The following is a 64,388-nucleotide window of genomic DNA, read 5'->3' on the forward strand; positions in this document are numbered from 1 at the left end:
ATATATATGTGTGTGTATATATTATTTTATTTTATCACACTGTCCGATTCCCACCAAGGCAGGGTGGCCCGAAAAAGAAAAACTTTCACCATCATTCACTCCATCACTGTCTTGCCAGAAGGATGCTTTACACTACAGTTTTTAAACTGCAACATTAACACCCCTCCTTCAGAGTGCAGGCACTGTACTTCCCATCTCCAGGACTCAAGTCCGGCCTGCCGGTTTCCCTGAACCCCTTCATAAATGTTACTTTGCTCACACTCCAACAGCACGTCAAGTATTAAAAACCATTTGTTTCCATTCACTCCTATCAAACACGCTCACGCATGCCTGCTGGAAATCTAAGCCCCTCGCACACAAAACCTCCTTTACCCCCTCCCTCCAACCTTTCCTAGGCCGACCCCTACCCCGCCTTCCTTCCACTACAGACTGATACACTCTTGAAGTCATTCTGTTTCGCTCCATTCTCTCTACATGTCCGAACCACCTCAACAACCCCTCCTCAGCCCTCTGGACAACAGTTTTGGTAATCCCGCACCTCCTCCTAACTTCCAAACTACGAATTCTATGCATTATATTCACACCACATATTGCCCTAAGACATGACATCTCCACTGCCTCCAGCCTTCTCCTCGCTGCAACATTCATCACCCATGCTTCACACCCATATAAGAGCGTTAGTAAAACTATACTCTCATACATTCCCCTCTTTGCCTCCAAGGACAAAGTTCTTTGTCTCCACAGACTCCTAAGTGCACCGCTCACCCTTTTCCCCTCGTCAGTTCTATGATTCACCTCGCCTTTCTTAGACCCATCCGCTGACACGTCCACTCCCAAATATCTGAATATATTCACCTCCTCCATACTCTCTCCCTCCAATCTGATATCCAATCTTTCATCACCTAATCTTTTTGTTATCCTCATAACCTTACTCTTTCCTGTATTCACTTTTAATTCTCTTCTTTTGCATACCCTACCAAATTCATCCACTAATCTCTGCAACTTCTCTTCAGAATCTCCCAAGAGAACAGTGTCATCAGCAAAGAGCAACTGTGACAACTCCCACTTTATGTGTGATTCTTTATCTTTTAACTCCACGCCTCTTGCCAAGACCCTCGCATTTACTTCTCTTACAACCCCATCTATAAATATATTAAACAACCACGGTGACAACACACATCCTTGTCTAAGGCCTACTTTTACTGGGAAATAATTTCCCTTTTTCCTACATACTCTAACTTGAGCCTCACTATCCTCGTAAAAACTCTTCACTGCTTTCAGTAACCTACCTCCTATACCATACACCTGCAACATCTGCCACATTGCCCCCCTATCCACCGTGCTGTTATACGCCTTTTCCAAATCCATAAATGCCACAAAGACCTCTTTAGCCTTATCTAAATACTGTTCACTTATATGTTTCACTGTAAACACCTGGTCCACACACCCCCTACCTTTCCTAAAGCCTCCTTGTTCATCTGCTATCCTATTCTCCGTCTTACTCTTAATTCTTTCAATAATAACTCTACCATACACTTTACCAGGTATACTCAACAGACTTATCCCCCTATAATTTTTGCATTCTCTTTTGTCCCCTTTGCCTTTATACAAAGGAACTATGCATGCTCTCTGCCAATCCCTAGGTACCTTACCCTCATCCATACATTTATTAAATAATTGCACCAACGACTCCAAAACTATATCTCCATATATATCCGTGTTTGATATATATATATATATATATATATATATATATATATATATATATATATATATATATATATATGAGCTGGAGGAAATTCATGATCGATAGTACATTGTACCATTGTATTCATGTTTGTTTTCTGTAAATGTATTCTGTTTATTAATAAATGTTCACATAGAATATAAAATATATAGGGGGTGGTAGGAGAAGAAAATATTCAAACAGCTCCGGGGAGAACCTTGAGTTTTCCCTGAGGTACGTTTATTGTCTTCTCTGAGGACGAGGGTCCCCAGTCCAGCTATAGAGGTGGTACTTCCCTATATTATAAAATAATATATATATATATATATATATATATATATATATATATATATATATATATATATATATATATATATATATATATATATATATATATATATATATATATATATATATATATATAGGGAAGTACCACATCTATAGCTGGAATGGGGACCCTCATCCTCAGAGAAGACAATAAAAGTACCTCAGGGAAAACTCAATGTTCTCCCCGGAGCTGTTTGAATATTTTCTTCTCCTACCACCCCCTATATATTTTATATTCTATGTGAACATTTATTAATAAACAAAATACATTTACAGAAAAAAACATAAACATGAATACAATGGCACAATGTATCAAAGATCATGAATTTCCTCCAGCTCCTCCGAGGCTGGACGCGAGCCTAGTATGCAGCAAGCATTTCCCCTCTGGATGGCGACGCTGAGGCGCTGGAACATGAAAGTGGCTGCCCTTGGGTCCCTGGTGGTGTCGATGAGTCTGGAACCCAATTCTTTAAGGAGACGTGTGACATTTTTTCCCCATGATCCCAAGGTCTCTGATCCCACTGGGACAAATTGATACTGTTGGCTAATGTCCCTGTACTTGCTGATCTTGTACATCTCCCTGTGGTCAGCAGCTCCTCCCTGTCGCCCCACACTGTGATGGATATAGGTGTCAGCCAGTGTGGACACACAGATATAGTCCCATACTAAGAGCTTGCCATTCTTCCAAGGATAGATGGTGATCCCGTCGGGGCGGTTTCTGGGTTGTGGGTATTGTTGGCTGCTAATGATCGGGGCTCCCTCTCGGCAGGGCACCAGCTGTAGCAAGGGTTCTCTTAATGATGTCGTTGACCTCATTGTGTCTTGCATGCCAGCCCTTGGTTTTGGAACAGTTAAGACCATGTAGACCATATTGGTCTGCTTGCACTTCGCCGCAAATACACACATATTCTGTGTGAATTGGGGCAGCAAGGCGCAGAGCCACTGCAATGTGGAGGGTCTTAGGGTCGAGTCGCGTTCCCATTGCCGATATGGGAACTGTTTGGAGGAAGTCCCCGGAGTGATGTGCACTCACAGCCTGGAGATGGGCAATCTCCCTATCTGATGTTGCAGCCCTGAGCATGTTGGCAAGCACCTTTTCAGCGATCGGGCCATCCCAGCTTGACTGTTTGTGAGCCAGTGCTGCACTAGGGTTTGGTGCTGGAGCAGCAAGAGTCTCCCATTCGGTGATGGCACTGGCATAGCTAGGGTCTTCTATTCCTGCTGAGTCACTGAGGGTGTCAGGAAGAATTTGTTTAATCAACTCGTTTTATGCTTTGGAAGAGGATAGGAAAGCTGGTAGAGCAATCTGGGAGGATCTGCGTACTTCTAGCCCTCCAAGCCTGACCGGAAGTGAGGCTTGCAACCACTGTCCATCGTCAAGGGAAAGATTCAATACACTCTCTAGCATGGCCTTCAGGAGAGAGTCATATTCCTTGAGTTTTGGACTGCTGAAGGCTGGGGAGCATCTCAGAAAATAGGTAAGTTTTGGGATTGACAGGCACCTGGTGAGTAGGTAGAAGGCATAGTGTGTGTCAATGTCTTTCATCCTGCTTTCTATCGTCCGGAGGTCTGAGACTTTTTTTCCTAGGATCAGATCGATGGCATTGGACCCAAGAGGAGCACCGAGGAGAGTGCTATTGGCTGGATCAATGGCTCGTGCTCCTGGTGAAATGGCACTAATATTCTGGATCATCTGTTGATTGGTAGAAACTGTTTCACATTTGGTGGGGTTTAAAGAAAGGCGCAGGCTTTCTCCCACGTCTTTAATTTTACTGATGTCCTCTAGGAGAGATTCTGTTGTGCCAGCTAGGGTACCGTCGTCCAGGAACCAGACATTGAGCTCGCTGGAGAGTGCCTCCGTGACTTCCTTGATGACCAAACAAAATAGAAAGGGGGCGAGAGGGTCCCCCTGTTGCACGCCCTCACACGAGTCAATTTCATGATCCCCAAACAATAGTTTGGAAGTCACACTATAACACGATTCCACGAAAGGATAAAGGGAAGGGAAGTTTCTATAAACTGCTTGGAGAGCAGCATTCCTTCTGACTGAGTTGAAAGCATTGGCAAAGTCCAATTTGACCAAGACTTTTTCATTGGACATGTTTTTGATGTATACTCGTGCTGCGTGGGCAGCTGCTTCACAGCCCTGTTGAACGCCGAAACCGAGCTGAGTTGGTTTCAGCATTGCAGCAGCCTCTTGACTCACCCTTCTTACTGCAGCCTTGGCGACTAGGCGCTGAAGGGTGTTACCCACTGCGATGGGCCTGATTCTGCCATACTTTTTCAGGAGGGCACACAATGAGGCACCAAAGAAAAGGGGTCTGATGGCCTCTGGGACACTGCCAGCCAGGCACAGGTTGGAAAATTTGGTGAGTTCAGACAGCAGCCTCTCTGAAACCTCACCAAGTGCTGGATTGAGTATTTGTTTTAAGTGTTGAGGCCTTAAACCGGTGAAACCTCCTGCTGAGCCCTGTGGAAATGACATAGCAGCTTTATACACATCAGCATCCTGTAAGGTTAGATGTTCTTCGCCTGCTGCAATGTCAGGGAGGTCAATGTTGGTACTGGGAGCCCTGGGTGGATGTTTGTCCTTCAGAGCTTGCGCCGTGCTGACGTCCTTGGGAACGATGGTATCCTCACTGGTTATAAGTCTCAGAGCTCCAATAGTATTACCCTCCTCTATTTTTTTGCTAATTTGGGCTCTGATTTTTGAGGTGTCGGGTGTCCTGTTGTTTGCATTTGCCAGGCGGGTCTTTGTCGCCCTAGGGGGGAGACGGACGTGTTGCTAGTGACTTGTTCCTCCTTGGTGGGACAGCCAAACAGGCATTGCCAAAAAGCAGCAAGTTGTGCCAGGATCTGTTGTTTGAAGGGGCATCGTTGACTTTCTTCAGAAGGTCAGTGAATTTGCTAGCAGCTTGAGGGCGAGCTGCTTTGGGGATGTGTGCCAGAGTCCTGGTGGATGTTAATTTTATTGCAGATTTGAAGTCCTCTGTAGAAGTGAAGTCACGGTAGCTGTTGGTTGTTCTCATTTGGAGCTCTCCTGGAGCCTAGACATCCATTGTGTGCACGGATGTTGCCAGATGTGGGATTGAGTGCACATTCCCTGTGGCACACCCGGCAGATGCCTCGTGAACGACAGCTTTGGCTCTGTCGTGAAGATTCCTGGGAACCCGCGACTACTTGTGACATTGCTGATATCGTGGGGGTGGGAGGGCGCCAGCTGTGGGGTGACGGATGAAGGACAGCATGGATGCATGGGGGATGAGGGTGGGGGAGTAGCGAGCGGCGGAACTTGTAATTGGTGGGGCACTAAACGGCAACACCCTTGGTCAGGAAGTCAGTGGGCCTTGGCTGGGATGAGGGGAGCGGATCTGGGATGGGGGAGGGGGAAGGGAGTGGCCCTGTGTGTTCGCTCAAGACGCACATCACTGACTAACTTTTGCTAATTGTTATACACTTATTGTTCCATTTAGAAAAAAACCCTCGCCGTTTGGCACACTAATCACCGTGCTCACACTATCACCATCCAATGACCGTGTCGTGGGAGGCCACTTCCTCCCCCAACCCACGACCCCGGCCGGTCACAGATGTAAACAAAACCACCTCCACACCTCCACTGCAATGGTCCGATGCAGAGGTTTGTCACAACTCTGTGATCTCCGGTGGATACTCACGATGATGTCTGCCGAAACTGGCCCGCGTAAACCATGTTGGTTCCTGGTTTACACAGAATGTATGGAGCACCATACATTCTGTGTAAACCAGGTTAGAGAATCGTGTGATCTTTTGCTCGCCATGAGGTTGGCCAAAACAACATGAGTTCGAGCCCTCGGCTAGTCGCAGTGTTGTTATTGATTAAATACCACTCGTTCGTGGTTGCAATACGAGATATATATATATATATATATATATATATATATATATATATATATATATATATATATATATATATATATATATATATATATATATATATATATATATAAGGTGTCTTTTCTTTGTCTTATAAACACTGAAGTTAACAGGTACATCTTGCTACTTCTACTTATTTTTAGGCAACACTCTACATGCGAGTACATGAATATAGAAATGCCACAGTGAAATTTGAAAAAAATCTGTTTTCATGTGATTAGACATATCTTCAGATGAATTCCTCTGAAGATGTATACGTAAGCATTAGAACGCGCTCAGGATTTATTTTCCATTTTAACTGTGGTATTTTACAACAGATATATCAATTCATTATTTAGTTGAAGCTGCAGTGAGAGTAAGAGGTAGATGGGTTACAATGAGAATTTCAGTGAGTAACAGAGAAGTGATTGTTTACAAATAAGAAGAGGAGGGAGGTAGTGTGAGATATATACTACTGTTAAGAGAAAGGTGAACATCTAAAAAGGTAAGTGATTGATTAAAAAATGCAGTGTTAGTGTACAGCAGAATTGCGGATAGAGGAGAGTGGATACAGGAGGTTAGGAGAGTAGAGAGAAAGTGCAAAAAAAACAAGAGTAAATGAGATAGAGGGTGAGGTTTTGTCATTACTGTGTGAAATTTTTCATTTAACATTTTCATCTGCCCATTTCCACTTATCTGTCACAGCCAATGGGTGAGTGTTTAAATGGCTTTAAATGTTGATTTTCTGACTTAATTATTTTGAGTGCAATCGGTGGGTTCCTGTTTTGTATTTATGCAACTGAACTTTGTCTTTATCATACATGTTATCATTAGTATTTTTTGTTGACAGAGAACAATATACCTTTATTTACCCCAGACCTAAATAACTTAAATCGAGAAAATAACTGTATATTAGAAATCCACATAGAATTACTTAGGATGGCTTCTACAAACAACCCTTTGGCACATCGATGCTTATTCATTTTATGACCTCTCATATAAAAAAATCGTTCCTCTTTGCTATCCAGAACCCATTCCCAATGTACTTCATTCAAAATGTTTTTCGGGGCTCCAGCTACATGAGTGAACATTTTCAAGGATGGAAATTGTTAAGTCAAAGATCATCGATAAATATTAGCATAATGATTTTAGACTGTGACAAGCCTTGAACTTAATAAGGTACCCTCTACTAAACTGCAGCCATAGTAAGCACAGTGAAGTCAATTAAAACAAGAAGCATTTTAAGTGTGTTGTGCTTATCTCTTCATAACACTAAATAATATATATCAAAGAACTCTTGAATTCAATTGCACTGTGTTATAATGTATTTGTGAGTAAAACTTATTTTCAAATGTGATTTAGCTTCTTAACGCTCGATCACATTATTCTTTCAGGATAAAAAAAAATATGAGTGAAGAAGTAAATTCTTTTAAAGTTTTATTTAATCAGCATGTTAATGAATTTTATAATATTGGTAATATAACGTGAGGTTTCTGGTAGAGAGGCGTTGATTTTGATTCGTTCTTCATAATAAGGGTAATATTAATGAAACTAATTATTAATTAATATTAGTCACTTCATTAATTCACATCTGACCATCTTATGTGGACAACATACACAGAAATCATGATGACCACTGAGTTAGATCATTACACTCTGTTTATATGTAGTGTGATATCTACAGTTTTTTTTTCCTATACGGACCTCTCTATTTATCCTCCAATTACTGTCTACAGCTTCTCCATTAATCACCTTCATTGCGTTACTCTTTTTTGGAATTGATTTCAAAAGGCCTTTTTTTTTTAGACATGTCAAGATCTCCCTGCATTCCATTACATAATTCTTTTGTTTGTATGTTTTTTCCTAATCTTCAAGCATTTACATATAAGAATCAATCTATTCTTCAATTAAATTAATCAAGTAAATGAGCGTAAGAAATAAAATATATAATAATGGCAATTTCATGGGCTGCAGCACCTAATTTAAATTCAATATTCCTATCAGTTATTATGAGAGCAGAATGCAACTATAATGAATGACATTTTTGTAGCCAACTCGACAATATTGACCGATGATGAATGACATGATTGTGCAACATATGGGTATCTTTAGTGTGGAAACGTTACGCCACCAATAGCTTCCTCAGTCCAATACAGAGAAGAACGGGGAAAGATGTGTTCAGTTCATTAGTCTTGATGGGCTGAATCCCCTCAAGGGAGGTTCCTAAATGCTGGTGAGGGGCTCTTGATCTTGGGAATTGGATCTGTGTTCCGGTTCCCTGAATTGAGCCTGCATACCTTCCATCCTCCCCACATGCGCTGTATTATCCTACAGGTATAGCGCTCCCCCATGATTATAATAATGATGGACTGGATACATCTACTCCAGGCTGGGGGACTGATTTCATCAAACTCTCCTTCATCTTTAACACATCCTCTCTGCACTGGACTGAGGAAGCAGCTGCCGAGAAGTTTCCACAACAAAAATACTAAAATGTTGCACAAGTGTCTTATTCATCAACTTGTAGGTTTTCAAAATCATTTATATAAAAACTCCTTATCGTCTATTACATATTTAATTATCTGTAACTCATCTACGATGTTTGTACATAGAAAATAAAAGCACACTATCTTAAACCAAATCTCACTTATAAAACGTAAACAATCAGAGCCTCATTTAATTCATTGCTTTTTAATATATGCAGCATTTCTGTTCATATATAAAATGTTGCTTACACAGGAGATAATCACTCATTCCAATGTTCTCTCTTCATCCTTAGGACATGCAACGTTATCGAAAACGTTAGGAATTTATGATACTAACTCTAGAACTGTATTGGAACCCTTGGGTACCACCCAAGAAATAAATAACTTTAGAGAGAAATGGTGCAAAATGCCGGCACGATGAAATAGACTTATAAGCAGCGTAAAATTAACATTCATGAATATATGACGGAAATTAAAGATCATGGGAGTAATCGAAGGCGTCTTCTTATGTGCCCATAATATATACAGGAATGAATTCCTTGAAAAAGAATGCTTTTTCTCAAGTATTTTCTAATGTTCACTATTCTCGTCACTTCGTCAGAGATTGCAGACGCCATGCACAAAACATTTTTTAACTCACTTAGACGTGATACCATCGAAAGAAGATACATAGTCCTCTCTACTAACACCATTGAAAAACGTCTCCAACATTCTTTCCAACAACGAATTCCAATTATTTACCACAGCGTCACCTACAATCTAACAACAGTAAGGGACACTAACAGCTTAAATCCTCTGCAAGAGTATACACAATATCTTGCAACGATTACAACCAAATATACTTGACCGAAACATGAAAAGTCCTACAAACATGTATTTATGAACACCTATAAGCCAGCATAACGGACGACTTAAAGAATATCTGTTTTACATCCCCAGCCATTTAATAAATTAGTGACGGCTTTTACAACATATCTGATTATTTTGCCAGAGAATTTCTTAGTTATCCTACATAGTAATAGGTCATAATATAGAAGAACACTGAGGCAGGCCTACTGGACCATGGACGGCATGTCCAAATGAAATCCAACCTCTGATCAGCCATATTTCGTCCAACATGTCACTTGCCTACCCAAGAAGTCAACTTCATCATTCCTCACCTGACTCTTCACATCACTAGGTTCAGTATGTATGCACACATCCTCTAAACGAATGTCACTGTGACTTTATGAAACTCACTGAGCGGGCGAAACGTTGCCATTATGCAATCTCATACTTAGTCTATTTTTTTCCATCATGTAAATATTTCATACCATTCATCTCCACGGTTTTCCATAACAAAGTAACTCATACCTCATTACCAGGGTCACAAAATGGTTGGGATTCACGGTTTTGTAAATATATATAAAAGAAAAAATAACACTACATTTGTATTCAGTATATTGATGGATGTTTCTCATCTCACATATTATAACAAGTATTAATAACTAGGGACATGGTAAATTATTATTTTTAGTATTTTGAACAATCATATACGTTAATTTTTTTCCCTAGTTTCACTTTTTTAAAAGTATTATATCATATAATATTGTAAATTATGCATTTTACTTTGCGATTGTTTCTTTGTTCCTATGCCTAAAATTTTCTTATTTCTTCTAATAGTCTTGGACTAAAAAATCGCCTTGCAAAAACACTTTTAGGGGTTGAAAGAGAAGTGAACACTTATTTTTCTTCACGGTTACATATATATATATAATATATATATATATATATATAATTAACCGTGTTTACACTACAGTTATATAACAACAACAAAAACACCCCTCCTTCAGAGTGCAGACACTGTACTTCCCATCTCCAGGACTCGAGCCCGGCCTGCCGGTATCCCTGAATCTCTTCATAAATGTTACCTTGCTCACAGTCCAACAGCACGTCAAGTCCTAAAAACCATTTGTCCCTATTTGCTCCTATCTAACACTCACGCATGCTTGCTGGAAGGCCAATCTCCTCACACACAAAACCACCTTTACCCCCTCCCTCCAACCTTTCCTAGCCCGACCCCTATCCTGCATTCCCTCCACTACAGATCTATACAATCTCGAAGTCATTCTTTTTCGTTCCATCCTCTCTGCATGTCCCAACCACCTCAAACCCTCCTCAGCCCTCTGGGTAATAGTTTTGGTAATCCCACACCTCCTCCTAATCTCCAAACTACGGATTCTCTGCATTTGATTCACACCACGCATTGCCCTCATACATGACATCTCCACTGCCTCCAGCCTTCTCCTTGTTGCAGCACTCACCACCCATGCTTCACACCCATAAATGAGCGTATGACTATACTCTCATACATTCCACTCTTTGCTTCCATGGATAAAGTTCTTTGTTTCTACAGACTAATCAGTGCACCACTCACCTTTTTCCCCAAGGCAATTCTGTTATTCACCTTATATTTCATAGACCCATCTGTTGACACGCCCACTCCCAAATTTCTGATAACATTCACCTCCCCCATATGCTCTCCCTTTAATCTGATATCCAAAATTACATTACCTAATTTTTTTTGTTACCATCATCACCATACTCTTTCCTATAGTCACTTTAAATTTCCTTCTTTTACATACTTTACCAATCTCATTCACCAACCTCTGCAATTTCACATCAGAATCTCTCAAAAGCACAGTGTCATCAGCAAAGAGCAACTGTGACAACTCTAACTTTGTGATAGATTCTTTATCTTTTAACCCCCACACCTCTTGTCAACACCCAGGCATTCACTTCTTTTACACCTCCATCAAAAACTATATTGAACAACCATGGTTACATCACACATCCTTGCGTGAGGCCTACTTTTACTGGGAAATATTCTCTTTCTCTCCTACATACTCTAACATGAGCCTCACAATCCTCATAAAAATTCTTTACTGCTTTCAATAATCTACCTCTTATTTTCAAACATTTGTAACATCTGCCACATTGCCTCCCTATCTATCTTATTATACGCTTGTTATAATAAGGTTAGGTAAGTTTTCTAAGGTTCTTTTGATAAAAAAATTATTAAATTTTACTTTAACATAAATGAAAAATATATATCTTTAAACGTATAAGAGAAAATTTAAGAAAAGACTCTATTTTAAATGAATTCTTGTTAATTCACACACAAACACGAGTATATATATATATATATGTATTTATATATATATGTATTTATATATATATTTATATATATATATATATGTATTTATATATATATATGTATTTATATATATATTTATATATATATATATATGTATTTATATATATATTTATATATATATATATATTTATATATATATTTATATAAAATATATATATAAATATGAATGTAATATATATATATATATATATTTATATATATATATTTATATATATTTATATATATATATATATATATATATATATGTATTTATATATATATATATATATATGTATTTATATATATATATTTATATATATATATGTATTTATATATATATATATTTATATATATGTATTTATATAAATATATTTATATATATATATGTATTTATATAAATATATTTATATATATATATATGTATTTATATATATATTTATATATATATATATATATATATATATATATATATATATATATATATTATATATATATATATATATATATATATATATATATATATATATATATATATATATATATATATATATGATGTGTGTGTGTGTGTTGCAGATGTTGCTGGTGTATGGTGTAGGAGGTAGGTTACTGAAGGCAGTGAAGAGTTTTTACGAGGATAGTGAGGCTCAAGTTAGAGTATGTATGAAAGTGGGAGATTATTTCCCAGTAAAAGTAGGCCTTAGACAGGGATGTGTGATGTCACCGTGGTTGCTTGATATATTTATAGATGGGGTAGTAAGAGAGGTAAATGCGAGGGTCTTAGCAAGAGGCGTTGAGTTAAATGATAAAGAATCACACATTAAGTGGGAGTTGTCACAGTTGCTCTTTGCTGATGACACTGTGCTCTTGGGAGATTCTAAAAAGAAGTTGCAGAGGTTGGTGGATGAATTTGTTAGGGTATGTAAAAGAAGAAAATTAAAAGTGAATACAGGAAAGAGTAAGGTTATGAGGATAAAAAGATTAGGTGATGAAAGATTGGATATCAGATTGGAGGGAGAGAGTATGGAGGAGGTGAATGTATTCAAATATTTGGGAGTGGACGTGTCAGCGGATGGGTCTATGAAAGATGAGGTGAATCATGGAATTGATGAGGGGAAAAGGGTGAGCGGTGCACCTAGGAGTCTGTGGAGACAAAGAACTTTGTCCTTGGAGGCAAAGACGGAAATGTATGAGAGTATAGTTTTACCAACGCTCTTATATGTGTGTGAAGCATGGGTGATGAATGTTGCAGCGAGGAGAAGGCTGGAGGCAGTGGAGATGTCATGTCTGAGGGCAATGTATGGTGTGTATATAATGCAGAGAATTTGTAGCTTGGAAGTCAGGAGGAGGTGCGGGATTGCCAAAACTGTTGTCCAGAAGGCTGAGGAAGGGTTATTGAGGTGGTTCGGACATGTAGAGAGAATGGAGCGAAACAGAATGACTTAAAGAGTGCATCAGTCTGTAGTGAAACGAAGGCGGGGTAGGGATCGGCCTAGGAGGTTTTGTGTGCGAGGGGCTTGGACTTCCAGTGGGCATGCGTGAGCGTGTTTGATAGGAGTGAACAGAGACAAATGGTTTTTTATACTTGACGTGCTGTTGGAGAGTGAGCAAAGTAACATTTATGAAGGGATTCAGGCAGGCCGGACTTGAGTCCTGGAGATGGGAAGTACTGTGCCTGCACTTTGAGAGAGGGATGTTAATGTTGCAGTTTAAAAAACTGTAATGTAAAGCACCGTTCTGGCAAGACAGTGATGGAGTGAATGATGGTGAAAGTTTTTCTTTTTCGGGCCACCCTGCCTTGGTGGGAATCGGCCTGTGTGCTAATAAAAAATTATATGTGCTAATAAAAAATATATATATATATATATATATATATATATATATATATATATATATATATATATATATATATATATATATATATATATATGTCGTGCTGAATATGTAAAACTGGTCAATTAGCAAGAACTCATTTAAAATTAAGGCCTTTCTAAAATTTTCTCTTATACGTTTAAAGATATATTTTTTTTATTAATGATGATATAAAAATTTATAATTTTGCACCAAAAGGAACTTAGAAAACTTACCTAACCTTATTATAACAACCGCAATTTATTTTAGCCCAAACCAACTAAATATATTTCAGAGTTGTTTACAATAATTTAATATTAAACAATATATTATATATATATATATATATATATATATATATATATATATATATATATAAATATATATATATATATATATATATATATATATATATATATATATATATATATATATATATATATATATATATATATATATATATTATATATATATATATACATATATATATATATATATTACATATATATATATATATATATATATATATATATATATATATATATATATATATATATATATGTCGTGCCGAATAGGCAGAACTTGCGATCTTGGCTTAAATAGCAACGCTCATCTTGCCATATAGGACAAGTGAAAATTTGTGTATGCAATAATTTCGCCAAAATCATTCTGAACTTAACGAAAAAAAATATATTTCACTGTGTTTGTTTAGTATTAAATTATTGTAAACAAATCTAAAATACATTTAGTTGGGTTAGGCTAAAATAAATTGTTCTTGTTATAATAAGATTAGGTAAGTTTTCTAAGATTTCTTTGGTGTAAAATTAAATTTTTTTACATTAACATTAATAAAAAAAATATATCTTTAAACTTATAAAAGAAAATTTCAAAAAGGACTTAATTTTAAATGAGTTCTTGCTAATTGACCAGTTTTACATATTCGGCACGACATATATATATATATATATATATATATATATATGTACAAACACACGTATTTGAAGACCTTCATCTTCTTAATTCTATTTGTCATCTTTTCCATCATCACTGTCTGTCTTATCTGTTGCGACTTCGACGATCTTTGCAACACCAGCACCGACGGCAGCACCAGTGCCAGCTAGAGTAGCTGTTGCCGCAGCTCCAATCCCGGCAGCACCAGCAGACTGCAACACTGCTACCTGTCACAAACAAACGTACAATGATCCAGAGAGTGATAAGTGAGAAACACGTACAGCATTTTATTACCTTTATTGATAAAAGCTTTCACCTACGCGTTTGGCTTCTTCAATCAAATACAAAGATGATTAAATAGAAGACAACAGTAACAGTAGCGAGGTTAAGATAATATAATTAGTCTATCAACATTGGAGAAACTATTTTTGTTGTCGACAGTGCCTACGATTGATGGACTGATTAAGAACATAAAAGCATAAGAAAGAAGGAACACTGCAGCAGGCCTACTGACCTATCTGAGGCAGGTCTAAGTCATCTACCGGCTTAAGCCACTGGCCCAAGCTAGTCAGGTCAAAGTCACATCAGCCCACTCCAATTCGTGTATTTATCTAACCTATTTTTAAAACTACACAACGTTTTAGCTTCAATGACGGTATTCTGGAGTTCCACTCTTCCACAACTCTATTAACAAACCAGTGCTTTCTTATAACCTTCCTGAATCTAAATTTTTCCAACTTGAAACCATTGCTGCGAGTCCTGTCTTGGCTTGATACTTTTAGGACGTAATTTACATTCCTTTTGTATATTCATGTTATATATTTATGCACCTCAATCATATTTCCCCTAATTCTACGCCTTTCTAAACAGTGCAGATTCAGGGCCCTCATAGGGAATATATCTGATACATGTGATCAACTTCTTTACCCTCTTTGTACGTTTTCCAGTGCATTTATATCCATTCTGTAATAAGATGACAAGAACTGTACAGCATTATCTAAATGAGGCCAGTCCAAGGAAATATAAAGTTGAAGAACAACCTAAGGACTCCTATTATTTATGCTTCTTGATATGAAGCCAAAGATTATGTTTGCTTTATTGTGAACACTTAATCACTGTGGCCTGGTCACAGACCGGGCCGCGGAGGCGATGACCCCCGGAACTCTCTCTAGGTATACTGTTGTCTTGGTTTTAGATTACTGCTAACCAGAACACCTAAAACTTTTTCGCAATCAGTAATATTAAGATCTACATTATTTAATTTATATGTGGCAAGGCTGTTATCTTATCCAACGTTCAGAACCTTGTATTTGTCTATATTATTAAACTGCATGTGCCACTTCGCCGATCACTCACTGCATCAGTCTGTTCAAATCTACGTAGAGTAAGAGTGAATTAGACAGCCTATTTTGGTGTTATCGGCAGACTAGCTTGTCGCTATTTATTCCCTCATCTATGTCGTTTATGTAAATTAAGAACAACAAAGGTCCCAATACTGACCCCTGTGGAACACTGCTTGTGACGTGCTCTCACTCTGTTTTCTTCCCATTTATGCAAACTCTCCGCTGCATACTTGTCAACCAAGCCTTCAAGGAAAAAATTTTATCATATTTCGTGTAACTTAATTTTCCTCAATAGCCTCTGACGTGAAACTTTATCAAAAGCTTTACTGAAGTCCATATCCACAATATCATATTCATTACCATGATCTACCTCCTCCAATACCTTAGTGATAAAGGAAAATTCGTAAGACAGGAACGCCCCTTTGTAAAACCATGCTGAGATTCATTAATCAATTTGTCTTTCAAGATGTCTTCGAATTGCCTCGGCAATTATTATACCTGGAGATGATTTCGGGGTTCAACGCCCCGCGGTCCAGTCTGAGACCAAGCCTTGTGGTGGATCAAGGTATGAGCAACCAGGCTGCAGTTACTGCTGGCTGCACGCAAACTGACGTACGAAGCACAGCCAATTCCATAAATTTCCCCACCATGGAGATAAAGCTTATTGGTCTATAATTCGAAGCTATGGACCTGTCTCGTACTTTGTAGATAGGTATCACATTTGACATTTTCCACTTGTCTTGCACTATGCCAGTTTGTTGTGATATGTTGAAAATATTAGCCGAAGGTTTGCTAAATTCCTCTTTACATTCCTTTAAAACAGTTGCAAAACAGTTCATCAGGGCCTGGGGATTTGTTAGTTTTCAATTTCTCTATTTGTCTGAGGACAATGTCGATTGTTACCCTAATTGTGAGTAGTTTATTATCGTCTTGTTCTACATAATTAATTTCTGGAATGCTGCTGGTATCTTCCTGCATAAAAACTGAGAGGAAGTGTTTAAAATTTTACACATTTCCTTAACACTGTTTGGGTTAGTCTTCGAATCCCTTGTGACTTTTGCCTTTTAATCTCTCTCTGCTTTTCTTACTCCTTTTTTCATGTCTGTCTTTAACTGAATACACTGACTTCTTAAATGCCTCTCCCCTCTTTTGATATGCCTATATATGCTTCTCTTTTGACCAGTGAGATGTTTTAACCTATTGTTTATTCATTTGGTATTTTTGTTTGATCAAATTTCCCTGCTCGGAACATAAGTTGTCTGGACAACTAGAACTATGCTCTGAAAAAGTCATACTGGCAAACAACACTACCTACCTGACCCATAGTCAGGTCATTCCAATTCAGCCCACCCAGGTAATTTCTCAGTCCCATGAAATCGGCCAAGCAGAAGTCTTGGAGAGAAAGTTGATTGTAGTTTTTGGGGTAATTCCATAATATTTTGAAACTAAGTGACTTGTAATAGCTCATTATTAACCTTAAGTTTATTAATTAGTGATTCTTTGTTGGCAAGAACCAAGTCAAGAGGTTATTTCCTTTAATTCATTCTGTCACAAACTGTTTTAAAAAACAATCCTGTATAGCATCAAGAAAGTCACTAGACTCAATATTTCCTATCACATTATTCCAGTCAATTTGTCTAAAGTTAAAATCTCCCATTAATACAACATTTTCATCTAGATGCCTTATGAATTCCGTCCATAGCAGCTTACTGTGTTCTCTATCACGGTTTCGGGGCCTATAAATCACAACCAAAATTAATATTTCGCGACCCTCGAGAAACTGTAGCCAGTCAAATTCTGTGTCCGATATTTCTATTCTTATATCTTGCCTAACACAATTTAATTTATCTCTGACATATATTGCCACTCCAGCACCCTTCCTGTTGACTCTATCAGTGTGTGTTTTTATAGCCTTGTATGTGACATTCAGAAACATTTCTCTATCAGGCTGAACTAGATCTCCGTTACAGCAATAATATCTATATTACCTGTACATGCAACTAATCTTAGTTCATCTATCTCATTTCTTAGATTCCTACTATTGGTATAGTAAACCTTAAGGTAACCAGTCTCTATCTGCCCTCTAATGTCTCTTTCTTTTCTGATCGATTGCTTTGCCTTTACTAGCCTCTTCATTTTGAATATTATCGTTTAAACATATCCCTGAGATATTCTGGTAATATCTGCTGTTTTCAACCTTAGTACTGCAACCTTACTATTTCCCGCACACACCCATACCTCTATAATCTATCAGTCTAAAATCTAAGGCAAGTCAGCAATAGCCGCCTCAGTTGGCTTGGTTAATGCAACTACTCCAGCCCCAGTGAGATGTACCCCATCCCTTGCATACATATCACGTTTGCCATAGGGTTTGTCCCAGTTATTAATGAATGGGGCTGCGAATTCCTTGCAACACCTGTCCAGCCAGTAATTTATACAAATTGCCTTAGACAACCATTCCCACTCCTCTTATAGGCAAGATGCTATATATGACTGGGACCCCTCCCTTAGACCTAATTGTATCTATGGCTGACTTGTACTTATCCAGCAACTCCTGCCTCCTGGCCTTCCCTATGTCGTTTCCATCACTAAGATAATGGGATTGTTCCTGTTAACTATGTCATTAACATCAACTCATGGGAAACACACTCTCCCACCTTCCCATCTCTGTTACAGAAAGCACGGTCCATATATCTTAACTCTGAATCGCCAACTACAAGGATGCCCTTACCTTTGTTAGCAAGGGAGCTATTTCTGATACATGTGATCAACTTCTTTACCCTCTTTGTACGTAACTGATAACTACTGACGTACACTCGTCCTGGTGAACAGAAAATAGATTTCCTACCTTCAAATCGATTCTATTAACCTTCTTTATCTTGATGCTTCTTTTTGAAGTATGAATCATTTTCCACTCTCCAACTCACTGCTGGTAACTTTATCCCCCTTACCAGCTCCAACAATCTCACTCGCTCCCAAACCCATCTATGCGAATTTTCTGCCTTCTATTTTCCTCCTGTAGAAGTAGAACCAACTCCTTAACACTTTAACCTGAGATTCTAAAACACTACAGGAGCAAGCCATGGTGATCAGTATCAACTCATGCTAATCCCCCAGACAGCTTTGAACAGAATGGCCTCTCGTGGCCACTGACCTCATCTTTACCTCATCACTATTGCTGCCTACTGTTTACACGCCTCTTCATTTCACTTGAGCCTACGGCTTAGGAGAAACGTTTCAACAATAAAAATACCCATCTGTTGCACATGTCTTATCAGTATGCAATACGTATATCACGTTTCCTGCACACATCCTGAGTGAACAAACGAATGCATGTGAATTGCGTTATATTGCGTATAATGCAATAGCACTTTTTATTAACTCCACATATCATAATATAGCACAATAACCACACACACACTATTCACTCACCAAACTGCCAGCAGCAACTGCTCCTCCATTAGCTATAGCAGCAGAAGACATCATACTTGCAGCCAAGGATCCAGCGGCGATGCCCGCTGAGGTAAATCCCGCAGCTGTGTGATGAATGGTTTAAATCAATTAGCAAAAATATTTGAGACGTTTAATAGCTAAATTTAAGGTTAATCAGATTAGTTGTGATATGGAATACTGTGACCCATATGTAGTATATCTCCTTACATCTAAGAACTATCAAAATGGAATACAATACCGACAGGTTGTCAGGTAAGACACATAGGCACCAGTTAGGCAACTTTATTCCGAAACGTTTCGCCTACACAGTAGGCTTCTTCAGTCGAATACAGAAAGTAGGCAGGAACAGTAGAGATGTGAAGACGATGTAATCAGTCCATCACCCTTGAAGTCGTAGAATTTGAGGTTGTCAGTCCCTCAGCCTGGAGAAGTTCAGTTCCATAGTCAGGAACTATCTGATAGTTCCTGACTATGGAACTGAACTTCTCCAGGCTGAGGGACTGACAACCTCAAATTCTACGACTTCAAGGGTGATGGACTGATTACATCGTCTTGACATCTCTACTGTTCCTGCCTACTTTCTGTATTCGACTGAAGAAGCCTACTGTGTAGGCGAAACGTTTCGGAATAAAGTTGCCTAACTGTTGCCTATGTGTCTTACCTACCATCTAAGAACTACATAGGATTTTTTTTTAATTTAATGCATTTGTAGAAGTTTTAATTCCGATTTAATCACCAAGAACGTACAGTGTCCCAAACTGTATTTACCTTCTTTTTGATAAACTTGAGCTATGTTCTTAAACATTTCATTTATATTTGTTGAAGATTTCATGGCCATTAGTTTTCTCTAGTCCACAAGTCCTCAAGAGAGGTTCCTATATGACGATGAAGGATTCTTGATTCTAGGAATGGGACCTGATGTCCCTTTTCTTACATCGAACCTGTATTACCACTACTGGTTGAGTGCTCACTCGTGGAAATATTAATATTTGTTAATGTTGCTCATATTTTTTCATATTATGAAAATTTCGATGTAGTCTGCATTTCTACACTAATCATACGTCGTGAGTGTAAACAACTAATCTCCATTCTTTTGAATTTTGTGTATATTATTCACCACACCCATCGCACTCAAATACGGCATCTCCACTACCTGGAACCTCCTCTCTGCTACAACATTTAAAACCTGTGTTCCTTGCTATTATAATAGTGTTGACTCCACTATATTCAGGAACATAACCCTTTTTGTCTCCATGGATAAATAACAAAAAAGGCACTATACCATGACTGGAACAATACACAAATAACCCGCACACAGAAGAGAGGAGCTTACGACGTTTCGGTTCGACTTGGACCATTTACAAAGTCACACTAACAAAAAGGAGAGAAGGATGGAGTACATATAGGCCAGCAGACACTGACGTGAGCAAGAGAGGTAGTGGAAGTAATAGTAGTGGTTGTGGAGTCAGTTAAATACTAAGAAAGAGGAGCACTGCAAGTGAGCTAGAGGCCCACAGACGGTAAGAGCAAGAACACGGAGGGGGGGGGAATAATAATAAAGGACAAATTCCCAAGGCAAAAGGACAACCCAAAGGAGAAAGAGGAAAGGGGAAGAGTGTGAAGGGAAAAAAAAATCAGATTAAGTCAGGGTGTTCTGAAGTTTGGAGCATTTTACATAGTAATGGGAAAGGAAGGTATCTATAAAGCCATACATGGATAAAATCCTGTTTACACAGGTAACCCATTTTCAATTAGTATTTTGTGTAGCGGTCATTTTCTACAGAACAGTTCTCTTCTAAGTGTATAATTTTAGGGCATTATTTACAATGGTTTTTATGGTGTTAGCTTCACTCTTTGCTGATAACATCGTGTTTATTCAAAAAGATAGCTTTGGAAAGATATGCATAGATCATTGATTACAAAAAAAATAGCAGAGGACCTAGAATGCTACTCTGAGCAAAACTAATTTTGTTAGAGGAACTGATGAAGTCTTCACAGTTATGGATGAATTTTTGTGCCTGAAGCAGTTTAACTAGTTATATTAATATGAACGACTTCCAACTCCCTTAGTAAAGAACTAAAAGAGATGAATACTGAAGTCAGTCGACGATTAAAGAAAGTAAACAAACTATGCAATTAGATATTTGCTCTTAATGACTGCTGTGTATATTAACTTGAATTTTATTTGGGTAACTTTTGTGTATTATTTGCGTCCTCAACTATACCGGGCAAAATAAGTGTTTGGTGAGCTGAGTTAGCCTAAGAAAGTTTGCAGACAGAACCAAGTGAACCGCAGGCAGTACATGTTTAGCTAATTAGTTGCATTTCATATATTCATATATAGAAGAAATCTATATCTTGAATAGCACACAAGCAAAATTTTATGTACAGAGAGAGTAACATCATCCATTTACGAAAGATATGCAAAGTGAGTAAGTAAAACCTTGAGATTCTCAACAAGTAAGATATAAAACAGAATGCATTACTCACGCGCATAGAGGAAATTAAAACTCGCCTGTCAAAACAACCGGAGCTGCAACAACCATTCCTACAGCACCAACAGTAGCGGCCGCGCCATAACCCACGACCTTCCAAAACGTATTACCTTCTTTTTTATTAGGAGGATCTGATGGAGGTGTCGGAGCTGATGGTGGTGTCGGAGCTGATGGAGGTGTCTTCTGTCTGTTGCTGGTTACTACGTCAACTAGCTCTTCAGAATCCTGTTAGAAACAAAAGATATGCCATTACCAGAATGAAACTCATTAACAGTCCAGTTCACTTACCACACAAGGCTTATTACTGCGTCACTAGACGATGAACAAAAATGTGTGTTCTGTTACATAGTCCATTGAGGAGTTGCCAAAATTAAGTCAAATACTTGTACTAGAGTCATAAAATACTGTCAGTGTATCTTAATATGTAACATTCACTTTTTGCTGCACTATCCAAAACAACAGAAATCCTTCCCTTCTGTGTTATTCATTTTCTTAAGTTGTATTCTCCACAATTAGCTTAGAGGCACCCAAACTACCGTATATATATATATATATATATATATATATATATATATATATATATATATATATATATATATATATATATGGCTCTTGTTCTTCTTTATTTCTTCTATTGTCCATGGGGAAGTGGAAAAGAATCTTTCCTCCGTAAGCCATGCGTGTCGTATGAGGCGACTAAAATGCCGGGAGCAATGAGCTAGTAACCCCTTCTCCTGTAGACATTTACTAAAAAAGAGAAGAAGAAAAACTTTATAAAACTGGGATGCTTGAATGTGCGTGGATGTAGTGCGGATGACAAGAAACAGATGATTGCTGATGTTATGAATGAAAAGAAGTTGGATGTCCTGGCCCTAAGCGAAACAAAGCTGAAGGGGGTAGGGGAGTTTCGGTGGGGGAAAATAAATGGGATTAAATCTGGAGTGTCTGAGAGAGTTAGAGCAAAGGAAGGGGTAGCAGTAATGTTGAAGGATCAGTTATGGAAGGAGAAAAGAGAATATGAATGTGTTAATTCAAGAATTATGTGGGTTAAAGTAAAGGTTGGATGCGAGAAGTGGGTCATAATAAGCGTGTATGCACCTGGAGAAGAGAGGAATGCAGAGAGAGAGAGATTTTGGGAGATGTTAAGTGAATGTATAGGAGCCTTTGAACCACGTGAGAGAGTAATTGTGGTAGGGGACCTGAATGCTAAAGTAGGAGAAACTTTTAGAGAGGGTGTGGTAGGTAAGTTTGGGGTGCCAGGTGTAAATGATAATGGGAGCCCTTTGACTGAACTTTGTATAGAAAGGGGTTTAGTTATAGGTAATACATATTTTAAGAAAAAGAGGATAAATAAGTATACAAGATATGATGTAGGGCGAAATGACAGTAATTTGTTGGATTATGTATTGGTAGATAAAAGACTGTTGAGTAGACTTCAGGATTTACATGTTTATAGAAGGGCCACAGATATATCAGATCACCTTCTAGTTGTAGCTACACTGAGGGTAAAAGGTAGATGGGATACAAGGAGAATAGAAGCATCAGGGAAGAGAGAGGTGAAGATTTATAAACTAAAAGAGGAGGCAGTTAGAGAAAGATATAAACAGCTATTGGATGATAGATGGGCTAATGAGAGCATAGGTAATGGGGTCGAAGAGGTATGGAGTAGGTTTAAAGATGTAGTGTTAGAGGGTTCAGCAGAAGTTTGTGGTTACAGGAAAGTGGGTGCGGGAGGGAAGAGGAGCGATTGGTGGAATGATGATGTAAAGAGAGTAGTAAGGGAGAAAAAGTTAGCATATGAGAAGTTTTTACAAAGTAGAAGTGATGCAAGGAGGGAAGAGTATGTGGAGAAAAAGAGAGAGGGTAAGAGAGTGGTGAAGCAATGTAAAAAGAGACCAAATGAGAGACTGGGTGAGATGTTATCAACAAATTATGTTGAAAATAAGAAAAAGTTTTGGAGTGAGATTAACAAGTTAAGGAAGCCTAGAGAACAAATGCATTTGTCAGTTAAAAATAGGAGAGTTATTAAATGGAGAGTTAGAGGTATTGGGAAGATGGAGGGAATATTTTGAGGAATTGTTAAATGTTGATGAAGATAGGGAAGCTGTGATTTCGTGTATAGGGCAAGGAGAAATAACATCTTGTAGGAGTGAGGAAGAGCCAGTTGTGAGTGTGGGGGAAGTTCGTGAGGCAGTAGGTAAAATGAAAGGGGGTAAGGCAGCCGAGATTGATGGGATAAAGATAGAAATGTTAAAAGCAGGTGGGGATATAGTTTTGGAGTGGTTGGTGCAGTTATTTAATAAATGTATGGAAGAGGGTAAGGTACCTAGAGATTGGTAGAGAGCATGCATAGTTCCTTTGTATAAAGGCAAAGGGGACAAAAGAGAGTGCAAAAATTGTAGGGGGATAAGTCTGTTGAGTATACCTGGTAAAGTGTACGGTAGAGTTATTATTGAAAGAATTAAGAGTAAGACGGAGAATAGGATAGCAGATGAACAAGGAGGCTTTAGGAAAGGTAGGGGGTGTGTGGACCAGGTGTTTACAGTGAAACATATAAGTGAACAGTATTTAGATAAGGCTAAAGAAGTCTTTGTGGCATTTATGGATTTGGAAAAGGCGTATGACAGGGTGGATAGGGGGGCAATGTGGCAGATGTTGCAGGTGTATGGTGTAGGAGGTAGGTTACTGAAAGCAGTGAAGAGTTTTTGCGAGGATAGTGAGGCTCAAGTTAGAGTATGTAGGAAAGAGTGAAATTATTTCCCAGCAAAAGTAGGCCTTAGACAAGGATGCATGATGCCACCATGGTTGTTTAATATATTTATAGATGGGGTTGTAAGAGAAGTAAATGCGAGGGTCTTGGTAAGAGGCGTGGAGTTAAAAGATAAAGAATCAAACATAAAGTGGGAGTTGTCACAGTTGCTCTTTGCTGATGACACCGTGCTCTTGGGAGATTCTGAAGAGAAGTTGCAGAGAATGGTGGATGAATTTGGTAGGGTGTGCAAAAGAAGAAAATTAAAAGAATTCTGTTCCACTTCCATGGGAAAGTGGAGCAGAATTCTTCCTCCGTAAGCCGTGCGTGTTATAAGAGGCGACTAAAATGCCAGGAGCAAGGGGCTAGTAACCCCTTCTCCTGTATATGTTACTAAATATAAAAGGAGAAACTTTCGTTTTTCCCTTTGGGCCACTCTGCCTCGGTGGGATACGGCCGATGTGTTGAAAGAAAGAAAGATTATATATATATATATATATATATATATATATATATATATATATATATATATATATATATATATATATATATATATATATATGCAAAACAACCACTCTGAAAGAATAGAGAAATTCCAAGCGCTTTCGTGACTACTCACATTATCAAGGAACTATGAAAGTGAAGCATCCAAGGAAGCTATATAAGGGGTCGGCCAGCACCTCACTATCAGATCCCACAACGGTTAAACACGTGACGCGCGGCGAGCCAACTTGGATAGGTCCTTTGCAAAACTCACCCCCAAGCTATTTATTTGTCCAGTGTATTATTAAATTCTTCCCAAATTCTATAATAATACACTGGACAAATAAATAGCTTGGGGGTGAATTTTGCAAAAGACCTATCCAAGTTGGCTCGCCGCGCGTCACGTGTTTAACCGTTGTGGGATCTGATAGTGAGGTGCTGGCCGACCCCTTATATAGCTTCCTTGGATGCTTCACTTTCATAGTTCCTTGATAATGTGAGTAGTCACGAAAGCGCTTGGAATTTCTCTATTCTTTCAGAGTGGTTGTTTTGCATATTTTGAAATCACCTGTTTACTGTGATCTTATTGCATATATATATATATATATATATATATATATATATATATATATATATATATATATATATATATATATATATATATATAATGTCGTGCCGAATATGTAAAACTGGTCAATTAGCAAGAACTCATTTAAAATTAAGTCCTTTCTGAAATTTTCTCATATACGTTTAAAGATATATTTTTTTTGATTAATGTTAATGTAAAAAATTTTAATTTTGCACCAAAAGAATCTTAGAAATCTTACCTAACCTTATTATAACAAGAACAATTTATTTTAGCCTAACCCAACTAAATATATTTTAAATACGTTTACAATAATTTAGTACTAAACAAACACAATCATATATATATTTTTCGCTAGGTTTAGAATGGTTTTGGCGAAATTATTGCATATACAAATTTTCACTTGTCCTATATGGCAAGATGAGCGTTGCTATTTAAGCCAAGATCGCAAGTTCTGCCTATTCGGCACGACATACATATATATATATATATATATATATATATATATATATATATATATATATATATATATATATATATGCAATAAGATCACAGTAAACAGGTGATTTCAAAATATGCAAAACAACCACTCTGAAAGAATAGAGAAATTCCAAGCGCTTTCGTGACTATTCACGAATGTGAGTAGATAATGTGAGTAGTCACGAAAGCGCTTGGAATTTCTCTATTCTTTCAGGGTGGTTGTTTTGCATATATATATATATATATATATATATATATATATATATATATATATATATATATATATATATATACAAACACTGATCTCTGGCTGAAGGAGACTCGTACCTACGAACCTTAGGACAAGGTACGCAGTGCTTTACCAATCTACCCACACTAGACAATACCTTGGCGTGTAGCATGTGCTACACGTTTGATCCAAGGCAGCCAGCTTTCAGGGAGAAGGATTACAGCTTTTCATCTCATCCCCTGCATGCATCAGCCTTACTAGAGATTTTAACAATGCTAGGAATTCGCGAGAGCAGGCGAAATATACACAAACACTGATCTCTGGCTGAAGGAGACTCGAACCTACGAACTTTAGGACAAGGTACGCAGTGCTTTACCAATCTACTCACACTTGACAATACCTTGGCGTGTAGCATGTGCTACACGTTTGATCCAAGGCAGCCAGCTTTCAGGGGATGAGATGAAAAGCTGTAATCCTTCTCCCTGAAAGCTGGCTGCCTTGGATCAAACGTGTAGCACATGCTACACGCCAAGGTATTGTCCAGTGTGGGTAGATTGGTAAAGCACTGCGTACCTTGTCCTAAGGTTCGTAGGTTCGAGTCTCCTTCAGCCAGAGATCAGTGTTTGTATATATATATATATATATATATATATATATATATATATATATATATATATATATATATATATATATATATATATATATATATATATAAAATCTTTCTTTCTTTCAACACATCGGCCGTATCCCACCGAGGCGGAGTGGCCCAAAGGGAAAAACGAAAGTTTCTCCTTTTATATTTAGTAACATATACAGGAGAAGGTGTTACTAGCCCCTTGCTCCTTGCATTTTAGTCGCCTCTTATAACACGCATAGCTTACGGAGGAAGAATTCTGTTCCACTTCCCCATGGAAGTGGAACAGAATATATATATATATATATTATTTCAACAACCAACCATATCCCACCAAGGCAGGGTGGCCCAAAAAGAAAAACGAAAGTTTTTCTTTTTAAATTTAGTAATTTATGCAAGAGAAGGGGCTACTTGCCCCTTGCTCCTGGCATTTTATATATAATATATATATATATATAATGTGTATATGAGTAGTACCAGAGGCGGCTGAGCGGTCCCTTCCTGAGCGGTCCCTCCTGAAAGGGCTGCTGGTGAGTGGTCCCTTTTTCACACCTATGTGCTAATGACCTTTTTCACACCTATGTGCTAATGACCTTAACCCCGCCCACGACCCCCGCCCACGAACCCCGCCCACGACCGCCACCTGCGCCCCCCCAAACGCGCCCCCCCCACCCGCGCCCCCCACCCGTGCCTCCCCTCCCGCGCCTCCCCACCCGCCCCACCGCGCCTCGGCCGTCGTGCCCGACCGCGCCTTCTGCTGCGCCTTCTGCAGCGTCGTCCGGATCTCCCCCGCGCCCCAAATGTTTTTTACGATTTTTTTCAAAAATTTTTTTGAATTTCATTTTATTTTGCTCTCCCCGAATCAAGTTTTTTGGATTGCCCCTCCCAATTTCACCCCCATCCCAAACTTTTTCGATTTTTTTTTCTCGATATCAAAGACTCCAATTCCTCGGATCAAGTTTTTTGGAAGTCTCCATCTCCTTGGATCAAAGTTTTTCTCGATAATACAAAGACTCCAATTCCTCGGATCAAATTTTTCTCGAAATCAAAGCCTCCATCTCCTTGGATCAAGCTTTTCTCGATAATACCAAGACTCCATCTCCATGGATTAAGGTTTTCTCCTCCATCTCCTCGGATCAAAGTTTTTTGGATTCCCCCCTCTGGGGGTAAGCATTCAAATGAACTCCTATGGGGCATGGTGCTCTCTCTTACTACAGGTCTAAACAAGTGTGACGTCAGTATCCCTCGGGGTTAAAACAACTCTAGGAGATATAAGGAATGAATAAGGAAGGATGTTTTAGGGATGATGTGGATGAGGAAATGTGATATGCAACATAAATGCGGTATGAATATTCATACCGCAATATGTCAAGTATAGGTTTTTTGGTGTATGTCTTAGTTAAGATGTGTATGTCTTAGTTGGAGGTGAATGTCTTAGATTTGGTGTGTATGTCTAAAATTTGTGATTGAAATGTATAAGATGTGGGTGTCTGTGTATTATTTTTTTTTTGTGATAGTGATATGTTATAGTGCTCATGTTATGTAATAGATGTTGGTGGAAGTGTTGTGGTATTTTTGTGTATGTTTTATTTTTGTGCGAACATTTAAAAATAAGTGTTTTCAGTGATCATAGTTTTGAGATGCATGATCTTAGATTTTGGTGGTCTTGGTGATGAGTGTTGATAGATGACGGTAAACATGATATGGAATTGGTGATCGTGATTTTTGTGTGAATAATTATAAAAATGTGTGTTGTCTGTGATCTTGGTGGTGGGGTCATAAAATCTGGTAATCGTCTTGGATATAGTGTTCTTAGATAATGTAGGGTACAACAGGTTGAAACAAGGTGGGTTGGGTGTGATGTTACCAACCACCAAGTAACACAATGGGAGTGTGAGCTCGTCGGTCCTGTGAGGTGTGACATCGTGTGTTGGTGGTAGTGAGGTGAGTGCGCTTAGATATTGTCAAATATGATTTTTTTGTGTGTGTGAAATGTTTATAAAAATGAGTGTTTTCTGTGATATTAGTGATTTTTGAGGTAAGTGAACATGGGTGATTGTAGTTGGTGGTTGTCTTAGATTATGTGTGTGTACAAGATATGTTATCATTGATGATCATCATGTACTAAGTGTTTGCGTATTAGGTTTGTGTTCATGCTTTTTTTTATGCGCCAAATGGGGAGGGAGATCTTGGTTACAGTGATTTGAGGGGATTTCTATAAAAAGGATGTTAGATGGTGATGTTAAACTTAGTTTCTGGTGATTTTGACGGTGATTTGGTAGTATTCAGTGGTGATTTGGTAGTTATCAGTAGTGTTTTGGGAGTATTCGGAGGTGTTTGATGGTGTTTTTTGAAGGTGTTCAAATGACGTGCAGAGTATTTTTTGAAGAAGATCAGTGGTGTTCAGAGTTCGTTCAAAGTTAGTCAGTGTGTTAGATATGGTAATGTCTCATGTCATAAGTGTATAAGTTAGTTTTTTGGGGGGCTAATGTTGTAAAGTCTGGAGAATGAGGGAGGAGTTTGGGGGGGATGAGCTGTAATTTAATGAACTGTGTAAGTGTGAATGAGAATGTGAATTGGTGGGTGAGTTAGAGAAGACAAAATGTTATGTGATCTTAGTAAAAGTATAGATATTTTTAGTGATCTTCGTTATGATGATGTTGTAAGAGAATGTGTACAAAAAAAATGTGTGGTCTTAGTGGTGGGGTTATAGAATTTGGTAAACGTCTTGATTGTGGTGATCTTAGATATTGGAGATATAACAGATATGTGTTTGTGTTAGTTTTGGTAAAATGTCTCATGTCATAAGTGTCTGAGTTAGTTTTTGTGTTAATGTTGTAAAGTCTGGAGACTGAGGGAGTAGTATGGTGGATGTGTTGTAATTTCAGTTAATGAAATGTGTAAGTGTAGATAAATTAGAGATGATAAATCTTATTTGGGAGTAATCAAAACGATATTTTGGAAGTGCTTCAGTGTTGTTTGGAAATGTTCAAAGGTGTTTATGTGAGTATTCAAATGATTTATGAGAATGTTCGAAGTAATCTTGGGGTTGTTCTGTAGTGAGATGATAAAGGTTGTGGATGAGAGGTATTGAAAAAAGGTGGTCTCAAATGATGTATGAGAGTGTTTTGAAGGTGTTCAAAGTAAAGTGAGGTGTGTGTGTGTGTGTGTGTGTGTGTGTGTGTGTGTGTGTGTGTGTGTGTGTGTGTTAGGTGGTCATAGAGTTTTGTGAATATCTTGGTTTCAGTGATTTTAGTGGATTTGAGTAGGATAAGTTAGGTTAGGTTAGGATAAGTTAGGTTAGGATAAGTTAGGTTAGGTTAGGTTAGGATAAGTTAGGTTAGGTTAGATTAGGATAAGTTAGGTTAGGTTAGGTTAGGTTAGGTTAGGTTAGGATAAGTTAGGTTAGGTTAGGTTAGGATAAGTTAGGTTAGGTTAGGTTAGGATAAGTTAGGTTAGGTTAGGTTAGGATAAGTTAGGTTAGGTTAGGATAAGTTAGGTTAGGATAGGTTAGGATAGGTTAGGTTAGGTTAGGTTAGGTTCGGTTAGGTTAGGTTAGGTTCGGTTAGGTTAGGTTAGGTTAGGATAAGTTAGGTTATGTTAGGTTAGGATAAGTTAGGTTAGAATAGGTTAGGTTAGGTTAGGTTAGGTTACGTTCGGTTAGGTTAGGTTAGGTTAAGTGTGTGTGTGTGTGTGTGTGTGTGTGTGTGTGTTAGGTGGTCATAGAGTTTTGTGAATATCTTGGTTACAGTGATTTTAGTGGATTTGAGATGGGTGATGAGATGCATTTGTGGATGTGAAATGTGATTTTTGTGTGTGTTCAGAAGAGGTGTTTTGGGAGATGGGTGAGTGGATGTGAAGAAATGCGGGTGAGATGGAAAGGGGTATGGGGAGGGTTGTATTAGAAATTTAATGAAATATGGGGGGATTTTACTGAAAATAAAGGTAATGTGTGAATATTTTAAAAAGAAATTATAGAATTGAAAAGTTTTGATATATTGGAAAAGAATGGAGGGTGTTGAAACATGTCGCAATAGTTGGGTAGTGAGATTAGTTGATGCGAGTATAATATCAATTTATGTGGATACAAGGACATGGGTGTGGAGAGGATTTTATTAGAATTTTAGTAATGTAAAGAGGAAATGTGTATTACATTTAAGATTCAGTAAAAAGAAGGGGAAAAAAATTGTGAATAAATTGGTAATTGATGAGGGTTGTGGGTAATGTAGTCGAACTAGAGATACCAAAAAAGATGATATAAGTGGGTTGTTTTTGTGACTTTTTCTGATGAAATTAGTTAAAACGAGAAAAAATTGTGGGTTGTTGGTGATGTGGGTTGTGGGTGATGTGGGATGTGGGTGTTGTGGGTTGTGGGGTGTTGTGGGATGTGGGTGTTGATCTTAGTTTATGGTGATTTTGGTTGTGTTTTGAGTGTATTCAGTGGTGTTTTAGTAGTATTCAGTGGTGTATTTGGGAGTACTCAAATGGTGTTTTGAGGTTATTCAAAGGTGTGATTATAAGTTGTGGTTTGTTGTTGTTGTGACTTTCTGATAAAATTAGTTAAAACGAGAAAAAAAATTGTGGGGTGTGGGTGATGTGGGTTGTGTGTGTTGTGGGGTGTGGGTGATATGGGTTGTGTGTGTTGTGGGGTGTGGGTGATGTGGGTTGTGGGTGTTGTGGGATGTGGATGTTGTGGGTGTTGTTGTCGAACTAGAGATACCGAAAAAGATGTTATAAGTGGGTTGTTGTTGTGCCTTTTTCTGATGAAATTAGTTAAAACGAGAAAAAATTGTGGGGTGTGGGTGTTGTGGGTTGTGGGTGTTGTGGGTGTTGTGGGTTGTGGGTGTTGTGGGATGTGGGTGTTGTGGGTGTTGTTGTCGAACTAGAGATACCGAAAAAGATGTTATAAGTGGGTTGTTGTGACTTTCTGATGAAATTAGTTAAAACGAGAAAAAATTGTGGGGTGTGGGTGTTGTGGGTTGTGGGTGTTGTGGGTTGTGGTTGTTGTGGGATGTGGGTGTTGATCTTAGTTTATGGTGATTTTGGTAGTGTTTTGAGTGTATTCAGTGGTGTTTTAGTAGTATTCAGTGGTGTATTTGGGAGTACTCAAATGGTGTTTTGGAAGTGTTTCAGTGTTGTTTGGAAATGTTCAAAGGTGTTTTTGAAGGTGTTCAAATGATGTGCAAGAGTACTTATGAAGGTGTTCTGAGAGTATTCAGAGGTGATTTTGGGGGTGTTCGAATGATGTTTTTGGAGTATTTAAAGGCAATTGATGGTGTTTTTTGGTGATGTTCAAAGTAAAGTGTTTGAGTTAGTTTTTGTGATAATGTTGTGAAGTCTGGAGGAGTTTGGGGGGATGAGTTTGGGGAGATGAGTTGTAATTTAATGAAATGTGTAAGTGTAGATAAATTAGAGCTGTCAAATCTTATTTATGAGTATTCAAAATGTTGTCTTGGAAGTGATTCAGTGTTGTTTGGAAATGTTCAAAGGTATTTTTGTGAGTATTCAAATGATTTATGAGAGTGTTTTGAAGGTGTTCAAAGTAAAGTGAGGTGTGTGTGCGTATTAACTTCGTAATATGTAAAATTGTGACTAGTGAATTTATCGAAAAGTGGTTATAAGTGTTGTGGTGACTTTCTGATGAAATAGTTAAAACGAGAAAAATTGGGGGTTATGAGAGAAAATTGTGAGGTGTTGGTTGGAGTGTGAGGGTTCGGGAGGGTAGTAAGAGAGAGCACCATGCCCCATAGGAGGAGTTCCTTTGAATGCTTACCCCCAGAGGGGGGAATCCAAAAAACTTTGATCCGAGGAGATGGAGGAGAAAACCTTGATCCATGAAGATGGAGTCTTGAAATTATCGAGAAAGATCCAAGGAGATGGAGACTTTGATTTCGAGAAAAATTTGATCCGAGGAATTGGAGTCTTTGTATTATCGAGAAAAACTTTGATCCAAGGAGATGGAGACTTCCAAAAAACTTGATCCGAGGAATTGGAGTCTTTGATATCGAGAAAAAAAAATTCAAAAAATTTGGGATGGGGGTGAAAGTGGGAGGGGCAATCCAAAAAACTTGATTCGATGAGAGCACAATAAAATGAAATTAAAAAAAAAATTTGAAAAAAATCGGAAAAAAAATCGGGGCGCGGGGGCGATCCGCACGACGCTGCAGAAGGCGCAGTCGGGCGCGACGGCCGAGGCGCGGCGGGGCGGGTGGGGAGGCGCAGGTGGGGGGCGCGGGTGGGGGGCGTGGGTGGGGGGGGGTCGCGGGTGGGGGGGCGCGGGTGGGGGTCGTGGGCGGGGTTAAGGTCATTAGCACATAGGTGTGAAAAAGGTCATTAGCACATAGGTGTGAAAAAGGTCATTAGCACATAGGTGTGAAAAAGGGACCGCTCAGCCGCAGCCCTTTCAGGAGGGACCGCTCAGGAAGGGACCGTTCAGCCGCCTCCGGTACTACTTATATGTATATTTATGTATATATATTATGTATATATATGTATATTTTATATATATATATATATATATATATATATATATATATATATATATATATATATATATATATATTATATATATATATGTCAGAGCTCTATTATTCTACCTCAGCTCATTTCCATGCCCAGTTCTAGGCAAGAGTAGTCTTGACTGGAAATACAGGAATATAAGTCTTGTTGCTCCGTCCACTAGTCCAGTAAGGGATTATAATCAGATTTAAAAAACAAGAGATTACTTAGTATCTAATAACAGAACGCTCGGCAAATAAAAAAAAACGCGGATTCGGTTTCCTAGCCGGGAAAGACACGAATAAATAGTTAACAGAGTTAGTTATTGCTGGCTATACCTAAGGGTTAAATATAATATCCTAGAACTGGGCATGGGCATGAGCTGAGGTAGAATTATAGATCTCTGACTGTATATATATTGGTAGAATTACCGACAATATGTAAACTAAAAGGACACAAGTGCAACTAATGTGACATTTTATTGTGGCAACGTCACGCTCTCCAGGAGCTTTATCAAGCCGTTACGTAACGGTTTGATAAAGCCGTTACGTAAAAAATATAAGTAGGCGTTACCTGTGCATTTTGTTCTACGAGGTCTAAGAGAGCCCTGTTTATGGGAAGAACATCTGGCGGAGGTCCTGTGTGACGTCTCCTAAAGAAGAAAGTCAGTTATATCTTCTTTATGAGATGAAAAAGAAAAAAACTTTTGTTAGATTACAGCCAGAGAAAGATAATTTTTTTTTTTTAGGTTTCAATAAAACTGAAACAAATGTTTATTTATACCAAGTAATCCCTTCAAACATCCCAAGAGAATGATAATAAGCTTCAGTGGTACTCCATGTAGGTTTACAGTACTTGATCAACAAAATCATCTGTATCCAAACAGTACTAGATAATGATCATTAGTTTAGGAGTATCAACCAAGTTCCAGTGAGTCAAGTGTGGTTAATTTGGAAGGTTTGTGAGGTTGATGAGGTCTTGTTAAATGAGTTCTTGCTAACTGACCAGTTTTGCCTATTAGTATAGGTAAAGTTGGTCAGTTAGCAAGAACTCACATAAAATTAAGTAATTTCTAAAATTTTCTCATACTTTTAAAGATATATTTTTTTCATTTAGGTTAATGTAAAAATTAATAATATTGTAGCAAAAGAACCTTAGAAAACTTATCTAACCTTTCTGTAAAAGAAAAATTTAATTTAGCATAATCCAACTAAATATATTTTAGATATGTTTACAATAGTTTAATAAAAACAATGATTCTTTTTTTCGTTACGTTCGGAATGATTTTTCGAAATTATTGCATGCACAAAATTTCGCTTGCCTTATTCGGCAAGAAGAGTGTTGCTATTTAAGCCAATATCGCAAGTTTTACCTATTCGACATGACATATATAATAACATCATACTGTGAAAAAATTAGTATACTTTTTTAATGTGAATGTTAGTTCAGGTTTATATAAATTTGATCCATTTATAATTAACAGAATTTGCGAGGAATTTAAGCTTTGCCTGATATGTCAGTCAGAAATTTCACTTGACGTATGACCCACGTTTAGCACTAATATTCGACGGCTTAACATGCATTTAGAAACGAGTGTTATGTATTAACAGTGATCTTAATACGTGTGCCTTACCTGCAGGATGGGCATTTGAGGACTTTCCTCGCTTTAAGGATGGTTATAAGACAAGTTCTGCAGAATGTGTGGCCACAGGCAGTAAGAGCAACTGGTTGATGATCCCGGTTGTCGAACTTATTATTACACACATCACAATACTTCCATGTGGCTTCCATTTCTTTCTGAAAGACGACAGTCATGGGTGTCCCATTATTAGGAAACTAATAGTCACCTCAACACCTGCAGTTATTTATTAACATCTGTTTTACTCATTTTAAGGTTATGTTGCACAAGTTACAATTCCCGTGTTCCTTAAGCGACCTTTTATTCAAACTCCAGTTAGGTAAGGTAAAAATCGTCAGTAAACAGGACATGTGTTTCCTGACGCGGGTCTTAGTCATATGATGAACCGCAACTGGAGCTTTTGGTCATCTGGCCGAGGCCTTCCGCTGGCTTACCGGTCCACCCTTTTAAAAATTATGATAAACACCACTGACGGATTTGCAGTATATTACTCAAAGTAGTTTTTTTGTCATGCTATTAGCATTTAGTTTTCTAAATTTACCAAATTCTGCAGAGTATAATATCAGTTAACACCGGTAAATGCAATAATACGAGTTTTCAAAATAATAAGCAAGTGCATATACAGCAAAATAAATATTCTATCTTTAGCAAACATTTTCTCTTTAGGAACTAATTCATTGTTTAAAAAATGTGAGATCGTAAGCCAGAAATGTCTTAGAAAAATTGGTTTCAATCATGACTGACGATAAATAAATGAGTACATAAATCAAATCCACAATAAGTACCAGCCATCTTATATTTGGCTAATATGGAATTACCTCTTCGACAGAGCTGTGAACTTACATGCCAGGTGCGATGGTAGAATATTCTTGACAAACAGTCTGGAAAGCTTCTCTCTGTCTTTTAGATCCACAAATATATATAAACGGACAAATTTTAAATTACAAAACAAATTCTCTGCATCGGCTACACTGACAGCTTATCTTAATAATGTCTGCTGGAGCTACTCTTCTTCACGAAGAATAGCTCCACAGCACCACTGATACAAACCTGGCAACTTAAAAGTTAAGAGATTCAGTTAATAACTGAGGCACGAAACCAGTCATCGCACATGGCCTAGAGAGAACGATTTTGACGATCCTAGGCTATTTACACTTACAAAGAAAACAAAAGGAACAATACCGTGACTCGAACAATACACAAATAACCCACACATGAAAGAGAAAAGTTCATGACGACGTTTCGGTCCGACTTGGACGATTCACAAGTCACACTAACACACTAAGATGTGGGAGCCAGTATATATAGTAGAGAGGGACACGGACGGGTCAAAGAGAGGAAGAAAGTGGAAAAATAGTGGTAGAGGAAATGTTGGTAGTGGAAATATAGATGTAGTAGTAAGTAGAGGGAGGAGTGATTATTGTTTGACGTGATAAAATATGAATGTGGTAACATTAAAAGAAGAATTTAAGGAAAATGATTAGCCGGATTATAATCCTTGATTACCCTTCTAGCAAGACTGCAGTTGGTAGTTTATACTTACTGATGATGAAATAACGCCCTCAGAATCCGACACAGTGAAGTATTTCTTGCACCACAGAAACTCCCAGCTACTATAGCAGTAGTGGACTCACTGGCCGGAGTAGCTTACTTATATCAGTGGCGGGCGATATCTGTACTGATATGATAAACTTAGTTTTAAGAAGAGATTGCATAATTACTCTGCGCATTACTTATTGTCATGAAAAAGATGATATCATAAGCTCATCTAAATCTGAAGGTTGCAATAAAAATAGTTTTCTAATAACCATATAAGGTACAGCGTTTCATCATGCCTCCCCATCCCGCTGTTTCCCTCACACTTACACGAGTACACAACTAGAAGCTACAGTCATGGACGAGTCATAAAGATGTCAGGAAGTATTTCTTCTATCTCCGAGTGGTCAAGAATTTAAATGACCGAGACGAAGAAGTGATGGAAGCAGGTTCCATGTACAGATTTAAGTTAAGCCATGCAACCACATAACACAAACGCGCACAAGCACACTCACTTTCATGTGAAAAATATAAACCGTTATGTTCCGGGAACTGAGAAATCATTGTGCTCCGATGATAATGTGACCAGCTGATACTTAACTCTCAGAAAAGTTCCAGTTACAGGAATTTCTAAGTATTAAACTTTAGAATCATCCAATACCTGTGGAATCGGAGAAGTGGGGGAAATCGTAGTTGATCCGAGGAAGGTATCGATAGCTTCAATTCTTTAGATAAAAGGCCTGCTTGTAGCCATTGTATATTTTCAGTGTTTATTATAAAATGAACTTTTGTAGTCAGAAAAGTTGGATGTTTCATTTAATATCCTGAACTGTCTGAACAGAAACTGTTATGACAGTGGTTGTTATTTTGTCATTAGTATCTACGAGAATCCACACAACTAGATCATACTGACAAAACACTTGCATGCTGTACCTTAACTCTTGTCGGTTTGGTTTCATGATAGCTAGCTGACTGGTGCTGTTTCTATACCCTTTAGGTGTCTTAAATTTATTTTCGGTATATTATGAATAGTCTGTGTTACTGTCTGATGGTTATTCACTTCTGTGTGACCGAGTAATTCACGGGTTCTTTTCTCTGATACGATATGTCCCTCGATTTCAGGGGTTCCCAACGTTGGGTGCACGTGATATTACTTTTGTTGGGGTGCAACATTAATCAAACATTTCCTAAGGGTGCGAGGCATAGGAAAGGTTTGGAACCCCTGCTCTGCTTATTCTTAATCTGATATGAATCCGGAGGTGATGTGCCTAGCTCATACTATCTCGTTACAAACTGACTCGTCCATCACCTTTTCTGTTTTGGGCGACTCCCATTAATTCATCTCTTCAAAATTTTATAAAAAACTTATAAGATAAGCGTGCAGAATAAACCCTGATAGTAACCATAGGGCTGGCCACATATTTTGCATTTGTTCTGAACATCATCTGTGTGTCTCCCAAACTGCCAGAAGTACTTACAGCCAAGCCTAAGTCTGGCCATTACAACATCAGTCAGTCTATTCACATTGTAAGTTGCTCCATTAACGTGCTTACCTACGTTCATATTATCATAGTGGGTTATGGATTTACTTAGGCTTCTGATTGCATTTCTATAACATTCAGTTTCATTATTTACTTCTCTCGTAATATTATTCCTTATGCTTGACACAGATACTCAGTTATATTCTACATTATCCTTCAGGGTACTTTTTGTGGGGCTAACATATCAACCTTAATATGAAGGAGTAATCCAATATGTGATAGATCCACAACAATTGTACATAAATTTCTTTTTCTCAGAGCATGATGTTAGTCATTATGTGAGTCAAGAGCCTTCAGTGATGACATAGAATCAGTAAGTTAGCTTTAGCACCATTAGGCTGGCAAATAATTCAGTGTAAACAATTCAGTTTGCAGCGTAGACGCCCGTTGGTTAATTCTTATGCCGAACTCAATAATATTGCAATGGTTCTTAATTAAGGAGGTGGCAACAAGCGCAGATGTATCCCTGCCAATAGACTCCTGCTTACATCAGTGTATATAGCTTGTAATAAATTATTACTACCAGCTAGGCGAGAAATTTCTTCTTCAGTTGCTTGTACAAGTGATTTAAAGAAGGGATTGCAAATGATGTGTTTCTTGGGAGGGGTTTGCAAGTATGTGATATTAAATAAACACATCTTTTACAGAGGGGTGAAATGCTCTTATCTACAGTTCGTAAAAGTTATAAAACTTAATATAATTGTATGTTTTCACAACCTAGGTACAGTATTAATCTCAACAATCCTCTCACTGATATTAGACACCTAGCTCCTTCCTAATATTAAGAACCTTGGTAGATTTGGGACGGCCAAAAATAATTCTGCGGGCTTCATCCTGCATTAACTCCAAGGGTTGGAGAGAACATTTTTTTAGCTATTATCAACATGGCGGCAGCAGCAGAATCAATCAAGGACCTCACATAGACAATGTACATTATTCTCACGATTTAAACATTATCACCATAGTTGCTGTTACAGCCAAAAACAACTTTGAGAGCATTTAGCCTATCTTTTCATTTCTTATTTATTTGTGATAAGTGGATTTATTGAAGGGTACTTCTACACCATGGTATCTGTAAGAATTAACGTAGCTGATATTTTCACCCTACAAATAGAAGGGATGGGGATGTCATTTGCTTATAAATATCTTTGTTCAAGATGAAATTATGAGGTCTAATCGATTACATATTGCTTGAACTTCGTTAAGAATGGTACTCATCTTCTTATGCGCTGTTGCATGGATCATGATGTCAACAGCACAGCTTATAACTAAATGTTTAGGTGAGGCTTAAATAGCATGGGACTGAGAACTGCCACCAGTATTAATATTAGTTCATGTATTATAATGGATCTGTTTGCGATATCAAGTGCAGATTTTAGATCAAGAAATGTAAATGTGCAATTAGAAAGGAGGAAATGTAGTTCTGCACACTTTTCCTTTCATGAACCCGTGGAGAAGAGGGGAAAGGTGGTGTCTGATTCTGTAATACAGTTTGTTAAGTATTATTTTTTCAAAAGTATTACAAAGACAACTAGTTAAGGAGATCGGTCTAAATGTATCAGGCTGCTGCAGCTTAGGAATAGGCACAATGAGACTGTCCAGGAAATAGGAAGAACTCCCTCGATGAGATTATGCACTCCTAACATATCAAGGATATGCCTTAGTTCTGAGGGTATCATAAGTTATACCATCCTCTCCAGGAGCGGTTAATCAACTGTCAGCTAACGAATTATATAATTCATACTCGGTGAAGAGGCAGTCACTCTCATCAATATTTTGGCTCATAACATTAATCGGTTTTAACCTTTCTTGGGAAGCACTCTTTTGATTTGTTTCTATTTTGAGATGAGAAATTTTCGTGCCTGGATGTTTTACACCAGTTATTTATGAGTCCCTTTGCTTTTTCAAGAGGAAAGGGATGATCAACATCACCAGTCTTTTTTCTGGTTATTTTATTTGTACCTTCACAAGCCAAACATAAAGGGGAAGACCTATTTAACCCAATAACAAATTGTTCTCATTCTTGTTGCCTAAGTTCTGGTTTTCTACTCTGTGCATTTGTTAGTGCACCTTGCAAAGTTCTGAGCAAGTCTGGGATTCTACATTCACGGTACGCTTTACCAGTCCTAGCTGCATGTGTTAAACTGCGTAACTGTGTATCATTATAGTATTTACAATGATATTTGTTGCCATTTATGGTGGAAAATTTGCCTTCTTTTTTTGTTTACTTGATCTGTGAGGACAGTCTCAGTAACGGCGACTAAATCATCATTGAATTTTTGTGTGCCAGTGAGATCGTAATTCTTATACCACTGAACCAAGTAGTTAATAACGTTATCTCTTTGTTCTGGGTTAAGAATGTGTCTTCTCCTGTATTTTGCTTTTTGATTGCTGGAGATATGATCTAAGATTGACAGTTGTGAGTCTTGGGAAGTGATTAGATGGATCATCAACTATGACAGTCATGCATCGCATATGATATATTAATCCAAGGCACAAATCTAGTGCCACCATATATGTAAGTAGGCTTAATAGTGTCCACAATTTGACCATTATCATGCTCATTTAGAAATTTCATTAGTTCCTTTGGCGTTTGTTATAGGACTATCAGTATTCTTATGTCTGGCATTAAAGTCTTCAAGAATGAGAGTAAGCACACTATTGATCTGATCTGGCAGAGCATCAGATGGAAACTGATTTGTTGGAGTATAAAGATTCAAGATGTTTATGGGAAAGTTGCCTGCATATTTTTTGACACCATGATACTGCATGCTTACTCGAGTCTGCAGGGCAAGGAGTGAATGTGGCAGGTTCTTTCTAACATACATCACACAACATTTGATTGACCTTAAGTTATAAACTGTATTTCCGGGCAACGTCGGTGGAGGTACTCCAGCTTAGTCTACATACATTCCTGCATACAGATGACATCAATATTCTTGGTTGCATTAATATGATGTACGTCAGGCAACCGCTTCCTGATAGAAGCAATTTTCCATGAAAAAAAATATAATCTATCCATTGTAGTAAGTTATTACAATCTCTTTGTCATTAAGATGGTAAGACTATTTTGTTTGGGCTACAGTGTGCAAACTCATTAAAGCAAAAAGCATAGTTTGTACCTTTTTATTTTCAAAACCTTTTTCTCTAAGCATTTCCCGGCAATGTGCAAGCAAAAGTTTGAAGCCAAGAACCATTGGCTGCTTCCTCACAAATTGTCTGAAACTGAATAGAAATTGCTGAACTTGTGATATTTTCGTAATCAAGAGCACCATTCTGACTAACTTTATATATAAAAATTATCAGCATCTGTTGATGCTCATTTTTTCTGCAGGTTTGTTATAATTTGAAAAAGGTCAGGGGAATCCAATACTTTTCCAGAGAAAGGTACTCGCGAGTTAGTTCTTTTTTCAGCACCTATCACATTGATAGGTACTAAGGTTACACTAGTGTTCTCTGATGGTGCCTCTGGCATGAATGTCTCGTGATTCATTGTTGGTAGGTCCTGTGCAATTAACTTACCTCCAGCTTCCAATCGAGTCACACGTGTAGTGCCCGTGTGACTGTCATAGAAGTCGGTGTTGGGAAGAGTGACATGCTCATCCACATATTCAGGTGTAATTCCAAGTGTGAGTAGTGGCAGATCAGTAGTTCCATGAATGCTAGCAGGAATGTCGAGCTCCTCCACAACTGGTATGTGTGATTGCATTTTGGTGTCACCAAAGTGTGGGAGCTCTCACACTTTGCAAAGATGGAGTCACAGGTATGGCTGTGGTGGGCTGGCTAGCCTCGCACTCAGTTGCCATTAAGGGACTGTTATCTGGTTTTGATCAAACGTTGTTTAGGTTCCATCTGCAGTTCTTATGCCAAACTGTAACCCCAACTTCCCTACAATTAATACATTTAAATTTATGACTGTCAGGCCCCCTTGTGCATTCCCCAAAGGGATGTTCCCCGGCACACGTACCACACCAAGAATGTAGTATTGCATAGTCTACTGCAGCATGGCCAGTGTTGGCATTTGTAACCCTATGCCCAGGGGGCTGATGCACCTAAATGGGTAATAAACGTAGTCTTCCTTTAAGTCTCATTGATTTGATGATATGTTCATTTTGAGTTAAATAGGATGGGTCTATGTAGAGAGGGTATCCAAAGATTATGACGCTGATTCATTTTTTAAACTACTGAGTTAATGATGGCGGAGCAGCTTAATTCCTCCATATGTTGTATTAGGCAGAGCATTGATCACATCATCATTCTGTTCTACTAACACATAGTTGTGCGAATTATTTCTAAATTGGATTCTTGCCTTAGGATATTTCTTTACTGCTTCCATTAGCCATGCACCTTTCACAGGAAGTTGTCAGGGAGGTGTAGCCTAACAATCTTCCTTTGAAGAATGACACAGCTGTTGCACGTTGTGTGCACCAAGGACGTTCAGTGTCACACTGCGTACAATTCAGGTGAGCCTGACTACGTCGGTTCTATAGCTCTCTCTCACTTTTCCTTCGCTTACTTTTAAATGTCTGAAAGCTGTCATAATTTCTAGTACCTGCAGGAATATGTTCCTCTATGAAAGTTGCCATATCTACCAGTGATGACCTCTTGCAAGACTCACAACACAAGAATTCCTCATTCACCCTTCCCCCCCCCTTCTCCGTCTATAGCTAGTGCAAGAGTTAATATTGACTCCAAATTCAGAAATCTAAAATAGATTATATAAAGCAAATGGCTTCAAATTCAATGAGCACTAACAATTAACTCAGGTTACTACTGCATAATACTATACACACTTTACTAAAATCACAGTTACCTCCTGTAAGGAAGTTAATAAAACGGCACCTGTAATGAATGGTATAGACAAGGTCTTGCACATTAGCACAAATTACAAAGATGGAAAGAAAAAAAATCATTAAAAAATACAAGAGGTAATAATGACCATAAAATCAGAATTCTATACATAGATCACATTAAACAAAGGGGTTCAAATTCAATGAACACTTCTACTTTACTCAGTTCAGGCTGTTACTACTTATTACGAGACAAACCTCATTAAAATTGCATTAAGAGACTTCCTGTAGGGGTAGTAATATTATGGCACATAATGGACAGTGAAAACAAGGTCATACACCTAATCACAATTTATAAACACATACACACACACACACACACACACACACACACACACACACACACGAACAATTATATAACTCGCTGCACAGATGCACCTTCGAGACAGTTCCAATCAAACAAAACGCACACAGGTACTACAGGTACACACAGGTACTACAGGTACACATAGGTACTACAGGTACACATAGGTACTACAGGTACACAGAGGAATCAGGTAATATTCAATATACTGTTCACACATCGATGAAGTTCTGCAAAATAAGTCTAATTAGAAATGAATAAAAAAGTCAAGAGCTTACATGCAATATATGCAATATGAGCTTTCCCTTGTATAATGTGACAGAGAGAGAGAGAGAGAGAGAGAGAGAGAGAAAGAGAAACAACCAGTTTGTAAGATTAATTTACTTTAGTACACAAAAAACACTTATTGTCACCAATAAGATGTTTTTGCAACATTGGCAGGCTTATTTAATGCTTAATAAAAACACTTCTAACTAGGTATGTTGCAATGACAATGGAACTAAGTCACTTTGCCTGACTTCTTTGAGTTATCCTAGGTAATTCACACGTTATTATGTATCTATGTATGGTAGTTTGCATAACTGTAAGCATGTGCATCAGTACGCAAACAAACTCACTTACCCACACATACTTTACCATGTATGACAATTGTAATCATGTACACCTGCATCGTTATAAACTTACACTGGGAAGGCAAGGACACACCACACTCTCTCACTCAGTGTGGTAAAACTGACTTAAGGTATATACAAATCACAATACCTATAGCATCATTAAGTTATATGTCTAAGTTTCACCGATGGGATAATGAGATAAGTAGCCTTTTCCTATGATATTAGAAGGTGTGGATAAGCTATCAGCTGGTGTTGCTGAAGCAGGACTACCGACAACAGCGCCATCTGTTGTCATCTTTTAAAGTTGCCCCCAAGAAGTTCTTGATGAAACTTCTGTCTTCACAAGTTCTGTCGCGTCTAGAAGCATCAACAAGCTTTGCACACAGTTTATATGTATTAAACTGTAGCAGAGAGGTGGTTAGAGAAGGCAAAATTCTAAAACCTATACTACGTCGGAATTGCTGATAAGAGGAGAGGTTGTGGTTGGTGGTGGGGGTTGGGCTGGCGTAATTGGCAGGGCTGCAGGGAGATTGGTAGGTCTTGCCTGGAGAATAAACTGTCTTGGACTCTAAAATTTTTCACACCACCTCAACGGTTCAAAGAGTAAAAAATAGGTTAGCAAGCTAGGAAGGCAGGAACACTTATTCTATCTGAATATAGCCACTGCCAGCCCACTGGTGCGAGCTGGCTACCCACCCTCCTCACACATTCCTCAGCCATATTAGGGCTAAGTTGCCACAGATGCTGGCACACTTTACTTGATTTGGTTGTAATTTCCAAAGCTGTTGCTAGCAAGATGCTATCGTTCACCTCTATGCACGACCAGGGTGTCTTTAGATGATCTGCTGCTTGTAGTAACTGCCTCTTCACGATGAAGCACTGTAGATAAATGAAATACAGGACTAGAGGAAGTGACGTTGTAGCCAGGAGGAAGGTGCCAGGGGAACTGTGCCTTGCCTAACAAGATAAAATCATATGTAAGAATTGCAAGATGTGGCTAAAAAAATTACCTTAGGTTTGTTAGAAGAGGTTTATAAGATAGGTTTGGTCAAAAAAAATATATTTTTTTTCATCCTTGTCAATGGAAAAAATATCGTTAGAAAAGTCCAGTTAGGGAAATTCAGCGTATTCGGCAAGTTAGGCACGCGCGCACACACACACACACACACACACACACACACACACACACACACACACACACACACACACACACACACATTCGAGCCCACTAAGCAGTGTTTGGTAAGGAAGAGGATATTTTCAATTTTATTTTTTTTTATTTTTTTAGTGTTATTACTGCAGTATTGTATAAATATTGATTATTTTACCTTTGTTGGGGAAATTTGTGCTGGGTACATCTAAGACTTGGGCAGGGAGCCTGCATATAAATTGTATTAGATTATATATATTACACAAGAAATACTGTTGACAGAATCTCTAAACAAGAGTTACTACAATATAGTAATGAAATATTACATAAAAACTAGTTTCAAAATGCTGTCATGGGTTGAAAATATGAATGTTATGCAGTATTAGTACAATACATACTGTAATTAACTATAGAAATGAAAAATCTTTTAATGATAGAAATGTACATGTGCACACGTGCACATGTACACAAATGCTGCATTGGATCAGGGAATACCTGACAGGGAGGCAACAACGAGTCATGGTACGCGATGAGGTATCACAGTGGGCGCCTGTGACGACCGGGGTCCCACAGGGGTCAGTCCTAGGACCAGTGCTATTTTTGGTATATGTGAATGACATGATGGAAGGAATAGACTCAGAAGTGTCCCTGTTTGCAGATGATGTGAAGTTAATGAGAAGAATTAAATCAGGTTGGGATCAGGCAAGACTACAGAGAGACCTGAACAGGCTGGACGCGTGGTACAGCAACTGCCTCCTCGAATTTAACCCCACGATTGCAAAGTCATGAAGATCGGGGAAGAGCAAAGAAGACCGCAGAGAGAGTATAGGCTAGGCGGCCAAAGACTGCAAGCCTCACTCATGGAGAAAGATCTTGGGGTCAGTATAATACCGAGTACGTCTCCGGAAGCACACATCATCCAGATAACTGCTGCAGCATATGGGCGCCTGGCAAACCTGAGAATAGCGTTTCGATAACTCAGTAAGGAATCGTTCAAGACTCTGTACAGTGTGTACGTCAGGCCCATACTGAAGTATGCAAGACCAGTTCGGAACCCACACCTGGTCATGCACGTCAGGAAATTAGAGAAAGTGCAAAGGTATACTAAAAGGCTAGTTCCAGAGCTAAGAGGAATGTCCTACGAAGAAAAGTTGAGGGAAATTGGCCTGACAACACTGGAGGACAAGAGGGTTAGGGGAGATATGATATCGACATAAAAAATACTGTGAGGAATAGATAAGGTGGACAGAGACAGGATGTTCCAGTGAGGGGACACAAAAACAACTGGAAACAATTGGAAACTGAAGACTCAGATGTTAGGGATGTTAGGAAGTATTTCTTTAGTCATAGTTATCATTAAGTAGGATAGTCTGGCAAGTGATGTAGTGTAGGCAGGTACAATACATAGTTTTAAGACGAGGTATAATAAAGTTCATAGAGCAGGGAGAAAGAGAACCTAGTAGCGACCAGTGAAGAGGCAGGACCAGCAGCTGAGTATCGACCCCTGCAACTACAATTAGGTGAGTACATTTACACATACACATGAACACACACACATATACATACACAAGAGGCAAAGTGTCTAATTGACATGTGCCTCTGACAACTAGTAACCTCACACACACACACACACACACACACACACACACACACACACACACACACACACACACACACACACACACACACATCAACGCACATCAACCAAATAACTGCTGCAGCATATGGGCGCCTAGCAAACCTCAGAACAGCATTCCGACATCTTAATAAGGAATCGTTTAGGACCCTGTACACCGTGTACGTTAGGCCCATATTGGAGTATGCGGCACCAGTTTGGAACCCACACCTAGACAAGCATGTAAAGAAACTAGAGAAAGTGCAAAGGTTTGCAACAAGACTAGTCCCAGAGCTAAGAGGTATGTCCTACGAGGAGAGGTTAAGGGAAATCAACCTGACGACACTGGAGGACAGGAAAGATAGGAGGGACATGATAACGACATACAAAATACTGAGAGGAATTGACAAGGTGGACAAAAACAAGATGTTCCAGAGGTGGGACTCAGCAACAAGGGGGCACCGTTGGAAGCTGAAGACATTGATGAATCACAAGGATGTTAGGAAGTATTTCTTCAGCCACAGAGTAGTCAGGAAGTGGAATAGTTTGGGAAGCGATGTAGAGGAGGCAGGATCCATACGTAGCTTTAAGCAGAGGAATGATAAAGCTCATGGTTCAGGGAGAGTGACCTAGTAGCGACCAGTGAAGAGGTGGGGCCAGGAGCTAGGACTCGACCCCTGCAACCTCAACTAGGTGAGTATATATATATATATATATATATATATATATATATATATGTCGTGCCGAATATGTAAAACTGGTCAATTAGCAAGAACTCATTTAAAATTAAGTCCTTTCTGAAATTTTCTCTTGCACGTTTAAAGATATATTTTTTTTTCATTAATGTTAATGTAAATTTTTTTAATTTTTCACCAAAAGAATCTTAGAAAACTTACCTAACCTTATTATAATAAGAGCAATTTATTTTAGCCTAACCCAACTAAATATATTTTAAATTCGTTTACAATAATTTAGTACTAAACAAACATAATCGAAAGATATTTTTTTCGTTAAGTTCAGAATGATTTTGGCGAAATTATTGCATACACAAATTTTCACTTGTTCTATATGGCAAGATGAGCGTTGCTATTTAAGCCAAGATCGCAAGTTCTGCCTATTCGGCACGACATATATATATATATATATATATATATATATATATATATATATCAATATACAAACATTGTCTCTACGTCCACAGCAGGACTCGAACCTCCTAACTCTGTATCAGAGTTCACAGTACTTTACCACGAGACTAGACCCGCGATAAGTATTACCACTTAGCCGAAGCTAAGAGATGTTTCCCCATACCCAAAGGGCACCGAGCTCATTTTGAAAGTTATTCCATCGAATCCTGCCACATGCAGTGGACAACGAAAGAGATTTGAAATGCTTAACACATGCTTAGCTTCGGCTAAGCGCCCATACTTATCGCGGGTCTTGTCTCATGGTAAAGTACTGTGAACTCTGATACAGAGTTAGCAGGTTCGAGTCCTGCTGTGGCCGTAGAGACAATGTGTGTAAATAATTTCGCCTGTTTGCGAATTGTTAAGCATAAATCAATGTATTTATTATATATATTATTTATATTATTTATATTTATAAATCAAGTCAAGTCATAAGGAATGACTGTCGATACATAAGAAATGTGGACGGGATGTTCGAACAGTGGTCCCGAGATTATAAGATCCAGCGCTTTTCCGCTGAGCTACCGTGTTGCTAAGAACATTGCTGTGTTGTGTCTGAACTAACAGCCACTTTCTGTAACCCAGCTGTCCTTTCTGATAGCCTTAGTAGCCTTCACAGTATATCCTCACCCCCTCAAAACCAGTCTGTTAACTCAGTTCCTAGACTGGGAGTTCGAGGAAGGTGAGGGTTTATCTGCTGTACAGTGAAAGTGGTCAACAGAGAGGCATTAGAGTGCAGCGAGTGATTAACTCTCTAAGGTTTACTATGCTGATAGTAGGAGCGTAAGAAATAAGATGAGCTAACATTAACTGCATGTGCAATTAATCTTAGCTTATAATATTGGTTTAACAGAGACCTGAAAGATAGAGAAATGCTACATATAAGGCTGTAAATTGTTCCACATGAGTAGCAAAAAATCTTGGAATTTGCTGAAATTTGCCCTCCACATCTGGTCTGGCTTACGCAAAAATTATACGATATCCTGCAGACATTTATAGAAGCAATTTTACTCAGAATTTGTTTTTCATTTTCCAGCCTATAAACCTTTATTGGAAGAGGGACTGTTTTCCAATAATCTGAAAATAAGTGAAGTTACTGCAGTGGGACAGAAGAGAGAACCCTGGACGTCACTTTCTACAGTGTTCAAGAGCATATTTGCAAAAATTCATCGTTTTCATAAATTGCTTTCCCTGTTTCCTGTTTGACTGGACGAACGAGGAAAGAAATATAATGATGTCTCACAGCTGTATATTACAGTTATACATACCACATTAGTATCTGAATTCACGAAGAGCAGGATGTTAAAAAGATTTATTGCTAGAAAAGTAATTGTAGCTAAACTCTCGAATAAAAAAAAAATATATGAAGTTCAGAAATTTATAAAAGAAAGAAGAAAAAATTATACCTGCAAGCCAAAAATACAGCATTTTATGTTAGCAGATAATACAATAATTTATTTACAACACTCTCCAAAGGCTATTTAAACAGCCGAAAAAAATGTGACGGAATATGACAGTTTAATCAGAAAACTTTTGATCTGTATTCTTTAATGATGATGAAATCGGTGACCATGGGGTTGTATGTGACTCTAAGATAGCATGTGACGCAAGATAAATTAGCAAAAAACAAACAAGCAGTTAAGATAAAGCAAGTCACCAGGAATACATGATTGATCAATATGAAACAAAATGGTTAAGATGAAATAACTGAGAAGCATTAAATAAGTGACCAAGATGAAATAACTGAGAAGCATTAAATAAGTGACCAAGATGAAATAACTGAGAAGCATTAAATAAGTGACCAAGATGAAATAACTGAGAAGCATTAAATAAGTGACCGAGATGAAATAACTGAGAAGCATTAAATAAGTGACCAAGATGAAATAACTGAGAAGCATTAAATAAGTGACCAAGATGAAATAACTGAGAAGCATTAAATAAGTGACCAAGATGAAATAACTGAGAAGCATTAAATAAGTGACCGAGATGAAATAACTGAGAAGCATTAAATAAGTGACCAAGATGAAATAACTGAGAAGCATTAAATAAGTGACCGAGATGAAATAACTGAGAAGCATTAAATAAGTGACCAAGATGAAATAACTGAGAAGCATTAAATAAGTGACCAAGATGAAATAACTGAGAAGCATTAAATAAGTGACCGAGATGAAATAACTGAGAAGCATTAAATAAGTGACCAAGATGAAATAACTGAGAAGCATTAAATAAGTGACCAAGATGAAATAACTGAGAAGCATTAAATAAGTGACCAAGATGAAATAACTGAGAAGCATTAAATAAGTGACCAAGATGAAATAACTGAGAAGCATTAAATAAGTGACCGAGATGAAATAACTGAGAAGCATTAAATAAGTGACCGAGATGAAATAACTGAGAAGCATTAAACAAGTGACCAAGATGAAATAAGAAACCAAGAAAAATTAAAATTAAGCGAACAATATAAAAATAAATAATCACTATATAAGCAGTTTTCTTAGCACATAAAAAAATTGATAACGGTTGGTTATTAAGTTCTCTCTCAGTATATAATACAAGCACAAGCACAAAATTATAGTTCTTAGAGAGACTTCTCCAGGATGACACTATATCTTCAACAATAACACGTATGACAGTGTAATGTCTGTGGCAGCAGCGCCTTGTTTAACTAATGCATTTTTTTAATTAAAAATTGCACTCGATTATTCATGATTAAAAACGGGAATTTTAAATATCTATTATTGCTTCTACAACACACCCGTTAACCTCGTATTTTTACTGTGTTCCGAGCGTTCATTCTGATCAAAAATTACAACATAACTTCTCAGACATTCAGTCAAATCAGGCATTACAACACCAGCGTGCCCCAGTCATTCACTAAGGTAGGTCAAGCATTACAACAACAGTGTATCCTTGACATTCAAGTGAAGAATTGCATCAACATTTTCTTGCATATCCTCTACTTTTGCCAGCTCTTCCCAGCTCAGTTCAACACTCACCTACAGCGCAGAAGTGTTGCTTCTCCGGTTGACGCGCACCTTGTGACACTTGGGTATGTTAGGTGGCTCAGCGTATCAGCAGAGGAAACCTTGTCCTTGATATATATCCGGTCATTTCTACCCCACTGCATTTTTCTCAGTTCATCAGTTCACTAGTCATCCTCCAATTGCTTGTTGATTTCTTCTTCATCTTCTTCCTTAAACTTTTATTTTAATCTTGCGATTTTTTAATTCCATTATTAATTTCTACTACTATTATTTTCATTATTTTTATTGTCATTCTTGTTGTTGCAGTCGTTTTAATATTACATTCACTGGGAAGCGTAAACACGTAAGTCGCACAGCGCTTAAGAGGGAGGCAATGAAGTCCAATCTAAGGAGAGGAAGGACAGCTCCAGTTCCTAGGACCAAGATCTCTTTAGCAGCATTATACAAGCGCCTACAGACGCATAGTTCCTGTGTTCACACACAACCCCGCTCTGAGGATCATTATCACGCTTATGATATACTTGATTACTTCCGGCAGTTCAGACCTCACAGCAAGATGGGAATCATGGTCGGTGAACAACTAAAATGCTCATCTACACTTAGGCTACAAAACCTGACACACACTAAGCTACTTGACTGTTTTTTAGTTAACTCTATAACTAATTTAAACTGTGGAATATTCCTTGAAGTTAAAGACTAGATTGTTTATCACTTTTACATGTTAGATGTTTAGCGATTTTTCAGATAGTCGAGATGGAAAGTTTTGGGTACCTTTAATGATACACATTTCTGAAGGACGTATTAAGAAGCCCTGGGTGAAAGCAAACTCTCAAAGGAAAGATTATATATATATATATATATATATATATATATATATATATATGCAAAACAACCACTCTGAAAGAATAGAGAAATTCCAAGCGCTTTCGTGACTACTCACATTATCAAGGAACTATGAAAGTAAAGCATCAAAGGAAGCTATATAAGGGGTCTGGCCAACACCTCACTATCAGATCCCACAACGGTTAAACACCTGACACGCGCCGGCCCAACTGGACAGGTCCTTTGCACAACTCACCAACAAACTATTCTACACAAGAAAATTTAAAAATTATTATTTGTCCAGTGTATTATTAAATTCTTCCCAAATTCTATTAATTATAAATTGATTTAATTTATATAAACCAAGGGAAATATTCATATTATTGTCAAAACTGCTTTTTATGAAACAAGATTCAATTATATTCCTGTCGACCATGGACTTGCTTGATACTACTTTCTCAACTTTTTGAAAATCAATTGGATGGTTAAAATCTCTTACATGAATAAATAGAGCATTGGAATCTTGTCCAGTTCTAATGCTATATTTATGCTGTTTTAATCTTAGTTCGAGATTTTTACCAGTTTGACCGTAATAAACTTTATCGCAAATTTTACAAGGAATCTTATAGACACGTTCATCAGCATTTTGGGGGAATTCTTTATCAAAAGTTTTTTTTACTGTATCAAGATTTTTGAATACAACTTTAATATTAAAAGTCTTAAGAAGAGAAGGCATATCAACCAAGTTTTCATGGTAAGGGAGAACCAACATATTTTTAGTTGAATAAGGCTGGTTGTCCCTTTATGGATTGTAAAAAGTATTTCTAGCAACTTTAAAAGATTTATCAATTACATTTGTTGGGTTTTTTAAATCATTACCTATTTCATAAATTTTGGATATTTCCTCATCTATGAACTCAGGACTACAAATTCGTAAAGCTCTCAAAAACATTGATGAGAAAACAGACAGTTTGACTCTATCTTGATGCGAGGAATAATAGTGGACATAGGAACAGTTATTTGTAGGTTTTCTTAGGGTCGAGGCGCGTTCCCATTGCTGATATAAGAACTGTTTGGAGGAAGTCCCCGGAGTGAAGTGCGCTCACAACCTGGAGACGGGCAGTCTCCCTATCTGATGTTGCAGCCCTGAGCATGTTGGCAAGCACCTTTTCACCGATCGGGGCATCCCAGCTTGACTGTGAGCCAGTGCTGCACTAGGGTTTGGTGCTGGAGCAGCAAGAGTCTCCCATTCAGTGATGGCACTGGCATAGTTAGGGTCCTGTATTCCTGCTGAGTCACTGAGGTTATCAGGAAGAATTTGTCTTTTAACTCATTTGATGCTATGGAAGAGGATAGGAAAGCTGGTAGAGCAATACGTATACAATATATATATATATATATATATATATATATATATATATATATATATATATATATATATATATATATATATATATATATATATAATGTTATAAATAAGAATGTGAAAAAATAGTATTGATTTTAATATTAATAATAGTTCAGGATTATGTAAATTTGATTTATTTTTAATTAACAGAATTTGTAAGGAATTTAAGCTATGCCTAACTTGTCAATCAGAAATTTCACTTGACATGTTACCCACGTGTAGCACGAATCTTCGATGGCTTAACATGAATTTACAAATGACTGTTTTGTGTTAATAGTGATTTTAGTATGTGCACCTTACCTGCAGGATGGGCATTCGAGGTCTTTTCTCCCTTTAAGGATGGCTATAAGACATGGTCTGCAGAATGTGTGACCACAGGCAGGATGAGCAACGGTTGGTGATCTCAGTTGTCAAACTTATTACACACACACCACAATACTTCCAAGTGGCTTCCATTTTTTTCTGAAAGACGACAGTCATGGGTGTTCCATGATACCTGTATTACTCATTTTAAGTTCATGTAACACATGTTACATTCCAGTGTTCCTCAAGCGACCTTTTATCCAAACCCCAGCAAAGTTCGTCATTAAACAGGACAAGGTTTCCTGATGCGCGTCAGATGACCATAAGCTGGCTCTTTTGGTTATCTGACTGAGGCCTTTAGTTGGCTTACCGGTCTACCAATTTAAAAATTATGGTAAACACCTGTGACGGATTTGCAGCATATTATTTTAAGCAGATTTTTCTCGCGCTATTAGCATTTAGTTAGTCTTCTAAATTTACCCCGTTTAAAAAAATTTAATATCAGTTAACACCAGTAAATGCAGTAATACGAAATTAATAAAAAAGAGAGTAAATATACAACAAAACCAACATTCACACTTAGTAAAAGTTTTCACCTCTGGAAAAAAATCATTATTTAAAATGGTGAGATCCGATAGGTAGCAGTGGCATGAAAATATAGGTTCTATAATGACTGACCACAAATTAAACAGTACATAAATTAAATCTGCGCTATGTGCCAGTTATCTCGTACTTAGTATAATGGAAATACCACATGCGGGGATAGAACATTCTTGACAAATAGTTTGGATCCACAAATAGACATAAACCGACAAATTTTAAATGGCAAAACAGATTCTAGACATGGGCTACAATGACGGCTTATCTTAATAATGTCTGCTCTGGCTATTCTTCACGGAGCTTTCTAGAATCCAAACGGTAGGTTACAACTGCAGCACGAAGCCAGCCTCTTCTCGCCCGTGGCATTCGTGGTGACAAGTTTATTGGCCTCGAACGACTTTGACGAGCCTAGGCTAGTTACATTTACAAAGAACAAAAAAGGAACAATACTGTGACTGGAACAATACACAAATATTGTTTATGACGACGTTTCGGTCCGACTTGGACCATTTATAAGTCACACTAACACACTAAGAAGTGGGAGCCAGTACATATAGAAGAGGACGGGACAAGGAGCGGAAGGAAGGGGATAAATAATGTTAGACGAAATGCTGATGGTGGAAATAGTAGAAGTAGTAATGGTAGCACTAAGTAGAGGGAGGAGTGGTAGTTGTTTGGGGTGATAAAGTATGAATGTGGTAACACTAAAAGAAGAATTTTAGGAAGATGATTAGCCGGATTATAGTCCTTGAAGCAGAAAGTACATTACCTTCACTGAAGGAGAAGTGGAGATGTTCCTGCTCTGAGCATCATCCAAATTGTGATCACACTTCTAGCAAGACGGCAGTTGGTAGTTTATACTTACTGATGACGAAATAACGCCCTCAGAATCCGACACATTGAAGTTTTTCTTGAACCACAGAAACTCCCAGCTACTATGGTAGTCGTGGATTCACTGGAAGGAGCCTGGCTTATCAGTGGTTGGCGATATCTGTACTGATATAAACTTAGTTATAAGAAGAGATTTCATAATCACTGCGCCTCATGTACTTACCATGTTGTTATAAGCTCACCTAAATTTGAAAACTGCAATAAAGAGTAGTCTTCTAATAGCCATATTAGGTACAGCATTTCCTCATACCTCCTCATTCCAGTCTTTCCCTCACACTTACACGGGTACACAGCTGGGAGCTACAGTCATGGACGAGTCATAAAGGTGTCCGGAAATATTTCTTCATTCTCCGAGTTGTCAAGAATTTAAATGACCGAGACGAAGAAGTGATGGAAGCAGGTTCTATGTATAGAATTAAGTTCAAGCACAACATGGACCATGAGGCATAGGATGGACTTTATCTGGCAAAATCGGCAACTTAACTCATAAAAAGTAAGTTATGAGGACTCGACCCATGTAACCACATATAAGTACGTAACCGATAAATACCCCCCCCCCACACACACAAACACGTACACTCTCCTTCATGGAAAAAATACACCGTTATATTCTAGGAACTGAGAAATCATTGTTATCTGATGATAATGTGACCAGCAGATCACTATCTTTCACTGATTCTTAACTCTCAGAAAAGTTCCAATTACAGGAATTTCAAAGTATTAGATATAATTTGTACTGAATTCTATCATTTGTATAAAATTCATTGAGAGGCTTTTACCCTTAGGAAACATAGAATTCCTGTAGAATAGGAAAAGTGGGGAGAAATTGTATTTGCTCCGAGTAAGGTATCGACAGCTTTTTATTTTTGGATAAAGAGCTTGCTTGTAGCCCTTGTATATTTTCAGTATTTGTTATAGAATGTACCTGTCTAGTCCAAAAAGTTGGGTGTTTCATTCATTACCCTTAACTGTTGGAAAAGAAACTAGATCATACTGACGAAACACTTGTATGCTTTACCTCAGCTCTTATCGTTTTGGCCTCGTGAAGGTTGATAGCTAGCTGACTGGCGCTGTTTCAGAACCCATTATGTGTTTTAAATTTATTTCCGGTATGTCACGAATAGTGTGTGTTAATATCTGATGTTTATTCACTTTTGTGTCAACGAGTAATCCATGTTTTCTTTTCTTCAATACGATATGTCACTCTACTTTCGGGGTTCCCTCTCTTGGGTGAACCCCCTGAGGGTACGTTCACTGAATAAAAAGCTTAATTTTTGAGTTTAGTTTGTTCACCGCAGTACTGTATTTGGTTCAGTTTGTGAGTCAAAAATTTGAAATTTGAGTTCTTCATCTTCAAAGGTGATATTACTCTTGTTGGGGCGCAAAATTAATCAAACATTTCCTAGGGGTGCGAGGCATAGGAAAGGTTTGGAACCCCTGCTCTGCTTAATCTATTAACCTGATATGAATCAGGAAGTGATGTGCCTAGCTCGTACTATCTCGTTACTATCTCGTCAATCACCTTTTCTGTTTTGGGCGACTCCCATTAATTAAATGTCGAATAAGGTTAAATTCTGAGCATTGTTAGCAAGTCTTCATTTCTTCAGAAAATTTAAAAGAAAAAGTAGAATAAACCCTGCTCGATATGATTTACAAACTGAAATCAAGAATTATGTTGTCACTCAACACACTCATCACACAGAAGGGTTTTCTTTCATGCCCCATCGCACATGAGTTTCAAATTAGTTAATAAAATCTTCAGCCTGTGCTGGTAGAATTTAATAAAGTCTTCCATTATTGAGTCAGTAGATATGTGAGCTTTAAAGGTTTCTTTCCAACATAGCTGAAGTTACTTTTACTTATGGTTTACTGTTCTGAATGGCATATCAAGTGCATATTTTACTTTAATGCCGAACGATTAGATTTAGATTTTGCCACTCCATTTCCATCCTGTGGACTGTAACGCAAGAGCATATTGATAAACAAAAGGCCTAGGTACTAGGCCCCAAAAGCGTTAACAGGAGGACATCTGGATTTGTATCTACAATTCAGTTATCTGCTACAAACAAATTTAAGAAATTTGCTTAATATATCAGGTATCTTGTTTTCATTAATAAGATTTCTTGATATGTCACATAGGTTATTACACTATCTCTACATTACACAATAAGTGGACAATTAAGCACTTATTATTCAAGATAGTGAACATAGGGCTGGTCACATACATTGAATTTGGTTTGAGCATCATCTGAGTGTCGCCCAAACTGCCAGAAGTACTCGTAACCAAGCCGAAGCCTGGTCACTACAACATCAGTCAGTCTGTTCACATTGCAAGTTGTTCCATAAACGTACTTATCTACGTTCATATTATCATAGGCTTCTAACTGCATTTCTATAACAAGAGCCTTCAGTGATGACACAGAATCAGTAATGATGATAGACTTAAGCTCAGTGTCATAAGTTAGCTTTAGCACCAATAGGTTGGCAAACAATTCAGTTTGCAGTGTAGATGCCCATTTGTTAATTCTTATACCTTACTCAACAAAGTTGCTACTAAAAAAAAACCATACCACGGGTGGGGTTTGAACCCTCGATCAGAGAGTCTCTAAACTCCAGATCGTATGGTTTGTTTGCAATCGTGTCATTACGATTTCGTGAGTCAAGTTAAAGTTGCCATTGTTCTTAACTAGGGAGGTGGCAACAAGAGCAGATGCATACCTACCAGTAGACTCCTCCTTAGTTCATTGCATATAGCATGTAATAAATTATTACTACTAATTACGTGAAAAATTTCTTCTTCAGGGATTGCTAGTAACGAGTTTATTGGGAGGGGTTTGCAGGTATGTGATATTAAATGAACACATCTTTCATGGAGGGGTGAAATGGATTTGTCGACAATTCGTGCAAATTATAAAACTTGATATACTGCATGTTTTCACAATCCAAGTACAGTGTTAATCTCAATAATCCAATCACCGATACTTGAGACACCAAGTTTCTTCCTCATATTAAGAATCTTGGTAGATTTGGGATATGCAAGAAAAGTTATGTGGGTTTCAATTCTGTGGGCATTAACTCCAAGGGTCGGAGAGAACATTTTCTAGCTAATATCAACATGGGAGCAGCAATATCAATTAAAGACCTCGCATAGGCGATGTACATCATTCTCACTATCATCACATTAGCACTATAGTTGGGGTTGTAGCCAGCAACAGCTTTGAGACCATTTAGCCTATCTTTGCATTTCTTATTTAGTTGTGCTATTGTGGATTAATTAAAGGGTACATTTACACTTAAGTATCTGTATGATTTTACGTAGCTAATGTTTTAGGATCTTCCTTTAAGTCTCTTTGGTTTGATGATATGTTTACGTTGAGTTAAATAGGATGGATCCATGTAGAGAGAGTATCCAAAGATTATGATGCTGTTACTGATGGCGGAGCAGCTTAATACCTCCATAAGTTGTATTAGGTGGATCATTGATCACATCATCATTCTGTTCTACAAACACATAGTTATGTGAATTATTTCTAAATTGGATCCTTGCCTTAGAATGTTTCTTTACTTCTTCCACTAGCCATGCACACATGAAACTATGTTGTCAGGGAAGTTCAGCCTAACACATTCTTCTTTTGAAGAAAAACACAATTGTTGCACGTTTTGTGTCACACAGCCTACGAATCATGTGAGCTTGACTCTAGCTTTCCCCTCACTTTTCCTTTTCTTACTTTTAAACACCTGAAAACAGTCATCATTTCTACTACCTGTAGGAATATGTTCCTCTATGAAAGTTGCCTTGTCTGCCAGTGATGAACTCATGCAAGACTCACAACACAAGTATTTCTCATTCACGCCTCCCCCCTCCCAATAGCTAATGCAAGAGGTAATATTGACTGTAAAGTCAGAAATCTAACATAGATTATATGAAACAAAGGGGGTTCAAATTTAATGAGCACTAACAATTAACTCAACGTAGGCTTCTACTACATAATGCTATACACACCTCACTCAAATTACAGAGACTTCGTGTATGGAAGCCAATGAAAAGGCACATATTATTAATGTTATAGACAAGGTGTTGCACCTAAGCACAAATTACAAATATGGAAAGAAAAAATCATTAAAAAATACAAGAGGTAAAATTGTCCATAAAATCAGAATTCATACATCACATGAAGCAAAGGGATTCAGACTCAAAGATCACTTTCACTTAACTCGGTTCAGTCTACTGCAAATATGATACCTCACTGAAATAATAATGTTGCAAACATCACAAAGAATGGTGAAGACAGAGTCTTACACCTATGCATAAATTACGAAGAAAGAGATGAGTCGTCTTGCTCTGTTTTCTATTCTGTGAAGAAATCGTGAAACGGGGGACTGGCTATATAAATATATATATATATATATATATATATATATATATATATATATATATATATATATATATATATATATATATATAATATACAATGATCTCTGGCTGAAGGAGACTCGAACCTACGAACCTTAGAACAAGGTACGCAGTTCTATACCAATCTACCCACACTGGACAAAACCTTGGCGTGTAGCTTGCGTTGATAAATTAGACACATGTTCAACTCTTGGGTATCTTTATTAAGGAAACGTTTCTCCACACAGTGGCTTCATCAGTCCATACACAGGAGAAACGTGTAGGTTCTGTGAACCATTCATCTACACTCCTGTCAAACACTGCAACTTCTTGGGATCTTAATACTTGGGAATTCTTCGCTTGTCTAACCCTTGGTCACGACCTACTTCCACATTGGGCAAATGTGACACCACCTACGACTGCTGCACCTCTCCTGCCTACGGTTTATAAGCTGCTTCTCCGCACATATGCCGTATTCTATTCAAGATTGATGGACTGACCACATCGACTCAAGGTTGAGGGACTGATTACCTCATTCTCCTCCTGCTCTTTAAGTTTATCCTGTGCCACTGTGTGGTGAAACGTTTCCTTAATAAAGATACCCAAGAGCTGCACATGTGTCTAATTTATCAACGTGTCGGTTCTGTGAACCATTCATCTACGCAAATGCAGTTTAACTTCGTAATTCGCCCCGGGGATTATCTTATTTTCTTGTGGGAGATACAAATTAACAAAATATGAATGCCTTATTACACTTAAGTTCCACTTTGGTAGTATTGTATTATCTCGTTTTACCTGTGAAACACTTTTGTCGGGGAAGGAACTCGTATTATCCATAACTGCAAAGTTTTCTCTGAAGCACAAGTTTCTTTCCAGAACATGTTGTCGTGGGTCTTTTGTTTAATAAAGATTGTGATTATTAGTTCGCCTTTGCAAACATGCCTCTGGAACACTTAACTGAAAGGAATTTATCCATGGAGTCTCTTTTGTTGTCAGCAGGAACACCGCTTGAATTAAGTTAAATCTATATCTGCGTAGTACTTAAATAAATGAGAGGGAGGGAGGGAGAGGAAGAGGGAGAGGGATGTGGAGGTGGAGGTAGACGTAGACGTTAGGGTTAGAGGGATAATTTGGGCTGGGAAAGGTCAAATGTCCTGGATATCTAAGTTTATGGACAAGTCATCAGTGCAGGTAGGAGAAGAGTATGACTTATCTCCTTGTTTGAGATACAGTACATGGACTAGTGTTTATCGTGAGATAAGACAGAGAGATTTTAATACGAATTAATGAGAGAGAGTTCAGATTTGAATCTAAGATTATTTACTAAGATAACTTTTGAAAGTCAATCTTTATAAGTTGTCTTCTGTATATCTGTGTTTCCATATACAATATTACATTATAATAATTAATTTATCTGTGTATGAAAATTTTTATATTATCTTAATCAGGAATAACAAAAGTCCTGTACCGTGTTGAATACTAGCATAATTTTTAAATGGGTGGACCGGTAAGCCAGTGGTAGGCCTCGGTCAGATGACCAAAAGCTGCAACGACGGGTTATCATCTGACTAAGACCCGCGTCAGGAAACACCTGTCCTGTTTCCTGACTAACCTTACCTAACCTAACTGAGGAATAAAAATAATTAAAGTCATGTGTGTGTGTGTGTGTCCGAGCTCCTGGCCCCGCCTCTTCACTGATCGCTACTAGGTCACTCTCCCTGAGCCGTGAGCTTTATCATACCTCTGCTTAAAGCTATGTATGGATCCTGCCTCCACTACATCGCTTCACTGTGTGTGTGTGTGTGTGTGTGTGTGTGTGTGTGTGGTCTGTATTTACCTCTACTTGGCTTAACATTACCTTCTTCCACAGTCTACCTCTACTCTTTATTTACTATTTTTTTCTTGTCTTATGAAGGTTTTAAGTTTATGGTATAAAGACGAATGAAAAATATGTGATACGATTGGGTGCGACGGGTCAGAGGAACTTATGACCGACTTAGCCATCCAGATATATCTGTATCCTCTTCATTGGTATCCAGTAAATGCAAAAAAATATAGATGTATGATCTGGAAGACCTAGTGAGAAGGCACCGAGTCTGGCCTTGTCATGGAGCGCAAAACATATTCTGGCCATAGAGGCCCAAATATATCCTGACCATAGTAATACTGGCCATAGCAATACTGGCCATAGCAATGCTGGCCATAGCAATACTGGCCATAGCAATACTGGCCATAGCAATGCAACCCCCCACTTCTTTCTTCAGCTCTGTCTAAACTCACAAGTTACGAAATGCTTTTTTTTTTAAATATCCTGAACTCTACATAGCGCCTCGGTATCAGTCACATGACAAATTTCAGCTCAATAATGGACCGAAGTCAACTCACTACTAATATTGGCCTAGTCTTTGCTGACATACAACTCACCACTGTGCAAATCATTTAACTGTTTGTATATGTGAGCTCGCCTCTAGAACGGGTAAGCTCACAACAGGCACTAATCAACTGTTACATTCCTTCCGTAAATTCTCTTTTAGAAGCAGACACAAAAATACTGTTTTTAATGAGAAGCAATAAACAGGTGATGATCATAGAGCTAATGGAGAATGTGAGGTAATCAGGGATGATCCAAGAACTGCTTCAATTCCTTACATTTTAACCCCTTTACAATAACCAAGGCACTCCCACTCCCCATAGCGGAAGATGCAGATGACACATTAAAATATTGTGCCCAAAAGAATAAATGAAAATCAACATTTATAGCACGCAACACCCAAAAGTTTATATTCTACGCTCAAAAGTTTATTTTGATATTAAACTTATAAATTCCTCAGTGAAGAAGCAAAGCCAATGTCCATAAAGAAGTTGTGTCCAGCCACCAGAGTTTAGGGGCCGGGGCAGTTGTGTAAAAGTTTGAGCTTTGTTGTATATTGTTTTTATGGTGGCAAAATTGTGTGGCAGAGGACTATTGGCTCGAGAATCCTGGGAGGATATTGGGGTCGACGAGATGGTTGTGTGTGTGTGTGTGTGTGTGTGTGTGTGTGTGTGTGTGTGTGTGTGTGTGTGTGTGTGTGTTTACTTACCTATTTGTGGTTGGACTCCCTGCTCCATGAGCTTTCTTGTCTCTCTCCTTAAAGCTGTGTGCGCGCATTTGTGACTGATGGGGGTCGAATCTCGGCTTCTGTCCCTGCTTTTTAACTACCCACTTGCTGAATGTACTCTTTGCCCGTGGACCCAGTCAGATATAGTTTTAAATTTGGGTGGATCCTGCATCCACCACCTCCTCCTAAGGGACATTCCAATTATTGACCATACTGTGATTGTAGTAGTAGTTCCTGGCTCCCACTATGACTCGTCTACCTTACCAAGTTTTCATACTTATTACGTATGTTTCTATCATCACACACACACACACACACACACACACACACACACACACACACACACTCACTGTGTACGTTAGGCCCATATTGGAGTATGCGGCACCATTTTAGAACCCACATCTAGACAAACAAGTAAAGAAACTAGAGAAAGTGCAAAGGTTTGCAGCAAGACTAGTCCGAGAGCTAAGGGGTATGTCCTACGAGTAGAGGTTAATGGAAATCGACCTGACGACACTGGAGGACAGGAGAGATAGGGAGGGACATGATAACGACATATAAAATACTGAGAGGAATTTACACGTGGACAGAGACAATGTTCCATAGATGGGACACAGCAACAAAGGGATACAGTTGAAAGCTGAAGATACAGATGAATCGCAGGGATATCAAGAAGTATTTTTTCAGTCACAGAGAAGTCAGGAAGTGGAATAGCTTGGGAAGCGATGTAGTGGAGGCGGAATCTATTCATAGCTTTAAGCAGAGGTATGATAAAGCTAATGGTGCAGGAAAAGTGACCCAGTAGCGGCCAGTGAAGAAGCGGGGAAAGGAGCTATGACTCGACCCCTGCAACCACAACTATGTGAGTACAACTTTGTGAGTACACACACAAACACCACACACACACACACACACACACACACACACACACACACACACACACACACACACATACACAAATATTAATATTGTAAGTTTTTTTGATTCCCTGAAAAAAAAACCGGATATAATTCATTGTTCACATCCAAAAAAAAAAAAATGTTTCACATGTGCAGTAATGTTTGTCAGTTATAATGATACTATAATCTGGCAATCACATTTTCCCAGAGACAAGCCCTGACCGACCCACTTAAATGGAAAATATCAAATTATTTGGAAAAACAGTAACTGTATTTGTGACTGAGGGCGACATTTTACTGCAGAATAAATCCTGTAATGACTGTCATTTTCATTCACCGTAACAGGTATTACCTACAAAATTTACATTGTTTTATTACGTTTTAGAAGTCAACAATCTTGAAAACATCAACATTGACATTGAAATCAATAAGTATTGACAGTGACATAATTTACTGCGTACCGTAACAACTCCAAGAAATATAATTTACGTAAAATTATTATTAAATAATTTTCTATGCTGATTTTGTTTAAAGAAAACCCACACTTAGCGACGTCTTGCTCTGTAGCGAAACGTTGTTTCAGTTTTCTTCTGCTTTATGTGAATCTGGTTTCATGTTTGTCAGCAGTGTCTTCACACTTGTCAGCAGTGTCTTCATATTTGTCAGCAGTGCCTTCATATTTGTCAGAAGTGTCTTCACACTTGTCAGCAGTGTCTTCACACTTGTCAGCAGTATCTTCATATTTGTCAGCAGTGCCTTCATATTTGTCAGCAGTGTCTTCACACTTGTCAGCAGTGTCTTCACACTTGTCAGCAGTGTCTTCATATTTGTCAGCAGTGCCTTCATATTTGTCAGCAGTGTCTTCACACTTGTCAGCAGTGTCTTCACACTTGTCAGCAGTGTCTTCATATTTGTCAGCAGTGCCTTCATATTTGTCAGCAGTGTCTTCACACTTGTCAGCAGTGTCTTCACACTTGTCAGCAGTGTCTTCACACTTGTCAGCTTTGTCTTCAGTCTTGTCAGCAGAGGTTTATATAAACTGAAGAGCTGTTGGAGTGTGAGCAAGGTAATGAAGGGATTCAGGGAAACCGGGTAGTAAATCTTGAATCCCGGAGATTAGAAGAACAGTGCCTGAGTTTTGGAGGAGAGGTTTGAGAGACATCTCAACTGCAGTTTGGAGAGACATCTCAACTGCAGTAT

General features: G+C 38.1%; 1 protein-coding gene across 13 annotated transcripts; it reads right to left on the reverse strand.

Moving 5' to 3' along the window:
* Nucleotides 1–13,991: 13,991 nt before the first annotated feature.
* Nucleotides 13,992–54,900, reverse strand: LOC128685130 (interferon alpha-inducible protein 27-like protein 2B). Of its 13 annotated transcripts, none has more exons than XM_053771655.2 (8): nucleotides 54,773–54,894; nucleotides 53,305–53,466; nucleotides 44,649–44,717; nucleotides 34,988–35,151; nucleotides 33,928–34,006; nucleotides 21,716–21,920; nucleotides 19,180–19,283; nucleotides 13,992–14,631 (listed from the first exon to the last, which is right to left on the reverse strand). In XM_053771655.2, exons 2-8 carry the CDS (start codon nucleotides 53,317–53,319, stop codon nucleotides 14,476–14,478), a joined length of 792 nt encoding a protein of 263 aa, XP_053627630.2. In that variant the 5' UTR covers nucleotides 53,320–53,466; nucleotides 54,773–54,894; the 3' UTR covers nucleotides 13,992–14,475. The 13 variants fall into 13 exon arrangements, with proteins under 13 accessions (XP_053627630.2, XP_053627629.2, XP_069957884.1 ...); XM_053771654.2 differs by having other exon boundaries at nucleotides 54,677–54,819; XM_070101796.1 differs by lacking the exon at nucleotides 44,649–44,717 and adding an exon at nucleotides 36,537–36,671 and having other exon boundaries at nucleotides 13,993–14,631.
* Between the last annotated feature and the right edge of the window lie 9,488 nt (nucleotides 54,901–64,388).

Source organism: Cherax quadricarinatus, chromosome 5 (genome assembly GCF_038502225.1).
Source record: "Cherax quadricarinatus isolate ZL_2023a chromosome 5, ASM3850222v1, whole genome shotgun sequence".
NCBI lineage: Eukaryota > Metazoa > Arthropoda > Malacostraca > Decapoda > Parastacidae > Cherax > Cherax quadricarinatus.

Coding starts and splice junctions, on each gene's coding strand:
- LOC128685130 (XM_053771655.2), bottom strand. Junction 35,152..44,648: donor CACCCTGGTCGTGCATAGAG/GTGAACGATAGC, acceptor GTCGTCTTTCAG/AAAGAAATGGAAGCCACATG. Junction 34,007..34,987: donor CTCAAATGCCCATCCTGCAG/GTAAGGCACACG, acceptor TTTCTTCTTTAG/GAGACGTCACACAGGACCTC.